General features: G+C 47.3%; 4 protein-coding genes across 4 annotated transcripts; 1 reads left to right on the top strand and 3 right to left on the bottom strand.

Moving 5' to 3' along the window:
* The first annotated feature begins 20,501 nt into the window (after nucleotides 1-20,501).
* On the top strand, nucleotides 20,502-22,488 carry LOC120843381. The gene is made up of 6 exons (XM_040214735.1): nucleotides 20,502-20,864; nucleotides 21,113-21,172; nucleotides 21,596-21,647; nucleotides 21,736-21,776; nucleotides 21,884-21,967; nucleotides 22,331-22,488. Exons 1-6 carry the CDS (start codon nucleotides 20,528-20,530, stop codon nucleotides 22,486-22,488), a joined length of 732 nt encoding a protein of 243 aa, XP_040070669.1. The 5' UTR covers nucleotides 20,502-20,527.
* A 19-nt stretch (nucleotides 22,489-22,507) lies between these two features.
* On the bottom strand, nucleotides 22,508-27,612 carry LOC115323348 (putative nuclease HARBI1). The gene is made up of 4 exons (XM_040214738.1): nucleotides 27,039-27,612; nucleotides 26,329-26,598; nucleotides 25,015-25,284; nucleotides 22,508-22,674 (listed from the first exon to the last, which is right to left on the bottom strand). The coding sequence occupies exons 1-4, from the start codon at nucleotides 27,448-27,450 to the stop codon at nucleotides 22,562-22,564; spliced, it is 1,065 nt and encodes a 354-aa protein (XP_040070672.1). The 5' UTR covers nucleotides 27,451-27,612; the 3' UTR covers nucleotides 22,508-22,561.
* A 1,539-nt stretch (nucleotides 27,613-29,151) lies between these two features.
* LOC120843380 (beta-scruin) lies at nucleotides 29,152-50,669 on the bottom strand. The gene is made up of 6 exons (XM_040214734.1): nucleotides 50,483-50,669; nucleotides 37,671-37,772; nucleotides 34,573-34,750; nucleotides 32,396-32,584; nucleotides 29,843-30,060; nucleotides 29,152-29,378 (listed from the first exon to the last, which is right to left on the bottom strand). The coding sequence occupies exons 1-6, from the start codon at nucleotides 50,667-50,669 to the stop codon at nucleotides 29,152-29,154; spliced, it is 1,101 nt and encodes a 366-aa protein (XP_040070668.1).
* Nucleotides 50,670-56,570: 5,901 nt separating this feature from the next.
* Nucleotides 56,571-67,949, bottom strand: LOC120843379 (the record flags this gene model as incomplete). The annotated part of the gene is made up of 3 exons (XM_040214733.3): nucleotides 67,720-67,949; nucleotides 67,251-67,380; nucleotides 56,571-58,148 (listed from the first exon to the last, which is right to left on the bottom strand). Coding segments are annotated over exons 1-3 (1,938 nt in total), but the record flags the coding sequence as incomplete, so codon positions are not given.
* Nucleotides 67,950-70,871: the final 2,922 nt, after the last annotated feature.

Here is a 70,871-nt window from a genome sequence, read left to right as displayed (position 1 = left end):
ACAAAAACCAGACTACAGCACCGGCGTTGCCAGACTGGAAGGAACACGGGAAAGTTATGCATTGTTTATGGCGAAACATATTGAAGGAAATGTTTTTTAGATTTTCGAATATTCGTCGACAAACTACGGCATAGTAGCGAAAATTTCTTCGTACCATCGGAAGCAAATAAATTGGTTTTCAAGTACAACATTACTATATTTTGACTTAAAATATCATACTAGATCGATGACAACCAACGGAAAAAGAGGATAGACAAAATGACTGGCTTGTTTCAGCGATAGATGGCGCACCTTATTGCCCAATCAAAAATAATTATTGTTGTTCTATATCCAGCCGTTTATTACAGTACCTAGGTACTTTTTCCTTCCTAGGCACCGTGGTTTACCAAAATGGGTTAACCATCGCTTCGAGAAAACCGGCCCTGATGGCAGTCGTCAAAGGGAGCTAGCTAAACGTTGATCTGGTGCCTTGTCTTGATCGGCGTTGCACGGAAAGTCGCTGATTACCGACTATCTTGTCAGTGGTGAACATAGTGAACATAATCTGGATGATGTTTTTGTTTCTGTAGCTAAATCAGAGTATCGAAATATGAGACGTCCGCTGACGCATGCGTCGGCTAACAAAACCTCAATCGCCGATCGCGGCCGATGTCATGGGTGTATACAAATACATCAAGTCGTCTGGGCGGGAGCAATTGCAGCACCGCACTTCTTTTGCCGGTCAGTAGAGACTCCGCGAATTCTGACTCGAGCTACTCCGTGCAAAGCTGAGGGAGCCGCTACTGAACGGCGACCAATCGGAAACCAAGAATGGCTGAAATTTCCTAATTGCCGTGTGATTTGCGAATTCGTTCTTCCAATCGTAGTAAATTCGTCCCAATCGCCGTTCGATTTACTAATCGATTATTCGTATGAAAGGATATATTTTAATATTCGTACGTGGCCCGCCAAATGGAATAAAAATTGGCATAAGATTCCAAAACTATATCTCACCCTACTTTACAAACTTGTTTCACTTCAAATTAGAGTTGACGCGCAAGCGAGCTGGTGGAAGCTTATACTTGTAGCAAGAACGATATTCTCATTTGCTAACAAACTGTATATTTACATTATTTACAAAAGAGTCAAAATTTGAAGATCGTGGAACGTGGACTGCGTAGCCCTTCGCCTTGTCATCTCGAGCCCCTGCGTGCAAGTGATGCTGTTTTTCTCGAGCTGGTGTTCTTCGTCTTCTTTACTCGCTGTAGCGTGCCGCTACATACTAAAATAGCCAGAAGCGGGAGAAACAAAAAAAGTAATAAATAAGAGCGGGATAAACACAACACAGTCTCAAATTACACCTGAAATGGTTTACTTGGTGATTGTAAATGTCCAGACTTTGTATTAGTAATATATATATATATATATATATATATACAGATTTTTTTTCACTATTTGATGACGGTCGAAACTAAGCTACATGGTTTTCGCTAAAGGCTACTGTTATTTACGAAATATGACGAGCGTAGTTATTATATTTGCAATAATTTTATAGCAGAAAAGTAATTCGATCAAGCATTGTCAAGCTACTTGATGAGTTGGCGTTCACTGAAACGGCGTTCGATGAAATGTACACTTTTCGACGAAACGCCAATCAATAAAACAGAGTTCCATCGAGCGACGATGCCAAGCTGTTGTGAGCCGCGATATTTCGTGGAAAAAAAGAAAGAAAACAGAATAAACAACAAGTAAAACCCCAGAACTGCCCTGCCTCATTTCACCCTCAGTCGGAGCTCGGCCGACACATTGCGCCGATCAAGCATCACCAACAGCTCGACACCTCAACGCCACGGCGTTCACTATCTTTGTTTGGGTGTTTCGGCCCACTAATATAACAACGCACCCAATGTGCCGTGATGAAGGGCTTTTTTGTCTTTGTGTATGTGTTTCCGTGACATCTAGCCTTTGTTTGCGCTCCAAGAGTGAAACCAAGTATACTAAAACATCGATAGTTGTCTTTCTTTTAGCAACGCTCGCACACGTCTTGTCTTTGACGCAGTGGCATTCTCATCTCCCATACACGGACAATTGGACAAAATAGGTTGGTCGGCCTCCACTCATTAGCTGCGAATTGTTTTGTCGTGACGTATGTGTAATTCAAAGAAGCACCGACAGGCGGGCGCCTCTTTGAAAACAAATCATGCTCGCTAGATATATTTAGCGGCTATAGAATTGTCAGTGGGTTTTTTCTAGGCCAACTTGTCGGCGTCAGTAGGTACAGGCGCTGGAGGCAGGAGCAAAATGCTGGCAGATGTCGGCTTGACGAGCCCCACACTCTCCCCTCGTGGCAGATGGCAAATAAACCAAGAACAATATTTGTCGACGGGTATTTGATTGAATAGGCCCATCGGTAGTTGGATGACTCGTCGAAGGGTAATTCATCAAAAATTCCAACTCGTTGACAATGTGTGTGTGGCCATTCAGTTGCAAATACGATTCTTCAAATGGTCACACAGGCTGACTGGTAACAGGATGTTTCGTCGCATTGGAATATTTGTCATAGGGTGACTCATCCATCGGATTGTTTGTCACAGCGAGAGTGCAGGGAAGGATAATAATCCGTCCCCGATGTCGTGCAAAAAAGAAGAATATTAAATAAAAAAAAAAAAAACAAAAAAAAACTAAGAGAAGAAACTTTATACCATTATTCAGTCACGACTCACGGCAATACTTGTAACGTAGCGGAAATTCCGATCTCCCTTCTTGTGAACGGGACACTGTCGGTGAACGTGGTTTCCTGGTTTCATTCGTTAATGTAGCAGCAAAGCGGCATTTTACGATCGAGCGAGCACTACCGTCAGAAAAACTGCTCAAAATAATTTTATGTGGAGTTTTACGGCTTTCCACTTGATATAAGCACGTGGATGAAAAACAAATATTGACAACACTAAATGTGGAATATCTTTGGCACGCTCACACCTGTTTTTTCTTCATCATTTGATGACTCATATGCTGATTTCGGTTGCGCATGCGTACCTCTGACCGGCAATTTCATTGCGTACGCGAAGCTTTTGCGTACGATCCACTAAACCTCTTTATTTTGTGTGTCCAAGTTCAACGGTGCGTGTTGTTTTTCGATCTCTGTCCGAATGATACGAAGTTTCACGTTTTCATCCTGTGAGTGAAGTGAGTTGGTTAGTGCTAGCATCGAAGGCATACTTCGAACTCTAATTTGGAAATAATGTCTCTGCTGCTGCATCGCGGACGAAAATATATATGCTCTTATCACTGTAGCAAAAGAATCTGACAGGATTTGCGCTCTTCTTATGATCGTGTACAGAGCGCGACACTGTTAGCGCGAACAAGCGGTCGCCGGTTTTTCCAGTTTTTCTCTTCGAAACCAAGGGATTTCATCCAAGTTATTATTGGTGCGGAAAGAGCTCATTTAGTTCTATAATGTAAGCGATAAAATTTCGTGCTCGCTAATACTATTTAGAAGTAAAATGCGAAAATGTGCCGATGTCGTGTTCGCGCTAACAGTGTCGCGATGTGTACCATTGTAGTCGACGTCATCCCAGCACGGTGTATCGTTTTTGTATTCTGTTCAGCCCTGCGAGCCACACCTTGAAAAAAAAAAAAAAAAAATGTTCGCGCCTTGTTTGTTCAATGTTTTGTTCTGCTGCAGAAACGCATCGCGTCCCGTGTTTTTGAAGGCACGGTTGACGGTGGTGAGGTCGCCGACCCCCAGGTCCGTGGCGGCTCGCTCGACTTCACTGGTGACTGGTGTATACGTGGAGCAACTCCGCGCGCATTGCGTTCTCCATCTCGGAGAACGCAATACATGACTCAGCTCTATCTCGCCATTGCTCCAAAATGACCAGTGGAATAAGCAACTAGTGACGAAAGTAATCCCTGGAGAAGGAGGACATTGCGTTATCAATTTTCGCCACGAGTAAAGGACTTTTCGCACCTTCTCTACTTTTTCTTTTGTTACGTTACGGCTTATTGCCCGCAATGAAGGCGCGCTAGGTTTGCCAGCAGAGTTTGGGATCCAGTTTTGGAGAGCGTTACGGGGAGGCGGAAACAATCTATGAAGATACTCTAATTATAGGTATAGGGTTGACTCGTTCTTATGCGATTTTCCGAACACTAAAATTTGAAGTCTGAATACACCTCATGGGGTGTTTTTGTACAATTCTGTGTGAGAGAGCTAATGCACTTTTTTTATATATATATCTTTATCGCCATAAAACAGAATTTTATTAAAATATGTGCATTGCGGCACTTCCATTCGTGGAATAATTATAGGGGATATCTCACCTGAAATCGGACGCCGTTACCGGGTACAATTTTTCTTTCTGCTTACAACTAGAAACGTTGCGAGAACTACGAATTTGACGAGAACATGGCATTATTCAACGTAGCGGCAATCGCTGCTAAGCCAGCAGACAGTGCTGGTTTCGGGGAATCAAGCTGCGAGTGTCGTTCAAGGCGGCTGTGGTCCCCGTGCGCTGATGAGCCTTGCGTGAGCCACCAACGGCTCACACAAGAACCAGGAACCAAGACCTCGCTCCCTTCACCCCCCCCCCCCTTTTCCCCTCAAAAAACAAACAAAAAACATTGCAGGGCGGCAGTCTAGCGTTGACAACACCCTGCCAGTCTTGTACACGTTACTAAAAAAAAGTAATCGATTACAATTACAATTACTCTTGGCTAAAAAGTATTCGATTAGATTACTTGATTACTCGACAGCAAAAGTAATTGGACATTACTTTAAGAAGTAACCATTACTTTTCCGATTACTTTATGGTGTGAAGACTTACATCTTTAGCGCTCATAACGATGAACTAGTATACTTTCAACCTCGAGACCCTGCTTGTCACGAAGACCACGTAGGAAAAATAGTCGGGTCTTGACGTGTATTTGAACTGGCTTTGTTCTATTTTGCATCCGGTTTAGACATTCTTCGGTTCTGGTTCTCCTATGGACTGCGAGTAAGTACCGTAAGCAGGATTTTTTTTTTTTTAAATTTCTGTGCGTGTGTGCGAGGGGGCTAGCTTGAACGAAGGACTTAAGCGCGATCCAAACCAACGCTTCTTTTTGCGCCTGTAGGTCGTGCGGCTGCGGATGTGACGTATTTTCGTGACGTCGCGCCGCTTCTTCGCTCCTTCCGGGCGCGCACAAGAAAGTTGGATAATTTCAACTTCTTCTCAACGCGCACAAAAACGCGCGGTGACGTAGTAGGGCGCTCCTGTGTCCCGGCCAATCGGTGGAGGGCAAGCTAGTTCCGGTTCCGCGTTTCTCGCCGTCTGGCTGCCCTCTCCTCCCCCCCCCTTTTATTCTCTTCCAACATGACAACGCGATCTCTCTCTCTCTCTCTTTCTCTCGCCGTCTGGCCGGCCAGTCTGTCGCAGTTGCACTTTGCTTGTGCGCTCGTGCCGAAGTTTTGCCCGTCCAAACCAAAGCGCACGGTTCTGACTCAGAAAGCGCGCCCGGAAACAGCAAAAACGCCACGAAATGCGTCACATCCGCAGCCGCACGACCTACAGGCGCAAAAAGAAGCGTTGGTTCGGATCGCGCTTTACAAAGCTACATTCTGCTCCCTCAAATTTCGCCCTGAATGGCCATTGTCACGCACTGGGGTATCCCAATTGCAGTCCCAGCTCGAAAAAAAAAAAAAAACCGGACATTCCACAGAAACTATACATGCAAAGGGGTTGACCTCGGTTCCTACAAATCCGCAAAGATCTTTTCTTTTTCTTTTCTGTTCGAAAAAAGAAGAAAAATTTATTTTTGACATTTTAGAAAAAAAGGTGTGTGCGGGGGGGGGGGGGGGGGGGGGGGGGGGTTCGTGAAAAAATAGTAACGGTTAGAAGTAATTTTTATTACTTCAAAAAGTAATCAGATTACTCTTGTGATTACTGCCTAATAAAAGTAATCAACTGATTACAAGATTACTCCAAAAAGTAATCGATTACAAGTAATTTGATTACTTGTAATGCGTACGGTACAAGTCTGCACCCTGCCCACTGCCGCTCCGTTTAGCCATCCCTAGGGATCCTTCATGTGGGTTTTGCTAGGGTGATGCCTCATCACACAAGCTCAGAGCAGCGTTGCGGAAGTCACGGAGGGTGGATTAGAGTTTTCCCCCTCGGATGGGGGGACCGGTGGACACAAACGCCACTTTCCGGCGCACGAGGAAACAATGGAAGCAACAAAATGGCGGTGGGAGAGGGTCTGGGAAAGGGAAACAGGAAGTTGGCATCACTCTAGCAAAGCCCACATGAAGGTACCGTAGCCGGGTGTCTTCATGTGAGCTGACCAGCGGACCACATGGTCCGCTGGTCAGCCTCCGCTGGCTCAACGGAACGGGGCGACCCAACGGAGTGGCAGTGGCGTACTCCAAAGGACACCCGTCACTCGATTCCTCGACACGGCCAGTGAAAGCTTACCGCACTCGGCCGGCTCGGCGCTAACTGATTTTAATCTACGATCCTAAATTCCGGCGGGCGCGGTGTTTTTGTGAATGTTCTTCGGATCCCCAAGGCAGCAGCTAACGCTTCCACGAATTTTCAAAATAGGTTCCTTGATAAACGACAGTGATCTTTTCTAAGAGTGAAAATTAATTTTAAAAAAAAGACACTGGCGATAAAAATACGATTTCTACGGGATAGCATCAGTTGCGGCGGACGTAAGGGCACGAGCGTAAATATACAGGGGCCTCATTGTCAGAAACGTTTTACTAATGGTCTTGAAAATCGCAACAGCAACATGGACCATAGAACCTCTAACTAAAAAGTTAAATGGCAAATTTTAGTTTAGTAGGCCACTAATTGTCATTTTACGCACGTTCCCTTACGTCTGCCGCAGCCGATAATGTTATCCCGTGGGAATCATTTCTTTACCGAAAGTGTCATTTCTTTCAGAAAAAAAAAATAATAATAATAATACAACGCCCGGTATACTAGAGCTTTGACAACGCTTCACGTGTATGAGGTTCGATGACCGACAGAGAACCTACGCTGGCCGTGCTCCCGAAGCGGGCAAGTGCAATTTATGGAGACCGATCATCTTATCAGAAAGATGCACACAATCCAAGAAAAGTATTCTTGCAACCAGGAGGTTCCGGTTGTACCTACACATGCATTATCATCAAATTTGACGGAGTTCTAGCAAACACTAGAGAGTTGTCGAGAGCGAAGATTACAAAGGTGAATATCAGCAGGAATCTATTGTTTATTCGAAACAAAACAAGCATAAGAAAAACGCATTTGGGCGGCCGGGGCGGCCAGAAGCACGGACTGCGCGCACCCCGGTGTGAAACCAGCACTCCTAGCAATTTGTTTTCAGAGCCACGGTATGCCGGCTGCCGGCCAAATATCCACTTTACTTCTGTTATGGCTTTCGACACGTAACACGCTCGAGAATTTTCAACAATATATCACGCGAGCGCCGGCCGCCCTGTAGATCAGCGCATCACCACGGCGCGAAGTAGCGATATCAACCACGGTGCGTGCGTGCGCAGAAGAAACACGCCAAAGTCGGCGTCGGCTGCTATGCCGTTTCCCCAATCACGACCCACCCCTGGCGCGACGCCCACCGCTTGCTCCGCCCCATAAACAGGCGACCTAAAGAGTAATCAAAGCGACACGTACGATACGCAAACACGAAGAGCAGCCAGTAAGAAGGACACCGACACGAGCTTAGTCAGCAAACGAAAAAACAGACAAACCTCACGCTAGGCACAAAGAGCAGGGATAGTTACAAGGATGAGAGGCATGCGCAGACGAAGGTAAGTAGTGCACAATAAATACGCGAAAACTCGCAGCAACCGAAGAACCACGCAGTATACACGTACGTGGACACGCACCAGAGGCGCGTGCGTCACGCTGCGTATCGACATGGAACTGACGATTTTGGCATTTTGGTGATTTTAAACTTCGATATCGATTGCGTGAACGATTGTATTCAGCAGAGTGAGAACCGGTGGAGCCTGGCATAAAAAAAATCATTTGAAAATTTGAAAAGCGACTGAAAATCTTTCTAAAAGCTATATTAGCAGAAAGTACCGTGTTATAAGCACCACACGAGTTTCGACCAAGTTTTCTAGCACGTTATTTTGCAAGAAACGAAGTGTACCAGTAGTTTCCAAAGCTCGCAACCACAGCTAGAATGAGCGCCATCCTTGGCAGTTTCCTGAACCTCGCGTAGTCACATTTCAGCCTCCACCACGACGGCGCAACCAGACATCCAATTTATATTTTCTGTATTTTTACGATTTATTTAATAATTAGGCACGATTAGCGAAAATGTGGGCTAATAATCAGGACCAGAGACAGTAAACTCTATTTCATACTAAAAATATCGGCCTAAATGTCTGCCAAAAGCGCCTGTCCTGTATACTTCTTGTCTTTGTCTTTCTGTATATTTTATATGCTTTATCAATATACTCGTTTTTGACTATCAACTAATTCGTGATTTGGCCTTTATTCCATGGAAAATCAAAGGTGAAATTTAGAAAAAAGGGCATCGGTTGACAAAGCAGAATATTTTTTTCCTTTACGGGCCTACAATTTTATTCAACTGTGCCAATCATTAAGCGCTGTACCACTGTACTAGCAAATGAAGTTTGCCAAAATTAACTGTTTTGGTCCATTTTCACGTGAAAATTCCGAAAAAGTTTAGGTCATATTAGAATGAAATTTAGCGTAGCTCTTTCGACTGTAATTGTAAACACCTGTAAAACGTTTGAAATAAAATAACCAAGCAGGCGCCAAAAAATTTGCGACTGAATGTGCGTCCGCAAAGTCAGTTTTTCTAAAGTAAATATCTGTCAAAATAACATAAAACACGAAAAAAGGGCCTCGGTTGACAATGAACGCACTCTTCTTCTGTGACATTCTAAAATTTTAAAGAAATTGCTCCAATAGTGCCCCCTGCACCACTGTACTACGAAACCATGTTTTGCCGAAAAGGCCGATATTCGCGGGTGCCCACTGAATTACCTTTTTTTGCCTCAGGAAAACAAATCCTGCACTAGAGGAAAGATAATGTTGTACACTACAAGGTGATCTATAACACATAATTTTAGCAAGCTTGAACACGCCCCAATCGCTTTTCGAAAACGCGCGGAAAGATATATGTCATGGCCGCCGTGGGACCGCAACCTTAATGCTATTTTTGAGAGCGCGCGTCGAATAACGAGCTTTCCAGCTCGACATAATTGCTCCTGCTAAAAACAACGAGCGTCGAGCCCTTTCAACCGGACGTGTCCCTTTCTTTTATAAACCTTTATGTTTTGTTACTGAAATGCAGCTGGCCTGACAAAAATACCGGAGGAAATCCGGTCGTAAATTTTGAACTTAGAACACCCTGTCATACGCTTCATTACTCCGTGATTTTTGCCGCAAATTGAGAAAAAGAAAATATTATGGGTCGTACGAGTTGAATTTGATCTACCCCTGAAGTTCCACGAGGCCCACGAGTTGTTCAGCAGAGCTACTCAATGGAGCGAAGAAGCATCGAACACCGCTCATAAAAGAAAAACAATGTTTTTGGCATTTTCGTCGACCCGATGTCATCTTCCCCGCCGTACCCATCTTGTTAAGAAAAAATGCAAAAAAAAAAAAAAAAAACCGCTTGGTTCTTGCTGTGACTTACAAATGAACGGAGGCATGACAGCCGAGACGCTGGACACTGCTGGACACAGTTAAAGGCTCGATATAGTCCCACGTAACGTGGCGCAGCTCGTGCGCGCGGCATGCTTTCGCGAGGTTGGCGAAGAGCCGGCACTTTAGGATCCATTCACACACTTGCAGCCGAGTAGCGTCGGCTGAGACGAAACCGGTTGTGAAGCCTCTTGGGACGGCGTAGGACCAGACGCGCTGCAGCGCGTCCGGTCCTAAGCCGTCACAAGAGGCTTCAAAACCGGTCTCGTCTCAGCCGGTGCTACTCGGTTGCAAGTGTGTAAAGGAGCCTTTAGTGTCCGGCGCCTCGGCGCATATATAGCCAGCGCAACCGTCGACGGCAGCTGCGCTTCGGCGGCGGCGACGGCGTGCCCCGGCGGCAAATAGGTGTTGCTCTACTTTGCGCTAGACTCGCCAGACCTATAGATGCTCCGCACTTGCTGGCAACTGACGTTTAATGGTACAGAAAGGGGAAGACAAAAAAGAAGCTAAGGTTGCTACCAAGTTGCTATCGACAAACGAAGAAGAAAAACCCTCAAAGTACATCCCATACCATAATGTAATCCCATTTACATCAATGAAAAAGAAACCACTTAGGTTACTTAGCTCTAAGTAGCGCTCTACAATATATTTTTTTTAACGTTGAAGTAACAGAAAACTGTAAACAAAGATTTTGATAACAAAACAAGGAACGAGGAAGTTTGAGAACAAATTCAACTAAAATGTTAGTGGGCCAGGAATCGTGAAGCATCGAGGCTAAGGTAATACATTTTTTGGGGGGTCAAGCGCGCTGACGCAGGCATCGCCCCATGACAGAATGTCTTGTGTCTCGTACAGCTCGCGACCTCTCCTTACCCTAAGCATTTTAAGATTTTCGTGAGGGCTAATCAAAGCAGAGCACTTGCCACCTCTTACATGCAGCGAATGTTCAACCAACAAGCCCACCAGATGATCTCGAGTCTGATGCACTAAAGACTAGTGAAAGGTTTATGAAAAGGAGTAGAACTGGCATGCCCCCCGAGGGCTGATATGCTACATGACACGACACTCGGCTCCCCAGGCCGCGTCGATCTATCCATCTTTCTAATTATTTCTTATGCGCATGCGCAGTCCCCGCGTCGATGTGCGGAGACGTAGAAGTCAGACTGAAGAGGGGAGCATCCCTGACACGCCTGGCGTGGCGTATCTAGCGCAGTGTTGGACAAAATACTCGATAAAAGTGTTTAGGCTAAGTTACTAAATACCTGCTTCATAAAGTATTTAAAATACTACTCAAGTTACTTTCACTGCAAAGTATCTTGAGTAGAGTACAAATACTTAGAAATGTAATTTAATTACGTTTGAAGATACTTCCCCATTGCGTAATTTGTATAGACGTCAGTGACAACGACAATTATACAGCTGCGCAAACCTGGTTTACCAGAATAATTTATTAGCACGCAAAAGAATCAGGATATTGTCACGAATGAGAAATAATAAGGCAGCGAATAACTGAAGAAACTAAACGTTTAACCGCTCATTCACACTGGAAGCGGATCCGCGTTCGTAAAGCGGTTGCTAACGCGTTGTGTAAAGATCCAGTACAATTCCACGCGCACTCGATGACATCAAGGGCGCGCGCAATTGTACTGGATCTTCATACGACCACGTTCGCAACCGCTTTGCGAACGCGGATCTGCTTTCAGTGTGAATGAGCGGTAAGGGAGCGAACTTTTGCGCCAAACAATAGAGGAAGGCTAGCGTCGATGGCGTCGATGTCGGCGAAACAGCAGGATCGAGGGCTGGGGTGAGACTCCGAACCTCCACTCGGAGCACCTTTTGTATATGCGTGGGTTTCTGGAACATTGGGCGTAGAAGGTTCGGCGCGTAGAACATTCGTAACTCGATCAGACGACAAGGTTCTCGAACTTACGAGAATCTCGAGTTGAAAGAATAAATAAAAGAGGAGTCCGCCCCCTGGTATCGAACCCGGAGCCTCCGCAAGAGAGCCAAGCGCGGTAACCAATCGGCATTTTGCTTAATCAGAATTTGCAATGGGTTGCACAGTAACGTTTCATTACGTCTTCCTTCGTTTTTAATCGCACTCGCCCTTCCAACACTAAACTTTTAATTCCCTGCTTAAACAGATCACACTTCGCCCCATACTCTGAAGTTTTCCAGTTTTCGACTTTTTTTCAAGAAGCCTGAAAGCTGGCTTTATAAACATCATCCCCTAAAAGTTTGGAATTAAGCTTCCATAGCTCCCAGCTAAACCATTTTCTATTTTCTTTTTCACACCGCAGACAACAAGAGACCAAACAATGGTCGCTAAATGAAACAGGTCGCACGCGGTATTCGAAACAAAAAGGCAAAAGCTCCAACGAAACATACACTTGATTCAAACGGGTGTGGCTTGCCCCTTGGAAGTGGGTAAACAATACATTTCTCCCTTTCTTCAAGCATTCCCCGATGTCGTCTAGGTCCGGTTCTCACTAATCACTCTACTAGACTTACAGTACTCGCATCACTATGCGGCGTAATGCTTGTTTTGTCCGGCGAGGAACATACGCAGTTAAAGTTCCCAAGCAAAATAAGCTGGCGCTCGCAGTTACAATAGTGTTGTATAAAAACGAAAAAAAAAAAACGCCGCTCGTCCACCCTAGTTGGAGCATAAACGCAAATTATTCGCCATTAGGAAAAAGAAAAAAAATAAATCACAAACAACAAAACGTCCCGAATCAGACGTCGTTACAGCCTGAACTGTCGCGCCCAAACTCTGGCGCACGAGCAGCAAACATCCCGCAGAGGTCCCTACCACGTGGCTGACACATACATTATAAAGTCTCGTAAAAGGACGCACCATAAATTTGGTCCTGTCCTCGGTCTCTACTTTGGTCTCTTGCACCGCAACGATATCTAGGTCCTGTTCGACGACCAGACGATACAGTTGCCTCTGTCTCCTACGTTCGTTGAGCCCTCGCACGGTTAGGGTCGCACACCGAACAGACCTTTCTAAGGAGACCATGAGCTAGTGGGACCAGACCAAACGCACGGCGCTCACCTTCACATGCTGCTGTCGCTTGAGACGGTCAGCTGACACACCAGTTCACTGTGACAGTTTTTCACGTCCTTTCGGCGCTGAAGGCCGCTGCTGGCCTTCCGCTCCCGTCCATCCTGCCACCACCCTCCACTTCTCAATCTGGCGCAGCCGACGCTTCTGAGTGGCACCCGTGACGTCTTCGAGCGGGCGCTTCGCAAAACCCACCTCGACGTCCATCTTTCGTCCGGCTGGGTCCTCAGGTACCGGAGCTGTACCTGCCTCGACGTTGCAGGGTGACGACGCAGTCTGGTGCTCAGCTGCCAATCGAGTGGCTGGAGCCTCGGCCGAGGGCTTCTCCGGCGACGGGGCATTCGCCCCCTCGGTTATGGCGTCGGGCACCTCGTCCTTCTCCATCGGGGGCATCGCAGAGGTTGCCGCTGTCTCGGCCTCCTCCTCATCCATGAGCTGGTCGTCGGTTTCGTCGTGCGAACCTCGTCCTGCTGCCTGGGGTACGAGCAGGCCCGCTCATGGCCAAAGGCCGGGCACTCGGTGCACTTGGGCACCCGGCAGTCACGACGTATGACGCCCGTCATGCGGCAGCGGATGCAGATGGGGGCCCGCCCTGGCACGACCACGAGCACCGAACCACCGCCGAGCCGAACCTGGTGAGGCAGGCGGTCAAGGCTGACGCCCTCTCGCAGAACAAGGCGCACGATCCTGGTCGTCGACTCGGCGCCTTCAAACCCCGGGACCCTCCAACGCTCGTGCGCCACCTCCTTGTCTTCCCCGAACTCGGACAAGGCCCAGTGGAGGACGTCGTTGGTGACGTCCAACGTAACCCAGTGCAGCTTCAGCCGCACCTCCTGCCGGAAAGGGTGGACGACAAGGCACGTGCGGCCCTCGACGGCGAGTCGCCCCGCCTCAAGGAGCTTCGTCTTGGCCGCGTCGGTCTTGAGGTCGAGGAGCCAGACATGGGACATCTGGAACGCCCCAGTCTTGGCAACCTCTCCGAGCACGCCTGCTTCGCTGAGTGGTTGACGGAAGTCCTCGATGCAATATGGGCGACAAGCTATGTCGCCGTGGAGTGCGACGGCACGCTTCATCGCCTCCCCTGAAGGCAGCTGGGGCTGAACAATCCTGTAATCATCGGAGCCGGAAAAAGCCGAGCCACCACAGCCGGCGGGGACGGCCGGCTGTGGTGGAGGAGTTTATGATTCTGCGTCCGATTGCCGCCGCTGCCGGAATAAGAATCCATTTGGCCATGCGCTCGCTCGGCAACGCGCGTGGAAATATCACTGATACATGTTCTAAGTAGGGTTCCGTGTTTTCGGATAATAATAAATCCGAAAAAATCTGAAAAACACTCGCTGGCATATTTTTCGTCAATTCGAATTTATCCGAAAAACTAAGAATTTCGAGGTCATAGCAACAAAATAAACAGCAAAAAAGACAAAGTTTTACAACTAAACTTTATAACAGCACAGGGTCAGTGGTCCTGAGGAGATTTCACATCAGTTTGCTTTGCAATCTAGAACTACAAACAAAAGGGGTTTGCCTTTTAGCAAGCCGAGGTTCCTTCGGGACGGGTGATGGAACCCGGACCTTATTATTTTTTTTTTATTATTATTTTTAATTTTACGCAGTAAAAAAAAACAAAAAAACTTAGAATTTCAAGGAATTGGGTATCTCAGTATCTGACATAAATAAACTCCGATAAAGTCCGAATCCCCAGCGAAAAATAAACTCCGAAGAACACCCTCCGAATTTCACGAGAAATAAACTCCGAAAACACGGAATCCTAGTTATAGAACATTTCTGGGACAACAAGAAAGAGGCCGCTTTAGCTATTGGGGAGGGAACTCCCCAATAGCTTAACTACTGATGGCAAGGGGGTTTTATAGCCTCACTTTATTTGCAGTGCGGAGTGAACGTAGATTTTCACATTTAAATATTCTCAGCTTAAATGGTGAAACAAAATGGCTAGGTGGCGTAAGCTACCGCCCGATCGAAAGCGCTCAGCCGGATTCATCCATCCATCCATCCATCCAGGAGATCCAGATCAGACCGTGGCGCCCCAAGCGGTTAACTTTAGAACTGCAGGGATCGGGACAATGAATACTAGGGGTGTCGCGAACCGGCCGTGGTTCGAGTTCGACCAGGTTCGACTTTTTCGAACTTTTAGTGGAAAATTCGACGAACCTTGTATTGAGGTTCGACTCGTGTGCGCATGCGCGACAGGCTGGCCAGTTGGCTTCGGATTGGATGGTAATGGCTGAGGAATAAATTAAGGGCAGCGCCGATTGGTTATTTCACTTAATACAGTACAAAAAAAATTAAGTTATTAACCTCTTCAGTGATTAGATTTAGTTTCTTTTAATTGCAACTGTTTATAAAATAAAATAACCCTTTTCTTAAGAAAAACATTCTCCAAACATAGACATGCTTGTATCAAGGTCTGGCCACACTGTCCACAAAGTCGAACCGGTCGAATCTGGTGAAAAGTTCGAAGGTTCGTCGAACCGGTTCGACCCAGTCGAACCCCGAAAGTTCGACCTAAATATCTGGTTCGACAAAAGTTCGCGACACCCCTAATGAATACAATGACTCGGCGCTCGGCTGACATACCCGAACGCGGCGTCAGCGTTCGGCTAGAGTACGTGTTCTCCGGTGAGGGGGAAGAGGGTGTTTTTTGTTACCATTTCGGGCTGCATAAACAATACAGCATGCAAGCTGCCCAGCTCAGCACAAAAGCTTAAGTGGGTCAAGCTCGCATCCTCTGACGACTTCTTTCGGGAAAGATCCGGCACTTAACATCACTTCGCTTATTGTTAGTATTTTTACTAGGGGTGTCGCGAACTTTTGTCGAACCAGATTTTTTGGTCGAACTTTCGGGGTTCGACTGGGTCGAACCGGTTCGACGAACCTTCGACCTTTTAACCAAATTCGACCGGTTCGACTTTGTGGACAGTGTGGCCAGACCTTTATAAAAGCATGTCTAAGTTTGGAGAAATTTTTTTATGCGAAGGGTTATTTTTAAATTTATGAACAGTTGCAATTAAAGAAACCAATTCTAATCACTGATGAAGTTATTAACTTAATTGTTTTGTGCTGTATTAACTAAAATAACCAATCAGCGCTGCACTTCAATCATCTCTTAGCCATTACCATCCAATCCGAAGCCAACTGGCCAGCCTGTCGCGCATGCGCACACGAGTCGAACCTCAATAGAAGGTTCGTCGAAATTTCCACTAAAAGTTCGAAAAAGTCGAACATGGTCGAACTCGAACCGCGGCCGGTTCGCGACACCCCTAATTTTTACATTGCACTGTGCCCCGCCGCGGTGGTGGCGCATCGGTCGCACTTCCGGTCTGGGGCGGTGGGCAGAAGTCGCCTTGCGAGAGAGGCATTCTTGTGTTCTTTTCGGATTTTCCAGACAAAAAACCTGCGTTGTCGTCAAATCGCTGTGACGGTGACTGTACCAAAAGACTCTGGAAAGGTTTGAAGATAAGTTTTCATGTGTTTCTTCCCGCTCCGTTCGCCCGAGTACGCGGATAGTAGCCGTGAAAAGGGTAAACCAGACGCTGTCGAACTACGTTTGCTTGCGCGAGCAACACTTTGTGGTCGGCAGATGTATTTGCTTTTTTCCAACATGAACCAGAGAAAACCGCCAAGTTGTCCGGCCACCCGCGAATTCAGTGCGTCTTCAAATTCACACGGCCGCATGACCGCATGACCCGCCTCCGATTTTCAGTATCGACGTCGATCATCGCCGCTACCTTCTACACTTTTGCAACTCGAGCGACGTCGCTACCGAAAATAGCTAGAAGAATATCATCATGGTTTTGGCGTCCATTCTGCGGCGTACATGCGAATGAATCGCCGCACGTCAAATTATTTACAGAAAGTTTAGCGGCGTAACTAGCCTTGATAATTTCGCTTAGGCGATTGAAGTGGTAAGACATTGCGATGAGGACGTAGAATCCACAATTCTAACGCGAAAAACAGTATGCAGACACACACAGACGGCGACAACGTGACATTCCAATAGTTTGTTGACGTGGGACGCGGTGCTTCTTGCCCGCACTCAATTGCGCAAGCGTTCGAACTGTCGTCTGCTCTTTCAAACTTGTCTGCTTTTTGTCGTCAGCTCGTTCAAACAACAGCGGCCCGTCAACCAAACGTTGACCCGGTAATTGCGATAAAAACTAAGTGCAGGCCTTAAAACACTCTTGAAGGTTGGTTGGGGTAAGAAGTGTAAACAGTAGATACAAGAAGATGTTGATCATTGTTACCGGTGGCCATCACCGATTTATAATGCCCGCTTCTACTTGCGGTTTTCAGTATCGACGTCCACCATCTCAGCTACGGTCTACGCTTTTGCAGCCCAAGTGACGTCGCGACTGAAAATAGCGAGCAGAATCTCATCGTGCGAGTCAGGCTTTAGCGCCCATTCTGCGGCGTCCACGTGAAATGAATCGCCGCAAGTCACATTATTCGCGCAAAGCTTTGCTTCGTTAATTTTGCTGAAGCCGCTCAAGTAGTCAGACACTGTTAGGAGGACGTAGAATCAACAATTCCAACTCGAAAAAAGAGCACGGGGACTCCCTCCGACGCCGAAAACAACGCAATTCAATGGTTTGTTTACGGGCGACGGCGGGCTTCTTGCCCACCGTCCACCGCGCATGCGCGGCGCCGGTGGCGTCCGCTAGGGGCGCTCCGGTTTGTTTGTAAACATGAGTTGGTGTATTAAAGGGACAATGAAGACGATTTTTTTTTTTAAATGGTGTTTTAATGCTTCTTAGGAACATAGCATGCCGCCCAATTTTTTGTAGACATTTATGACGCGTATTTATGTGCCTACGAAAGAAGTAAAGAAACCGAAACTGAACCATCTCCAGTCTCGTTTCTGGGCCTCCGAAAACGGAGGTGACGTAGGGAGTGACGTCAAGTGTGAATAGTCGGTATCGGTAGTATTTAGGAGATCGAGACTCTAGTTACCGCGGTGGGTTATAGCAGCGCGGTGGCGCGGTCGTTGCGCCGACTCTGTCAACATGGACGAATGCCGCTCTTGCGAGCGAGTTCGAGCGTTCGTTCAGTGACCGAACACCAACGGAACGGGAGTACGTGTGTGGCGGCCTCTGCCATCACCCGACGGAGACCGCCCAGCTGGCAACGAGCGGCCCGCATGCCGAAGGACGGACGCGGGGGAGATGCCGAAGGGAAAGCGGCAGCGATCCCACCGTTCCGGGATCCGGTTCCTCCGCGGACTTCCTCTTTTCGTCGTCAAGGGACACGAACAGCAACCCACACGTGAAAACTAGCGTCGCCCGAACGAGTACTGAGGCCAGATTCACGAAGAACGTCTTATCTTAAAGGGACACTGACAGGGTATTTATGCTCGCCGAGGTTTTTAGTTGTACGTGACATATGAGAGCTCAACTACCCAGAACAGAATTTGCGGCTCGAAATTCGGTTTCTTTCCGCCCGAAAACCGCCGATCAAGAACTGGCCGGTTCGAGTCTCGCTCACTCTCTTTTCCGCGGTCACGGGCCGTTTTCTAAGGTATCGATGCGACCACCAAATTTAATCAAAGTCGTAGGTCACTGAAGGCACACACTCAATATTAAAAATAGAAAAAAATATGAAACCCATTTTTTGTGGCTTCTAAAAAGTTGCAAATACGTTGATTGAAAAAAAAGTTCCACAGACAACCGGAAGCAATCTGTGCGTGCGTCGTTTCGCGTATCGTGGGACTCGCATGGACGGCGATGGCAGCGGACGACGGGCGTGGGACCTCTATTTCAGAACTGTCGTTCGCGGTACCGGCGAATTTTGTCTGCCTTTAAAAGAGAAATTTGGGACTGATCAAAAGAATTGGTATTCATCCCGTACGACACGCCCGATCACCAAGCCGATTTGCACGAAGACGTCGCCGAGCCGTCGCTCCCTTCTCGTGGCTGAAGACATCGCTCGCGCAAACGTCAAGCACGACGTGTCTACTTCGAGTTGAGTATGCACGCGTACGATTTCTTTACTACGTGAGAATGTCGCCAATGCGCGGTGCATCCCGACTTCGACCCGGGAGTGCTTTTGCTAGAGGAAAATCGGCAGCAAACTTTCCAACTTAGTTTATCGGCTGAATTATTACTAAGGAAAGAGATTCCCCAGTTTCGGTATGCCCCAGTAGCTCAGTGGGAAAGACGTCCGCTTCACATGCGGTAGGACCGTGTTCGATCCCCCGTGAAACCTTTTTCTTTTTTTTTTTTAATATTTTTTGATGTCTACATTTCTTTTTCTTTTTAAACAATTATCACTGAAGAAACAAATGTTGTGGACGACACGTCGCTGAATTAAATGGTACGGGATTTCCTTTTTGACACCTGCGAACTCAATGTAATCACTTTCCACAAAATGCAAGGAGCATATAAATCAGGTAGCGTCCGCTTTCCGAGGTGCCCGTAAATGGTCTACAGGAATTGCAGCCAGCCATTGGTCCCGATCCCTTTGATCTTTCGGAAACTCTGTCGCACAATGCCACTTCTGTTTCGGACGCAGGGCATGTGAGCCAGCTCTTCACGCAACATCTTGGGTGTATTCTTTTCGGAGCCGATCAAAATTCACCATGGGCACTCACTACTCATCTCCAACTCCTCAATGTACAAAACAACTCATCTTGGAGTACAGAACAACGAGCGGAACATACATAACTGCAAAAGAATCGCTCGGTGAACAGTTCCGGTACGCCACATCTCGTCTGCTACGGGAAGGAGAAAAAAAAAAAAAAAAAACACACGGTCGCGTGTAGCCACGTGACTTCCGCCACTCACTCCCTTCTCTCCACCTCTCCGACCTCCGTCGGGTTTCGGTTTCGGTTTCGAGCACTTGCGTCTTTTGGCTTTATTAAAAAAATACGCTACTCTGTTGCAAAATATTAATTGGGTAGTCCTCCGACACCATAATGAAGCGCCTGGCAAAAAATTAAAAAAAAATTTTGGGGGGTGTCAGTGTCCCTTTAAGACAATTTTTCTAAGAAGTTCGTATCCCAAGAAGTTCCTACGACATGCCGAAATCGGTATTCTCGAAGGGCTACTTACGAACGAAAATCCTACGACAAAAAAAGTGAGGGAAAGAGAGAAACTTCCGGTGTCTCGCGACCAACGTGAGCTGCGAGAGGGAAGCGTTGCCATGTCAACCGCAGGGGACGCTTTGTCCGCACACATGCGTTTGTCTGCCACGTGCATTCGTTCTCGCCGGTCGAACCGATAGACACCGGGAAATGTCGACACCGCCCGCCGACAAGAAGGCTCGGATGAAGAACTTTTCAGAGGTCGAATTATCGACCTTGGTTGATGGGTATGAAGCGCATAGAATCGCGATCGACGCGAAAGGAGACGGGCCCCATGGATCGGCCGCCAAGCAGCGGGCTTGGCAGAGGATTACGAATGACTTGTTTGCTGTGTCTGGGGTGAAAAGAGAGATCGCCGATGTAAAGAAAAAATGGGCTGACTACAAGAGTTCCCAGAAGAAGCGAGGTAAGATAACCCATTTTTACAGTTCGCGAACCAAGTTGTTGCGATATGCGTCGTAACGCGAAACGTTTGGCGCGAATGGTGAGCCTACGAGCGAGCACATTTTACTCCTTCAAGTTAGTTTTTATTACTTTTGGCGGCAGTCTTGAAGATGTGAAGTTGCCGAAGGGCGACGAGTGCTATGTTCCCGAATGCCGCAGAAGGTTATTGTCTTCTGTCAGCATCATAGGACTTCAGCCCAAGCGTGTAATGAAATGTGCAATCGTTTGAATTTCGCTCACACCAGTGTCGTGCACGAGATAATGCGCAGTTAGATGTCACTGGTTTTAACCAACATTCGAACTCACCAACAGTACAGTGGCAGTCTGTTACGCGAAGAAAATCCAGGAGCAGCTGATCAGTCGCGCGATGTATATCTCGTTTTTCTGACGAGATCCGTGCAATGTTATTTGGTACTAACCACAGGTGCAGCCCTCAAGCGCAGTCAGTGTGCGACTGGAGGCGGCGTAGGAGACAAGCCCCTGAACGACATGGAGGAAAGGGTCGTGGGACTTCTGAATGTGGAGGCCATGATTGGCATCCCAGGCGCGTTCGACATTGGTGTTCCTGTAGAGGTACCTAATGGCGAGCCCTTCAGCCTGCCGCTTTCCGGTAGGTTAACAGGAGGCTCGGCAAGGCACTAGCATTCCTTCATTAATGGGTATCTCATAATTATTATGCTCTTTCATTATACTAATTCCATTCCTGGACCCTAGCTTAGTCAGAGAGGGTTTTACTTTATCTTTCCAATATAAATTATGTCACCTTTTTATTAAAACCCACATTACCACACTAAAACAACAACAAAAAAAAATGTTTCATAAGTAGTATGTTTCCTAATTAAAATTTCAATTTTCCAGGCACTCCCATAACATCGGACGCTGCTAGGCCCAGATCAGTAGACCTAGTTCTTTCATTCGGTGAGTTCATAATAGATACTGGTCTGGTTAATTTAACTAGTCATGTTGCACCTTGGCATCCTGTAAACCAAACCCCTGGTTTGGGAGCACGGCCTAAAAATTTCAGTCTAGCTTGACTAATCAAATAGCTCTATATCCAAATGGTCTCGACGAGGGACTAAATTATTTGGATAAACAGGGCATAACGGTAGTAAGAGTTCAGGCACAGGCAAGCTGGTGAACGGTTACACTGAGAAACCTCAATGCAAGTAAGTTGAAGAAACAGGACAAGCACAACGATGTACCATCATCTAATGTTGTGTTTGTTCTGTTTTTTTCGCTTCCCTTGTCTGAGGGTTTCTCAGTAGACAGAAGTGTACTATATTTTTACCGAAGATTCAGTTTTCTGGGTCAGTACAACATGTTTCTTAATCTGTGTTCAAGATACTACTGCAGAACCAAGCAGGCCTAGTTCAGTGAGGCCACGACATACAAGGTTTGCTGCCTTATCAATCATAACATTGCACATAGTGAATATACTTGTTTCATTACCTAATAAGAACTAAATCTTTTTCGCCTTCCAGCCAGGCTGATAATATTCCGGAACGCCCGCAGGGTGATGCAGGTGCGCGACTTCAGATTTTGTTGAATAATCATGCTTGCTCGACAGCCGACCACATACTTCAACAGCAGATTTTCCTAGTACTCAGCTCTATTGTTATTTCTATTCAGATGTCCACGGTGCAAGCGGAGGTGGGCTCCAGGAGAGCGAGGCCCTGCCGTGCACTTCAGGTAGCCGCAGGTCTAACCACAAACGTGAGTATAGTCCTGCTAGATTTGGATTGCAGCATGCAGCAATACAAATTTAACTCTGAATACAAAAATGATACTAGATAGAATGTGCAGCAAAAAAACATGTGCGAGAAGAGAGATCCACTGTAAATTCCATGCCAAGGCAATCTGCCATGCAATCTACAGCCTCTGAGCTGCAATGCACTAACACTCGGCCACTGATCCCCCAATTATCTCATTAACTACTTGTTTTGCTCATTCATGCATGCTTCCTACAGCTACACCTGGACATTAATTTTCCATACAAGTATCACAACAGTAGCGTGAAAGTGGTGCAAGGATTTTAGGTTTTCAATCACAAAGAAATTATTTTTCTCTGATGTGCAGGTAGCAGGGACGCCCCTAGCCACGAGATAATCGAGACCCAGGAGGCTATTGTGGAACGCCTCGACAGGATTGTGGTCCTGCAGGAGCAGATGGTGGCACTGAAGGCATACAAACTGAATGTTCGGTTTGAAAATGGCAAAATTGTCCCCAGGTATTAATGAAACCTGACTTAGGTACAATAACAATAAACTGTTTCTTTAATGCACTGAAGACTCTCGTTTTCCTGAAGTTTCACTTGAAAACGCTGTTCACAAGCTCATTCCTGACGGCGGTGCCAGTGGCCGTGTCTCGGGCAGTGGTTGGCCTGTCGTCTTCTTCCTCTTCCTCGTCCTCAGATTCTGGAACTGTTCAGGATGCCACATTTAGCACAACAGAAAATGAACACCTCGAAGGCTTGCAAGCACAATTTAAACTTATAACACTGCAATAGCTGAATTAAGGTGCTGGAAGCCCTCAATTATAAATTGCGGGTGTCACAAATCCAGATAGAGGCTTATTGAAAGTTCATAAACGAAAATAACAGTATGGAAAGGGAATTGTGGGTCTCAAGTGTAAACCAAAATTAACATATGAGAGGCATTACCACCCACTTTGGAAGCAGAGTGGCCAACCACGGGTGCAGGGCCCTTCGTGATAATAGACCCTCCCGACACCAGATCAAATCACTTCTGCAATATGTACAGGAGGAGCCTTATACACAAATTCAACTCTGTTACGTCACGGCTCGGTGGTGGCGCATTGGGCGCACTTCCGGTCTGTAGCTGTGAGCAGAAATCACCATGTGGGACATGCATTCCTACGCTCTTTTGGAAGAAACAATACAAAAACCCGCCTTTTCGTCAATACACTGTGGCTGGGGCTGTACCAGAGGAGTCGGGGAAAGTTAAGGTCACTTTTTATGAGTTTTCTGCCTGCTCGGTTCGTCCGAGAATGTGGATAGGTGCCGTGAAAGAGGAAAACCAGACGCCATCGGACCACAATTACTTGTGCGGGAAGCACTTTGGGTTGATTTAGCGGATACTTGGGGTCGTCAGATTTATTTGTTTTGTTCCAACATGAAGGAGGGAAAACCAGAGTTGTACGGACCACCTGCGGACTACGTTCAATGCTTCATCACATTCAAACAGCCGCCTGATCGTTCGAACTGCCGTCTGCTCTTTCAAACGTTTCTGCCTGTTCTCGTATGCTTGTTCAAACAGCGTCCCGTAGACGGAACGTTGACCCGGTAATTCCGATCAGAAGTAACTAAGTCAAAAGACCTTTAAGTTTGAAGGTTGGTTCGTGTAAGTAGACTCGGTGTAAACAGTAGATACAAGGAGATGTTGATCATTGTCACCCATGGCCATCACCCAGGCACGTAGCCAGGATTTTGTTTCGGGGGGGCCCGCCCATGAGAAAATGCTGTATGAGGGGGGAGAGGAGGCCCCAGCAAAAAGAAAGATTTCAAGGGGGCCTGGGCCCCATGGCCTGGCTACGTGCCTGCCATCACCGACTTGTTATGCCTGATTCACGACGTCGACCATCTCAGCTACGGTTCACCATATTGCAGCCCGAGCGACGTCATCGTGCGAATCAGGCTTCAGCATCCATTCTGTGGTGTCCACGTGGAATCAGTCGCCGCATGTCACATTATTCAGGCAATTTTGTGGTGTAACGAGCCTCATTAATTTCGCTGAGGCCGCTAAAGTAGTCGCACATTGCCAGGAAAACGTAGGATAAGAAATTCCAACGCGAAAAAGCACGGGGATTGACACTGACGGCGACAACATCGTATTTCAATACTTTGCTTATGGACGACGGCGAGCTTCTTGCCCACACTCTATCGCACATGTGCGGCGCCGATGGCGTCCGCTAGGGGCGCTCCATTTTGTTTGCAAACACGAGTTGGTCTACAGCCAGCAGGTGAGTGACGCTTACGATAAGTTAAGAACAGGCGTAAGGTGTGTTGATTTTCTCTAGTACCTTATTTTTTAAGTAGCCTGATCTAGCCTGCCAAACCCTGCTGGCTCGTTTGAGCGCACAGGGAGAGCTGGTGCTGCGAATGAGACGCTAGGCTTAAAAGGTAGAACATCCGCCTCAGCTTCAATGAGTCCCGAAGTGAACCAGCGGTGCGCAAGTCATGCAAACGCTTCGAATGAAGCTAAGAAGGTCAATAAAAACAAACCATTGCCACCGCAGGCCGGAAGAGTACGGTGAAAGTATCGAGTGAGAGCGGACACTACATGGTCCGCACTTCGCTTCGACCACGCAGGGCAGCGACATATTGACACATCTGTTAATGTGACTGTTGCGCCACAACGCGGTTCTGAAATGAGCTTTGGGGTTTTGGTACTATTTGAAACCATATAGTGACTCTAGGTAAAGCTTCATGAATGCCAAAGTTGACTGCGCCTTTGATCAAGCGGACTGTTTGCGTGACTTTCCTCCAGCAAATTTAACGCCTGTATTTGCAAGCGGTGACAGACCTTATATAATAGTGTGCGAATTGATACCTACAAAATAAAAATTAGAGTAAGCAGGGAGCTTGTAAAAGAGATTACTGTTGAGCTTGCAGGCGACCAGAATTAGTTTCCCCTTTACCCCCTTGTGACGAGCAGAATGAAGAGCCCGGGGTCACACCGAACAATGCTGTCGCTAAACTCGTTAATGTGGCATTCCTAGTGCTCCAATGCACAAAGCCTTACCGGGTGGTTCAGCGAGGGAAACATGGTGGCGGATGCAGTAATTGTGCAGGACTGCACAGGCCACAATTATGCGGCAGCACACACTAGGGGTGTACTGGAGGACCCCTCCGGACCTGTCCAGGCATCTGAAGCGTGACTTGAGGATTCCGAAAGTCCTCTCGATGACCTGTCTGGTCTTCGTGAGGCACTCGTTGTAGTTCTCTTCCTCCTTCTTCCGCGGCTTACGGAAGGGAGTCATGAGCCACGGCTGGAGGGGGTAACCTGCGTCCCCTAAAATATTGCAAACGGTGTGAGATTTTATGCCAGTGTGTAATGCAATCAACACAATGTTCCACCTAAATTTAACTATCTCATACTTTGCCTCTCGTAGCTGCATTGGTGCAACTCCCACCTAATTTGTTTCTTTCTGACGGCTATGTCAGCTGCGAACGAGCTATGTGTGAGCAACACTAAACAAAGCACTCAACCAATGTTCGCACTCGTAAAGGTTCGCAGGTTTGATTTCCACCATCTCTCAGTTGCATTATGCTGGTGTGCTTTCATAACTTATTATAATGAGGTGCGCACGAAAACAGCTCGTGAACTGCATCATGATCACTTTCGACGAGATCCAATAGACTCATTTTACCAGCCAGTTTGGTTGTGATGTGCTCATTGTGCTGCGATTTATTCTGTGAGCTGCAGTCCTTTCGCAGGCGTGAAAACCGATTTGCCAGCCTGCGCGTGCAGAACGTGAAACAGTATGACCGTCCTGCGCACTGCTGCCTGCTCTTTGTGAACTGCGGTCATGGTGGCGACACATGTGCACAGAGTAGTTGGTGAGATTGGTCTACCCCAAAAGATGCTATGTACATGATTCTGGAAGGTTCAACCAACTAACCTCATTGTGTTCGCTCGGTGAAGGACATTCCCAGCTGTAGAGTTTGACTGACGTGTGCAGCGATAAACGTTGCTATACTGTCATAGCGTTTAGTCATTTTTTGGGGTTGCTCATTTGCCTTTCTCGCAATAGATGCATACTCAGGTTAAAATCAAAACAAGGCTGTTTAAACAGTGTTGTACACTTGGCTCCTCAAAGGTAACGAAATACATTTACTCGTTACTTGGCCTTAAAAGTAACTAAGTGCATTACTCGTTACTTGGCGTTAAAAGTAACTAAGTGCATTACTCATTCCTTTTCTTAGAAAGTAACTCGGTAGAAGTAACTTATTACTAGTAATGCATTACATACATTTCTGATTCTAAGTGTGATAAGGCATTGTCATTCAGGCTGCTAAATATCAAATAACTCTATAAATTGGGACCAAAGCATACCAAGCAACCACCCGTCGGGCATGTTGCCCGCCTCGAACTTGTCAGCCAGGTCACAGTTTCTCCACATGAAGCTGTCGTGCGTGCTTCCTGGCCACTTCACTGTGAGCTGTGTGATTTCATTGCTGGCGTTGCAGATGGCTTGCACATTCAGCGAGTCGTAGCCCTTCCGGTTGCGGTAGAGGTGCTGCTCCTTTTTCGCGATTTTCAGGGCGATGTGTGTCCCATCAATGCACCCCAACACCTTGGGGAACCCGTTGATCTCCAAGAAGCCTAGAGGTTAAACAACAAAGATTATGTTATGGTGTATTTTTATAGAGCTAGAACAGGTAATGCAGACACTTTTCCTACCTGAGATAACACTTCTAGATGAGACATGCCTCAAATGAGGTACGATCACGATCGTTCAACATAATTAACTAAACAGGAAACGGGGGGGGGGGGGCAGTGATTTTAATTGCCACTTTGCGTGGTGCAAATCCTCCATCTTTCAGCCTGCATCTGCGGCAGAGAACAGCCTACACACTCATGTTGTGCGAGAGATCGGTTCCTCAGAGCAAAACTTTGCGTCGCGCACGGAAAGCGGACGCCGATGGCGGAATTTTAGCCCGCAGATCCAAATATAAGGATCAGTCCGAGTAAGCGCGCTAACGTGGCTCTGGCTTTGTTAATTGCATTGAACCGACGGTCCCCACATTGGGGAAAACACTTACCGCGTGCAGTGAGCAACGCTGCCCGCGACGTCGTGGAAAACTTGATGCCACTGTTGGCGAGATCGCAGAGCGCACTGCTCACTCCGTTGATTATCCGTGAGGAGCTCGACTGGCTGATGTTTGCAACGTCGCCCACCACCGACTGAAAGCTCCCGCTCGCATAAAAGCGGAGCGCAAGCAGCACTTGAACGTCGACGGGGAGCGAGCACGAACGAGCTGTCGGGCGTCGAAGCGCCGGCGCCAGAGCATCGCAGAGCCTCTGCACGGCTGGCCTCGGCAAGCGGTAGTAACGCTCGAGGTGGTGGTCCGCGATCGTCTCTAATGTTCGACGAGTCCGGAAGACACGCTGCTGATGCAAAGTCCTTCTCGCATCGCGCTGCTGGTCGAGTAAGAAGGCGACGTAGGCAGCCATTTTGAGCAAGCAGTCGCGAAAATGTTCGTAAGAAGAAATGGACCCCTGTCGTAGGATTTTGTCGTAACTTACGCAAAAACTGAGAACATTTTGCTTCGAGAATACCAAAAAGTTCGTAACTTTTGCGTAAGTTATATTTACGAACTTTTTTGTCGTAAGAACGTTTCGTGAATCCGGCCTCTGGTCTTCAGTCGACCATTAGAACAGCCATCTACAGCTACCATTTTGCTCTTTCGAGTACCGTGTTCTTTTTTAATTTAATTGTTTGCCCATAGTTGCTCGTTGCCGGTTTCGCGTCCAGCGTAGCAAAGAAAAAAAACAATGATGCTGCTTTATTTACGGTTTAGTAATCATTTCCGATCCGATTTATACTTTTGATGGTTATTCAAGCGGAAAGTAGAACAGTATTTCTAAAAATCGCGAACCAAAACGTGACCGAAGGCACGTTTCTCGTTTCGACCAGTCGCTGACGCGTCTCTTGTGACGTCGCGCTCCTTGGCCCCGCATCGGTCATGTGAGCTCCGCTTCTCCTGGCTTCTCCCGCAACTCTTGGGGCGTCGCCCCAGTCGATCCCGGTACGATTGTTACCGCGACTGTTTAATTGATTTGCACGGCACACAAGCGCCGGTTTCGGCTGAAATTTGGGCAACGTGGTCTGAGACGTGCCTGGAACCCAGTTCAATCGCCAAAAAGATCCCCGAAATTGCCTTCATTGTCCCTTTAAGCGACATCGCGGCCATTTTGCTTGTAGGTACTGCTCCTCCCTCGGCGCCCCTGCTCTTCCAGTCACGTGACCTAGAATTCCCTCTTCTGGGGACAATAGTTCACTTTAACCCACGGTTCGCGTTCGAGAAAACGGGCCCAGGTCGTTAATTTTGAGCAAAGATCGCTGGAAGCCATTGGAACCTGTAACTACATCCTTCGATAGCAGCAGACGACAGAGATTGGAAAAGAGTCAAAGTACAGGCTAGCTGGTGGAAGTCAACCATTTCGTCGTTTACCCTGAGACTGGTTTTTTTTTTAGAAGAGCAGATGTAACAGAAAAAACAGACAGGTCTCAAAGTTTGAGACCTGTCTGTTTTTTCTGTTACTTCTGCTCTTCTAAAAAACCCGTCTCAGGGTAAACGACGAAGAGAATGGAACGCTGTTTGTTTAATTTATTAACCCTGACGACTGCAAATGCTGTCTTCGAAACCTCTCTTTACGAGACACGTCACGCAAGCTACAAAAAGTTATTCATTCCTTCAACTGATTTGTATGTATTGCCTGCTGTCAAGAAATGACCGCCGGTGGTGCACCGTCGGACTCCCGACCTGCGATCCAGCTTACAATAGAAATCGGTAAATGGAACCGACATTAAATGTTACCCTGTGGCACGGGTCTTCTTCGGCATCGGACTCTAGCGTTACTTGCGCGTTGATAACTTTGTCTGAGTGCTGCACGTTTCCTTTTTATTAAACCATCGCTGCCCAAACTTTGGTGCGGTGCACGAAGTTGACTACTCTCAAGTGCTCGCGCTCCCCAGGCTTGGCTCTCCCGTAGTTTAGGCTTAGACATTTGTTCTAGCAAGCCAGCCCATGAAACCTTCCTAAAGTTCAGTCGGAAAACATTTTTGGACCAACACAGAAGGGTTATAAGGGCACAAAACTATTTAACATTTTATTAGTACTCTATCTTAAATCTCCGAGTGCGACGGCGCGCTCAGAGGTTGTGCCAGCTCCAGACGATGAGGTCGTCGTCCCTGCGACCTTTGTCCAGCGGGTCGAGTTCAGGCGGCGTCGCGTGTGCAGGAGGCAGCGCCACCGCGCTTAGCCCGAGCAAGGTGGCCTGCAGGTGTGCACAGGTCGTCCAGCGGCCCTTCTGGAGCACTTGCACGTCGGCCAGCACGTTGCCGTTGCTGATGCCCCCGAACACGTACAGGTTCGCCCCTGCGACCAGTGGAAGACGCGCCAGTGATTACGTGAATACTAGAGAGTTTTAGAATTGGGCATCCCGACGGCTTGGGTCACCCGAGCAGCAGGGGCTCTGCACTGCGCAGGCGCAGTGCGAAATTACTAAAAAATTTCGGGGGAATTTTATGGAATCCGCGGGAGAATCTTCCAAGTCAATAGCGGAGTTTACGGAACTCTCGATGAATTTTGAGGCTCCCGAGGGAATCCATAGTAGTATTTTGAAGAATCCCGGAGTCAACTGTGGGACTTCTCGAATCTACAGGAAACTTTTGAGGAATTTCTATAGGGAAATTTCGAGGAATCCTTTAGCTCGTGAGGGAATCTTGTGGGGGGGCGGGGGGGGGGGGGGGGGGGGAAGGTGGGGATTTTGAAAAGAACTTTTGGGGAACCTTTTAAGAATTTTATTGTAATGTCCCGAGCAGGGAGTAGAGGACTCTGACCGAAAGCAACGGCCGCGGAGCTGTGGCATGGTCGAGGCAGGAAGGGCATGGGCTCCCAGGTCCGCTGGTCCGCCGACAGTGCGTGCACGTCCGGGACGCTGCCGAGCTGTAGCTGGTCCAGGGACACGGAGCCCCCGACGGCCAGCAGCGACGAGCCGTCGCTCACCAGGCTCAGGTAGCCGCAGGACGTCGGCAGCGTGGGCGCCATGAACGTCCAGCTGTCCGGGTGGCAAAAATGACCTTTTTTTAGAAATGTTAATTTGAGAGTAAATGTTTTTGGTACCCCTCTCTCTATCTTCCTTCTGACCGAGCTTAGAGGGAAGATGGCTTTGTATCAACTTTGGGACAGAAGCCAAATTCGGGGGAGCCGCATCTAGGCAATAGCGTCCCAAAAGGTCGACAGGATGTAACCTGACGTTTTGTGCGTAGAACGGGTGGTAGAGTCTTTACGAGCTACTAGATCTCGAACCCAGTCGCGCACCCAGGTGACGGCGCCTTTGAAAAAAAGTGCATTGCGAAAGAACCAAGTCTTAGGTTGTCACCATCCCCGGCACGGGCTGTCACGTGAAAATGCCCAGTCTCTCATTGGCTGCTGCCGCTTCAAACGTCTCCCAGTTGTCAGAGTTGTTCGTCCGTTTCGAGCCGGACGTGATCCGAGCAATTCGTGTCGCGTTAGGAAGGGAACAACTCTTCAGAAACACCAAAATTGCTGGGAAAGTTGCCTCGTCTGAAGCGGGCCTAAGAGTTCAGGGACCTCCCACATCTTTCCACCTTAGCGAACGTTGCCTCCTCTCCAACGTTCGCTCTGCTCACATGGAAAACGGCGGGAGAAAGTTTCCCCTGGACTCTTGGCCTGTCACCGACTGACGTTGCACAGATCACAGGATCTGCTACGTTATTCTGAGTACGTAGCGCGGGCTGGACCACGCGATGGTGGCGCACCACGGACCAACGTTGGGACGGACGTGGGACCGCCACTTCAGAACTGACGTTCGCGGCCAATGGATCTTCAAGCGCAAAACAGCGAGATGAACATATATTCGCACGACAAACATTGCACGCAACGCCGCCGTCGTCGACGTCTGATTCACACGCTGAGGAAGCGGAGGTGCACGTGGAGAAAATATGGGCAGGGAGCGATAGCCACGTGACTTCCGGCAACTCTCTCCTCCTCCGCATTTCCCGGTCCTCCTCGGTACGCTAGCCGGCCATGAATCTCCGTGCTCATGTTTCGATTTCAATTTCGGAGCAGTTGAGTTTCTTTTTTTCTTTGTTAAAAAACAAAACAAACAAACAAACGTGACTCTTAAGCAAAATATTGATTGGGTAGTTTCGAGACATATTAAATCGCCTGGCAAAAAATGAAAACAATGTTTTGGGGCTGTCAGTAGCGGATGCAGGTGTTTAAAAAAAAAAAAAAAAAAGGGGGGGGGGGCGGGTCAGCGTATCATTTGAGAAAACCGCCCTACATTTTTTACACGTGCGGAATTGGAGGGGGGCGGCGGGGGGGGGGGGGGGGTTAAGACATTCTCTTTCCCCGCCCCCCCTCCCTCTAAATCCACCACTGACTGTGAATGTCTCGCGTATACCAGCTTGCGGATTTCTTTCGCCATATGACTGTGCACCGATCGTTTACACAATGACAGACTCCAGTGTCTATCATTGTGTCAAAAGGAAGACATTCAACAGTCGTTATGGGGAGTGAAGAACTTATTAGAGAGTTTTAGTAGATCGTTCCCATGACTCCGATAACGGTACCCGATACTCCGCCACCGCCTCCCTTGCGCATGCATAGTATCGTTATCGGGGCTATCGGGGGTATCGGAACGATCTACTAAAACTCTCTATTGTTTCGGAATTTCCCTTACTATATTAAGTGGCGAAATTGATCTCATGGCGCGAAGTCGTGTTGTCACGTGATACCACGACGTCACTTCATGTGGTCACATGGCATCGATTTTTCCGCAAAAATTGAGCAGTTTTAAGTCGTGGTGTCACGTGATCTGACGTGACGCGAAGTAGTCACGTGACATCACGGTGTCAAATCGTGGTGTCACGGGACGTAGTCACGTGACCTGACATTATGGTGTCAAGTCGTGGTGCAATGCGATTTGACGTCACGCGACGTATCACATGACATCACGGCGTCAAGTCGCGGTGCCGCGACATCACGTGACGTCCATTTCCCCCCTAAATTAGGCGGAGAAATCCACAGACGGGTGCACGGACACATTTCTGGGATCAAAGAGTTCCGTTTAAAAACGCATTTAATGTTGTAAAAATGTCCTGCCAGTCTACTACTTGCACAGCGTCCCAATTACAGCGACCAATTGGACACTGTCCAACAAATTGCCCGATGCCCGAAAACAGCTTGAGATTCCGTATACACGCGCTTCTCATGCGCAGTTAGTGATTATTATATCGCGTATATCCGCAAAAAAATAATAGCAAAAAAAGTTTTTTTTTTTTTTTCAGGTTAGATTATATATTTTTATTGTTCTCCGCGCTGTGCTATGAAGACGTCTTCGCGCATTCGGTTCCAGCTCAACTCACGCTTTGGTCTCCGGGTTGTAGCATTGAACGGCGGACGAGCAGTCCAAATTGTTGGACCCGCTGTCCACCACGCCGCCGGCAATCCAAACCAGAGAGCGGAACAGCGCTGCGCCCATGGCCATCGTGGCCTGGGGCAGGCTGCTCTTCATCTTGGTCCACTTGTTCCTCTTTATGTCGTAGTACTCCATGCTGGAAAGGAGCCTGGACAAGTGGTACGCATTTTCAAAAGTTCGTCAAGCAACATTGGCGGTCGCCATTTCTCGGGCAAGAAGATTGTGACTGGTTCCAAGTCCTCGCCAGACGCTGACGTGGCCCTCGTCTCCGATACGAGCTGAGCCGAGTTTACTCCGAACTCTGACTCAACCCTCGGGTTCGATGCACGCTCCGAGTGTCCGTGCCCAAACAATGGCAAACTCGAATAATTGGCGCCACAGCTTCTAGACGGCGCCATCTTGAAAAAGGGTCTATTGCTAAACTAAGTAATGTATCCTTCTTGGCGTTCCACACGACGTAATGCGGTACGAGTCTGTAAGTTTCGGTATAAAAGCGGTCGCTTTGACGTTATTTATTGCGACACACACTTTATGGAAAAAAGGATTTGGGTCACGGGCAACAAAAGCGATCCGCGCAAGTTCTCCCTGGGCACTGCATGAGAACGCGGCCTCCTGCAGTGCTCAGGAGAGCATGTTCGCGCTTGTGAGTTAGGCTTTGCTCGCCCTTTTATGGAGAAATATGACATAATTGTGTATATGTGAAGTTTCCAAGTTTTTCGGATGACTACATGCGTGTTAAGGTACGTTTATATTCCAACGTAACGTCGACGGGCGCGGCGTCGCGCAGCGCGCACAGATACTGATTGGTCGCAGATATCGAATTCGTGGTTGCCGGCCAATGAAAGGCGCGCGTTCTGCGCTACGCTGCGTTCACTGCGCTCAACGTCGGAGTATAAGCAGCCCTTTAGTCAACATTGAGTCGGCGTGTACATGACTTGCATATGACGTGACCCCACCGACCAATTGTAATTCCTACTTTTTGCAAAGAAAAAAAAAAAATCGGTCACAAAGGGGGACCAGCAGCGCAGCCTGTCGTAAGTAAGGACCCTGAATCCTAGAAAGGTAGCGCCAAACTCCCCGTATGGTCGCCATTGTGGTACATGGAATGGGCAGGTTTCTATTTTTCTTTTTCATTCTTGGTGAGCCGATCCAAAATCACGATGACAAGTTGGTTCATAAAGGCCTTTCTTGTATACCGAGGATTTGTTAATCACACACCGGCGAAACAAGCGCACATGGTGCACCATCACATGCTGCATCGGTGCATGACTGCATTAAGAAAATATTATTTCCACCTTAAAATACGCAAGAAAAACAACATAATTGCGAGAGATCCATGGAAATAAGCATGACTGACAAGTTGATTGCATACACAGTGCTAAAGACGCTATAATTGGCGAAAAACGCTTTCAGTACGATGAAGCTCCATAAAGACCCTAGTGCCACTGTTTTAGAACGACCCTTTCAAATCTTCAAAGATTTGAGGAACCGGAATGACTATTGCCATGGCAATCCAGACCGATCAGCGAATCACTTTGCTAGGTTTGATCGTCTGCATGTTAGTATCTGCTTGTGTCCAGCTAGCAGGGAGAGAAGGCAATGGCTCTACTTTTCCAGGACCCAGGGACCTCAGCTATAATCAGTCTCAGCTAAGACTGCGTAAAAGAAAGCACTGCTGGAGCTAGCCATCGACAGTCACATTGGCGAGGAACGCTTTCAGTACACTGCCGCTCCACAAAGATCGTGCCGTGGCTGGTTCAGAATGACCAATTCCAAGCTTGAAAGATTAAAAAGGACCAAAATAGCGATTACCATGGCAACAGAAAGCGATTAGCCAATCGCCTTGAGAGGGTTCGGCCGTCAGTATGTTAGTAACTGTTTGTGCCCGGCTATCAGGCAGTCTGCTATGAGGCATATGGTGCTGCATTCCCAGGATCAAGTGACTTTCGTAAACAATCTCGAGAGGCCTAAAAGCCTTCCGTGGCGCACAGTCGGCCGTTGTCAAACGCAAGTCCATGAACCAGCCTTTGGGCGCATCGCTCTCCGGCAGGATATAGTCTAAAAAAACTCGGAATTCCCATGGATGTCCCTTCAGGCGGGACACAACGGTTAACTGGCACGCACTTCCGGCCCAAGGTGAGTCCGCCGAAGACCAGGATCCGTCCCGGGAGCAGTACGAGCCCGTGGTGGGCTCGCTCTGTCTTCAGGTCCGCCACGCGAGTCCACTGCAGCGTGGGCACACTGAGCTTGTAGCACCGCTTGCTGCACACATACAGGCCTTCGGTCGATTCCAGCATGCCGCCTGCGAACGGGCGCGGTCCAATTAATTTATCTATACAAAAACTGAGCTCTATGACGTCACGTCATTGCGGTGGCGCTGCCGTCGGCACCGCGCATGCGCAGACACAATGTGTATTGGGTGGTTGGAATGGATCCTAGTGCTCTAAAACGAACCGGAAAAATCGGCGCCTGCCCATGGAAAGTTGAAACTTCCACCCAATGTGCATTTAGGAGGTCCATTTTAGCTTAGGAAATTTAAAAACGTGACTCTCTTGCTGCGGAAAAGTGTACCAACAAACTAGGTAGGGTCAACTGCGGACGTATTCGACGACGACCGGAGTCAGCTGTGGTTATAATTTGCGGCGCCATCTTCCGATATGGGACAGCGAGCAGATGACTAAGTTCGTCGCAAATGTCAAAAATTTTGGTGTAATCTTTCGCAGAAACGCAGCTACACCTTCAAATTCTCCGAGATAATAAAATATACCTTCGATGAAAAGTCGAGTTCTCTAAATGTACACAGGCGCCGCTTTTCCCGAATGTTTTTACGTCCGGCCCCTCTATTGACGTCATGCAGCTGCGGTGGCGCCGCTGTCGGCACGACCTATGCGAAAGCTCTTCACAAGTATCTTGTTTCTGCCCGCGCAATGTCCACACCTAGCGCATGTGGTTATACGCGGACTTGTTTGTAAGTGGCGACCATACCGGTTGTCACTGCTAGCTGCAGAGGTCAAGCTGCTGAAGCAAACATCTGTAGAACGCAGTACTAGGGAAGTTCCGCGGCTAGGGAAAAGCGGGAATAAAGGAGAACTCTGGGAATGAGAGCGGTCACGTGGAAGTTGACCCAATGCGGACCGCAAGTTCGTCTGCTTCTTGCACATGGGTTGCGATGATGTCGCAACGCCGAACACTTATTGGCCGACTGAAATAAATAGTGGCTAGACCTCGAGGCATCTAGCATTGAGGTCTATACCTACTATCTTTCCAATCAATGCCAACCAGGACTCGGTGTCGTTTGGACGTCACCGCAAACCCCTGCGTGAGAAGCAGGCGACTTGCTCTCAGGATAGTCGTCGACAACTTAAGAAACACGGGCGTGACGGGTCCCGGGCATCTGATTATCGATCCGCTGCCGATGGGACTGCTTCGTTCGTTAATAAGGTGACTGAAAGACCAATCCGAAAGTAAGAAGCCGGATTATGCTAAGCCGCGTACCCGGATTGGCGGAAGATACGCACCGACGACGAAGATGTCCGAGCCGCTCAGGACCGCGCGGTGGTGGTGCAGCGGCGTCGGTAGCGTCCCGCACTGCTGCACCGTGTTGAAGGACGGATCGAAGGCCACCACGGAGCCGGCTGGGAGAGGACGGCCGTCAAGACGAAAACTGCTCAGCGACAATTGCATATCGTTTGGTGCTCACGAAACTTGCAAACTGTCATTCGCCGACCCAGATATTCCTAACCGCATGCAGTTGTGAAAATTAAAAATGGCGCGAAGATGGACGACTCTAGATAAACACAGACAGACCGCTGTCTGTGTTTAAGAATGCCAGTCATCGACTTACTCTAAAGAGGCCGTGTAACTGTATATGAGTCTTCACAAGCGTATTGGGAGCAGTGTGATGCATACGCCGCTGACCAAGAAGCAATTCTCTGTGGTGGTGTGATTTCAAGGATGAGAGCAGACTGTTTCTTTGAGTCTCTCCATTACAAAACGCGATGACGTAGTCGTGGGAGTTACAGTGTTGGCTTATAGTCAACACTACGATCTACGAAAAAATGTCGACGAACGCGTGACCGAAGAGCAGCTGGCTTTCGTTTTCAGCAAGCATTTAATTGACTATTTCCACCAGCGTCATTTTAAGTCGTCCGCCGACAACATAAGGCTCTAACAAAACATTTCGTTCGAACAAGACATTCCGTATAACAGAACATTTCGTATAACAAAACATTTCATTCTAACGAAACATTTCGTTGTAACAAAACATTTCGTATAACAAAACATTTTGTTGTAACGAAACATTTCGTTGTAACAAAACATTTCGGTATACCAGTCGTTTCGTCATTACCAAACCTCGGCTTTTACTCCGAGGTTTCCTGAAGCTTCCAGTTCAAGTTCTTCCGAGAATCTTTGAGTGCCTTCGTCTTTTGTTCGAACGAATGTCTCTATCGTGTCTGCAACAAGTGTTTGCTGAAGGTCCGCGTGGTGGCGCTTGACCGGGAGCAATACCCCTCATCGGACAACTCACTGATTCCAGTGTCCAGGTTGAGCCCTCCCATGACCACGATGCTCGACTTTGGGATCACGGGCAGGGCGCCGTCAGGCTTTGGAATGCGCGTCGCCATGCTCGGTGGCACCACGAAGTCTGCACATGCGAAAGGGGAGGAAGGGGGGGGGCGTTTATTTTAAATTATCGGGGTTTCATAATTTCGGTAGTTCCCCAGCGGGCGTTTACTAACGTCGGGGGGAGTGGATGCTTAAGGTTCATTTCATATATATATATATAAAATATATAAGGTACTTGTCTTTAGTCTTCTAGAGACTATGCCGCTTTTTTCTAATTGTAGGGTTTCCTCGAGCGCTATCCAGTTGTAAAACAAAACAAAACAGAAACGTATAAATAAGCCAACGAACGGAGTGCAATGAAACGTTTCACAAAAGTGTTTTAGATGGTGCCTTTATGATATCACGTACCGTAAATGTAAATTTCCTAAAACGAAAAATTCCGCAAGGCTAACATTTTATTCTTTCCTCTCCACTCCGCCGCTGAGGTAGTGGGTCTGCGCTGTAGGCTAGGAACTGCGTATTAATAATCCACTAGCCACTAAAGCTTTTCAAAGTCGTGTGCATTAAAAAACAAATAAAAAACAATCAAGTGTTTATCGCGCTTTTATTGCATTGGACGGAATGTTTGAAGTCAGGAGGTGTTTCGAGTGACTTACTTCCTTGCTGCGTGCGGTTGAACGGGTCCTGACCCTCGAAGGACCCGGTGGACATGGCGGTGAACATCGACTTGCTGTCGTACGTCGTGGTGCGATCGTAGGCTGCGACGAGAGAAAGGCCAAGCGAGCAGCGACAACTTCACTCCAAAACGTCGTACATCCAGAGCGTCTGTTTTGCAACGATATTGCGTCGATCGCTGTTAGTGGGACTCTTCTCGGGTTTCGCGAGCTACACACCACTCCCATGGCGCACTCAGCATAATTTAGTCCGATGTTTCATGCTGCACTGCTGTTTAATTGGCTGGGGACTATTGATTCTGCGGCACAGACGGTGTTTCGAGTGACTCGAACGGCTTGCTCATGAGAAGCGTGTAGAAAGGGCACCGCAGTTGCTAGGCCTAAAACTATGCTTTCTGGGGGGCCACAAATGTTGGGCGTACGAGCCAAGATCAAAGAAAGGTATCCTGCCGTTCGAGTCTGCTCACTCAAAAATAGCCAAAAGGGGCCTTGCCAACACGTGTCATTAAAAAGATCTTGGGAACACTCTGTGCGAGGCAGTTTTAATTTATTAATTTCCTCGCCTACAAAAGGCATGTTTCCCCACAAAGGTGCCTGACTGAGGTTGCGGAAGGATTGTTATAGAAATTCAAAGGAGCAAACTAACAGGCAAGAGAAAAGTCTAAAGTGAGACCGGAAATAATTTAAAGAAAGTTGCACTGCGTTTCAAAGTTTCTGTGGTATCCTCATCCCCGAATAAAATGGTGTGTTTGTGCCGCAGAATCTATAGTCCCCAGCAAATTAAAGAGCAGTGCAGCATAAGACATCGGACCAAATATGATGAGTGTGCCATGGGAGTGGTGTGCAAGATACCGCTGAATTGCGGTTCCGTGTACGTTGGTCAGTGACCGTGCGCGCGAAAATGTGGCAGCCATGACAGCAAGCCCTCCAGCTAATCTCGCCATCTATTGTAGTCGTTGCCCATGCTCACCAGTTCTGCATAACGATACGTTTCTAGCGCAGCGAGCCCCCCCCCCCCCCCACCCCCCCCCCCCCCCCCCACTTGCCTACTCAGCAAAAGAGTTTGGATTTATCAAGGGGTTTCATAGGTTGTTGAGACGAATAACTATTCTACAACGGCTTATATTGTGTGTTTCTCTTAAATAAGCTTCAGTTGAGAGTGCGCCTTGTGTTTCCACCCTTCTTTGTCCCAGTCGTTTTTGGTACTTCTATATGATTGACTAACAAACCAACTTGCCAAATTTTCCACTTTGCTGCAAACTTGAGTGCGCGCGGAAGTGTTCTTCAGTGACCACAAGGCGGTGTTAGTTTGCGTCCACTAACATCGCATGAGACATCCAGGCAGCCACTCCAACCACTGTGAACGGTTCACGCATATACACGTGCAGTTTCGTCGTTTCTTGGATTTCAAACTTGGGCGCGCGATTTTTGAAGTGTTTTTCAAGTACATCACGACACCTCAATTTCTGTCCCATAAATTTGCTTAGCAGGTTCAGGGAATTCTGTCTATACTAATACACCCTCATTGGTTCCAAAACGCTATGGAATTTTCGTCCGCGGTGTGCTATACTTGCTTTAATAAAAAAACACATATGCGGACTATATATATTTTCACGAAGGAAGGCGACGAGAGGCTTAATAGTGAATTAAAAATAAAGGTTTAATCGGCGAACGTGTGCCGAACAAAATAAAAGACGAGCGTCGAGACAGCAGAAAAGCGCGCGGCGATTTGGCGGCGTAACTGCAAGCGAGAGCGAGACTGACTCGACAGGGTCGCGGGTATCTCCTTACCTAATGTGCGTCGGCATCGAGAAAATTTGTCCCAGAAGGTTCGAGCATCGAGGGTTTGGGGTGAGAATGAACAGGCACTTTAGAGAGCAAGAAACTATGGCGAAATCATAAAAGTTACCCCCCGAGTAAGAATAAACGCGAATCGCGAATGTTCTAGAGTACCGTGACGGGGCGCTGCTCATTCGGCCCTGCGCGCGGCAATATGGAGCGCTCTCGCACGTTTACCGTTCATTCGGTCCATCTGCTTAGAAGCGACTCGTCAGTGGTTCCTACGTCACACCTCAGCCGTCCCTGTGTTTCACGCTACGGAATGTTTGATTTGTTGTTCGACGTTATCGTCTTGTGTAGGCGTGGGACAGAAGGGAGATATAATGCAAACCGCTTGGGACTCGCGACGCCCTGCGCTTCCTAATGTTGCCAGTGACTATAATCAATAGTATCCGAGTTACTGCAATTATCGTTAAATATTGCGTTAACAAAATCACTTTCTATCAGCGATGAAATGCTATTGATTTAAACTGCATCTCACCGCGCAAGCTTGAGCGCTACTCATTACAAGTAATCAAATTACTCGTAATCGATTATACTTTTTGGGGTAATTTGTTTATCGTTTTATTATCTTTGTTAGAAAGTAATCTCGGAAATATTTTTGATTACTTTTGGAAGTACCAAAATTACTTGTGACCGTTATTATTTTTTCCTTCGATTTTATTGGGGCCCTTTGTTTGAACATATGTCCTACCAGAAAGGAATCCTTGAACAAAGTCTCGGAGTGTTGAATGGTTCACTGAAATCGGTGTATTAGTGGATAAATAGTTTATAGTTCGGTGATTATAATCCAATAAAGGGCAGTGCTAAAAAACCCGGTTTCAGACAGAAAAAAAAACAAAAAAACTGTCGTTTTGAAAATTTGAAGTAATCGGAAAAGCTAACGGTTGCTTTTTCAAGTAACGGCCAATTACTTTTCTTCTATCAACTAATATAATTGAATGCTCATTAACCAACAGTAATTGCAATTGTAATCGATTACTTTTTTTCCAGTAACGTGCACAAGACTGATCTTACGATAGTTGCACCTTTCGACTGACTTGCAACCTAATTAGATTACGACACTTTATTTGTTTAAACATTTTGTGAAAGACACAATATATTTATGTCAATTTGGTCGTAACGCGTACGTTAGCTGCTTGTTACAAATACCTCAAGCATTGCCGTGAGCACCGTGTCGACAAAATGAAATCACTGTACAAACATATTATCTGCACAAAGAAAAACAAATCTTTGAAAGTGTGCTGGTTTGTCAGCTCACTGTCAGCACTCCCCAACGCCAGAGGAGGTATATTTAACGAATGAAATTGGAGCGCAACTTTGTTACTTTTGTGATTAACTCTAAATATAATCATGGTACATTTTTAAAAATGGAACTAACTTAGTCGCATTTCACCTCAAGGAACGTAAGTTTAAACTTGTTAGTTTTTACGAGTTACTCTTGCGACTTTATCCGAATGAACAACCGAGAACTTTGTTTTGTTTTTTCTCTTTAGTGCCAAAAACATAACTCATATTCATTTTAATTCGCCATGTACTTACATCGAAAGTCAAATTCGTCGGCACTCCATGGGAAATTTGAAGCCCCCTCTGAAAACACACAATATAGTTTACGCACACAGCGACCACTCGCACACCAGACATTTTATTCATACAATTTTCTATAAACAAGATGAATCAAAGTAAGCTAAAGGAATAATAAAACAACATTCGGTCCGAATCTTGCGAACTGCGTACCAGATTGGAGTAGCAAGAGAACCCACAGCGTATGGAATCGAATTAGCTTGAAAGTAATCGATTAAATTACTAGATACTCTTCGCTGACAACTCTGGTTGTATTTGAAGACAGAGAGAGTGCATTTTGTTAAATGCTAAGTGCTCACCCTATATAAATCCTACGTATGTAAAAACGGCTCTCTAGACGATTAGTGCCACACTTGACATCCTTTATTTTCTTTATGTACAGTTTATAAGCCACGTGGACCGAAACTGAACGGTGATAACTTGAGTCACCTTTCAAGACCGGAGGCAGTTCAAGGCTAGGCGTAGCGCAATTTCGTCTGCTCCTTTTTGAAGGGGTTGTAATGACGTCATAACGCCGAGCGCTGATTGGCTCTGACTGAAAGGATAGTGGGTGGACCCCAAATCAAGCTGCCTTCAGGTCTATATAGACCTTTTCCACAAGGGCGCCGCCATCTTGAATTGTCGTCACTTCCATTATGGGCGAAAACATTACTTTGCCGTCGCCACGCCAATAGAAGACATTTTGGATATAAGCCTAACCGTCACACATTCTCGTTTTAGCTCCCCTCTATTTTTTTACTGGTTACAAGTTGAAACGTTTTACTATTTTGTCGTCGCGCATACTGGAAGTGACGACAATTCAAGATGGCGGCGCCCCAGTGAAAAATGTCTACACCCACAATCCTTCAATCAGAGCCAATCAGAGCTCGGCGTTCTGACGTCATTACAACCCCTTCAAAAAGAAGCAGACGAACTTGCGCTGCACAGAGAGCCCAGACTGCAGAGTGTTTCCAACCACTTGATCACGGTCACGTGGTCTGAGGGCCGCGGTTTGCAATACGAGATCCGACATGGTGACGGAAGCGCACGGTCGTCTGCGAGCGTCTCCGCCCGCTTTCCTCCTCGCCACTCGACAACGCAACGCAAGCGAACTATCATCATCATCAACCAGTCGGCGCAGGAGGCGTCCGCCATTAAACTGCGCGCTTCTCCCGTTCTTCAATCTAACTCCGTTTTACTTTAAATATAACCGCAACTGCTGCTTGAACGATCACGATTTAATCAATCAAGAAGTGCCCGAAGTACTTCGTCACGATGCTTTTTTTCGTTTGTTGGTTCCCTATTCCCGGCTCTAATCACGCACACAGACAAAACAAAAAAAAGAAAACGCAGGATCACAGCGCCTTTACTCTTTTTCTATGTAGACCTTTTCTGCAAGTGCGCCGCCATCTTGAATTGACGTCCCTTCCAGTATGGGCGAAAACATTGTTTTGCCTTTGCCACGCCAATAGAAGGCATTTAGGATATAAGCGTAACCGTCACACTTTCTCGGTTTGCCTCCCCTTTATTTTTTTACTATTTGCAGGTTGAAACGTTGGATTATTTTTTCGTCGCCTATACCGGATACGCCTATTAGGTGGCTGGAGACGAGAGTACACAGAAAACGTTCTATTAGGGTCATAGCAGAAAGGGTAAAAAGAGAAAAAAAATGCCCTCCCCCTTTCACCCGCATCTCGTCTGCTCCGCCGAGTGGGCTGTACCTAGCATTCGGCTGGCGTACAAACTGTTTAAAATCGCGCCATTTTGGAACTTTCAAGCGCAGATGCGCAGATTTTGGTATGCCAGTTATTGTGTAATATTATGCTAGATAAAAAGACTAACAGGGTCTAAATGCGCTGTTACCTGCGTGCAAATAAAAAAAAAAATTGGGAAAACTGTGTCAGATTGGCCGGTCTCTCCGGCGAAAAGTGAATCCGGTTGCTGTACCTTTTTTACCATACAAAGTTCGTACTGGTGTAGGCTTTTAGCGATTATGAGTGGAAGTCTGAAATAATAAATAAAAACGTGCTCCCCTGCCGCAATACACGCAGTAGTTGAGGGTTGTACTGCCGGCTGACTCGATTGCTATTTAAGTAACGTAAAAACGATACGCTAGTTGATCATTTACCGAAATAGAACAACAGAGAGCTCTGGGCTGATTTTGGAGTAGACATAACTATTCTAAGAACGCGAACCACTTCACAACGGCAGCCACGAGCGAGAGTTCGATGTTCCGTACAGCCCGCCGGTACAGCCCAAAGATGGAGGATGGCAGCATCCCGGTTTGTCGTCTGCTAACGGAGTCGGGCGCGTGCCCTCTCTCTCGTTTTACCCCGCCGAACCCGCTGAATTTCCCGGATGTATGGAGAGGGCGCTGCTGTCAAACAAAATGGTGCCGCCCAGAGAGCGCTAAATGGAATGGTCTACACGAGCAGTCGTCCACCTAAGCTTAATATATCATCGAAACAAGAAGTGACACTGTGGAAGCTTCAGGAATTTTTCTTTCTTGCTGACAAGATTTTTTTTTTCTCGCTGAAATAGATGTTACAGGCGCTCGCATGTCAATTCTTGTTTTGACGATATTAGACTTAGGTGGACATTCGCTCATGAAGAAATTTCGTTTTTTTTTTTCCTATCATCTTTTAATTCAGGTAACGCCATGTTCACAATCTTTTCCGTTCCGTCCCAACCGCTAGCGTCCCATTCTCATGGAGTTTGAGCTTTCTGAGATGTATAAGTTTGTTTCCCCGGGCCGAAAAACACGGTTTTCTTTCCTCGGGAACTCCCTGTACTTTTGGCGCTGCTTTTTGGCTGAATCAGATCGGGCAGCGTCGGCGGTAGGAGGGAGAGTGAAACGGAGTGCATGCAGGCTCTCTCTGCCGCCTGATATCGCTCATGAGGAAGCGAGTGGCATCAAGGATCGGGATATCAGAACTCACGTGTCTGGTAGCTGGTGGGGCTGCTGACATTCCTTTCGGGAGTTCTGGGGCGCGCCGTCCTCGTGGAAGGCGATCGACCCCTCAGATGCGCCAGCTCTCCCGCGAAGGACTGCGTTTCCTGAAAGCCTTTACCCCCCAGAGTGAAATTCCCCTCCGCGTGCAGCCCAAATACTTTACTAGGAGAATTCGTTCTGCTATAAGCTCATTTTTCATTAGACGGCGCCAAGTCCTGGGCTACAGCGGTGTGGACAGCCCGGGTCCGAGAGAACGTATACGCACAGCGCGTTGTCTACGCTGTCGCTCTTTTGTGCGACGCCGAGTGAGACGGCCGCCGCCGACACACCGAGATACCGGATTCGCCAAGACAGCAGAGACGGCTGCCTCCGCTGTCTCGAAGGCTGTCTACGACGATAGATGGCGGCAGCTCCCCCTCCCAATTCGGAGCGGGAAAAACCCGAGGCCGTGCCCGTCCAGACGCTCCTACTACGCAAAACCTGTCGGTTACAAGGCCATCGGATTTTTGTGGGGTGAGATGTATTTGCTGGTAGAGTATTCGGTACATCCGTGTTTGATTGGAGATCGTGCATGGGAGGGGGGTGGAGTGGGACTGTGTACGCTCTAAGGAACTTGGAGTGTTTATACTTTCCCGAGAAACACTTGGGAGTCAATCCCTACAATTTACGGAAAGAAGGGGGGGGTGTGGGGCGAATGATGAAGCTAAATATATGATAGCTCTGAACAAAAAGATGGCACCTTGACACTGAACATAACGAAGAACGTGAATACTCAAGCTCAGTGTCACAGCGCAGATTGTTTTGAAGGTCTCAACAGACTTTTAGCCTCGTCATTCCCTCTTTCGCTTCCGCCACAGGTATCAACGATTGACTCTTCTAAGTGCATGGCGGGAAAGATACGCTTCAGATTTGTTAAAGCCTATCGTCTGTGCAAGTTTAAAGAGGTCAGTGATCGGCAGTATTTGAAGGATTCCTTATACCCGCCTCAAGCTTTCAGGTGACGGCCGAGAGCTGAGAGGGATGTCAGTGTTATCAGACGCATCTAGCCGTCGCATTCTCGACAACGAGGGTCGGTGTGCGCTGAAGAGAGAAGAGAAATAAAGGCGTGCACGAATCGGCGGTACACGATTATGGCAACAGCGCTGATGGATACAAAAAAGACAAACTGCTTCCTGTTAAAGAAAGATGCTAGGTGAAAAGGTGGATGGAAAACAAAGAACGTGGAATTCAAAACCTGTTGCATGAGGAGCTGTTTGAGACCGATATTGATGACCATCGAATCCTTTGTGAAAACGCAAAAGAAACTTTTAAGAAGCTGACGGCGTCGGGATCGCCACAACAAGTTAAGCGATCCCGACGCCACCGCCGGTATCCCAACGGTGCACGATCTGTAAAGTGGCCAGACACGCGAGCAAAATACTGCCGATTGCGAAGAGATCCAGCACCAAGGAGACGGGGACTGTTTGCGTCGTTTGCGCAGCCCGAACAAAAGGGAGCTTTCGTAGATCGTTTCCGCTGTCCCGCAACGGCTCTCCACAACCAGCTGCGCTAGACGGAACTCTACAGACGAGGCCATGGGCGCGCCGGCGCAGTAGCGGCTTCTTCGTTGCGGTGGGCTGAGCGGAGGGGGAAACGCGGTCTACGAAAACTCCCTAATGACTCCCCCCTGAGACGTCTACGTCAGCGCGGCTCCGCTCAGAATGCGTCCACCTGATGCGCACCCTAGGGAGCAAAGGGAGGGATTTTTCTCCCGTGTGCTACCCCTTGAGACACGTAGTGCGTCTCCAATTCCTAGCGTCTTATGATCTCTCCGGAGCAGTGTGGTACACGTTGCCCCCAATCAAAAACGGAAGCTCGTTCCTTCGCAATCTTGGAACGAGTTCCCGTTACAAGTTCCAGTTTTTCGAAAGTAACGCGTTCTCGTATATACATTTCTGAGCTTGGAACGCGTGATTTCATTAACGTTACATCTACGTATTTTCGTGGAGTATTGAACAGCATAATCCGCGGGTAAAATAAACCGAGCGAGTAAAAATATCCGCGTCGAACTGCGCGTCGAATCGCCACGATTACATTTGTTCTAGTTCTTTTTGGTTTCCAATATCTCTCAGACATATTCGCGTCCCTTGAAGTCGGAGGTTAGAATAGTCAATAGTTTAAAGACCCGAATGCTTACTAAATTCGGGTAAAATTGCAGATATATAGAAAAAGAAAAAAAAAGTGTGTGGCAAATTGCTGTACAATGGCGTTCCACACGTAAAACGTTCTAGGATCACGTCACATCAGGTCACGCGGCGTCAATTTCCCCGCTAAATTTCGCGGGAACGCTGAATTGGTGTGTAGGTCACGTGACGTTAATTTTCCCGCTTAATTTAGAGGAGAAACTAAATTGTCGTACAGGTCACGTGACATCAGGTCACCTGACTTCAATTTCCCCGCTAAATTTACCGGGGAAAAGGAATTGATGCGTGGGTCACGGGACGTTGATTTTCTCGGTAATTTAGGGGGGAAACTGACGTCACGTTACTTGATGTCACGCGACCTATGCACCGATTCAACTTCCCCGCTAAAATTAGCGGAGAAACTGAACTGGTGTTTAGGTCTGCGACGCGCCATAATGCAACACTATGGGCCTTGCATTATGGGACGTGGCAGGCTCCGGCTTCATCAAATCTGGCTTCACAAAATCCGGAGCAAATAACCAAAAAACGTTTCGCGTTAAGAAAAAAAGAAAAAAAACTTTTAGTTTTTCCACTCTGGTGAAAAAGGAAGAGCCGCGGAGCTGTAGCTTCTGTTCTCTACGGTGGCTTTCCAGGCGAGCGATCTGCTCTTCTTTTGCAAGGGAGTCTGAAGAGCTCGACGCAGTGGAACTTGAGGCGATAGCGGCTTCGCGGCGGTTGCGGAACCATTCGCGCTGCCGCGCGCATCGCTGCTCGTTCCGTTCCCGCTCTTCTTCCGTCGTCTATGAGCGACGGCAGCTGCCAGTTGTCTGGTTGCCGCGATATCTGAGCGACGGCGGCAAGCAGACAACCCGCAAACACGAGTCTCGACAGGTACCGCCATCTATGAGCGACGGCGGAAACCAGAGTGTTATGTCGACAGTTGTTTGGTACCGGACGCGATCCTGGGGAAACTAACCTTTAACAAATCCGCTGTAAAAAAAAAAAAAGTGCCATTGTTTTTTTTTTTTCCTCGTTCTTTTGCAAACGCCGGACACGAATCGCGAAGCAACATTCGCAAAGATAAGGAGCCACGTCCCGCATTTTTAAGCATGTCTGTGGATCAGCTGTCAGGCGACAGGGCTTCCCTATTTCAGAATGCGTCACCACCTCGAGTTTCCTGTTTTATCTGATAGCGCGCTCACCCATTTCGCTCTTCCTGTCTCGAAACGCGTCAGCTCATTATTTATAAACGCGAAGGGAATTTCCACTGGCGCCGATTCTTTCGGAGTGGGGTATCGAGGCAGCTACAAATCACGTGACGTCAAATAAACTCAGCCGTATACGCTTTACATTTGGCTTTCGTCTTGAAATCGTGCTGCGTTATGAACAGACTATGTAGGATGTGTAGCACGTTCGTTCTGAGACGTCATTACTAATTTTTTTATAGCGTAAGTGATTAACACGTATCCTTTACTTATTGACTGTCACAAAAACTCGTGTAGTCTTTCTGTCACCATCAAGAAGCGCCAACATCCATACCGTTTTGTACGCAATGATGAGCTGCCTAATATATAAGAACGAGAGATATTAACGAGTTGGTTCGAGTGACCTATTAGCCCATTTGTTTTTTGTTGTTGCTCTTCTGTCTTTCTTGTCACATCCCATCAGCCACGTATCATATTAACAAGGAACGAAGTAGTAATTACATTTCAAAGTTATCTCTAGCAATAGTACCTAGTTGCATTTCAATGTCTTTCTGTTTCCTCATGCACAGAAATGTTCGCGTTCAACGACCGCAAACACTTAAGTATGTGCATCCCGGTTTATCTTAACGCTTGGAAAACCTCGCTTACTTTTCATGTCAAACTCCCTGTCGAAATTGCACGGGAACGCTGCTGTCGGCTCTGGAAAAGTTTGCGATGTTTGTTAGTGTGCATATTTTTCGCAGCTATCTAGGTTTGAACAATTTCAAACACTTACAGCAAAATAAATATTAAAAAAAAAAATCGTTCCAGGTTTCTAGTTAACTTCAAAACAAAATTATGGGGAAAATATGTTACCTAAAAAAAAAGGACATTGGTACAAGAATGCACATGCGCAATTTTGTTTTCAAATAATGGCACCGCAATTAGTTAAATACATTTGTGGGAATAGGTTCATGGCTTGTAATCAAAACTAAATACTACTAAAAGGGCAATGACAAGTGCAAAAATGATAAATAAAAAAGTGCTGATTATCAACCCAACATTTATTGAAAAAAAAAAAAAAACGGCACCCCAACATCAGTTAAAAAAGTCAATCTAGTGGACTACTACGCATAAACTGAGTGATCCATTTTGGTGTGCAATAAAACTGACATTTGCCTGACACAGCTACTTGTATTCTTTTTTGCTGTCGTTGGACCTTCTAAAAATATACAAAAAAAAATGTTACATCTATATAGATGAAGGCGCTTTTTTTACAAACAAGGTCGCATTTGCCCACACCGGACTTGTAGGGTACTCACTGCGATTAATTAAATTACTTGTTGTCGACTACTTGTTGGTGTAATTTGGTATCATTTGATTACATTTATTCGGAAGTAACCACAACACTAATTTGATTACTCTTGGAAGCAATAAAAATATTTGTATACCCATGTTACTTTTTTCCCCCTCCCGTTCCTCATGGCATCCTTTGTTCGTACAAGTTTCCCACCCGGCAGAATCCTCGAACGAAATTTCTGACAGGTGGATGGCTTACCAAAATGGGTGAATTAAGAATAAGTATAGTTCGTTATTCGGTAATTTTTATGTAATGAAATAATCGACAGTATAGGAAAGACCCGACCCGCTTTCAAACCGGCAGAAAAGCTGAAATGATTGGAGCAGTAACAGTTACTTTTTGTTTTTTCAAGTAGCGGCCAATTACTTTTTGTCTCGAGTAATCAAGTAATATAATTGAATACTTTTTAAGCGAGAGCAGTTGTAATTGTAATCAAAAACTTTTTTTCTCTTGTAACGTGTACGAGACTGGCCCACACAGACTGTGGGAAATGCGCATGCGCAGACACACGGTTCTCGCGAGGTAAAGCGTCTTGGCGCATGCCCCGCGTCGACAGCAGCGCCACCGCAGCCCTGTGACGTCAGACTCGCTTGTTCCCGAAGCTGTTGCTCTAAAGTTGACCGGCAAGATCGGCGACAATACACACATAGCGATCCCACGTTTTCTTTTTTTTTTAGCGAACCTGCATTTTAGCTTAGCTTAGCCTTGTAAAACTTCAAGACGTACAAGTTCGTGTCTGTAAAAAGATAAATGAGACCGACAATCTTTCCAGAGCCAACGGCGCGACGTCGACGCAGACGACAAGATGCGTCGTCTGCTCGCTGCGCCCATGTCGCGAGATGGCGTCACAAGTTACAGCCATCGCTTAGAGAGCTTAGATTGTAGAGAGAGGTTCCATTTCAAGCCACGGGAAGCATTTGTAATTTAATGGCGGACGCCTTTCGAGGAGATTAGTCGCAAATGCGCATACGCTGATTTTTCGCGTGGAGAACAAAAAGGCAGGCGAAAAGGCGGAGGCTTTTGCAGACGATCAACACTTGCGACACCACTTTGCAGCTCGCATTGCCAACGTGGCTCATAAACCATATGACCCCGGACAAATAGTGGGAAATTCGCTGTAACACAGGCTCTCTATCATCGCCAATGCTCGGTCGCCTCCGTCAATGTTCGCTATTGACTCCGGAAAGTTTGTTATTCTCATATTTCACAGAGAGGGAGCCACGCACTAAATGTTTACAAGGTAAGATGCACAGCTAAAGTATACCTTTGGGGGGAAATCTTCAGCCTCGAAATTTCAGACACCCTGTACCATCAAATAAAGAAGGTACAGAAAATAGATGCGGTACCTTCATCCCCGAAAGCATACCCGGTAACGATACGCGATAACTATACGATGCCTGCGGAAAGGCAGCGGCGGGGTATCGGCTATCGTTATCGGAGTCATGGGAACGATCTACTAAAACTCCCTCTATGGTGCTGGCCATTTTTGTTTTGTCAGAAAGCGTATGATTAGGTTGGAGTGCTCACCGAATGTTGATGCGACACTGATCACGATTCGAGCTTAGCCGAACTCACGCCGAACGCGGCCAATAGGTGCCCAGAGCATGTGCCCAAACAATGCCAGACTCGGACGGTTGACCCAGCACATATAAGATGGCGCGCAGTTTCGAAAAGGGATCCATCCATTCTTTGAAAAGGGGCGAATCATTTGGCAACTCCATGAGGTATGTTACCTTCGGGAACCTTTTGGACGGCACCCGGGTTGTGTCCGGGTCGGGGTGGCGGGCCCTGCTCCATGTCTCCCACAATCTGAATCGTGAAGGCAGGCATGACTGTCTGCTGAGCGCTGAGAGTGTCCTCCTTTACCGGTCTGTATTTCCAGGTCGCTTCGAAGGCCTCGATCGGCGGAGGTTCGGGCATCTTGGCCGCTGCTAGCAGACATCCAAAGGAGACAAACGCAACATTCATGAATTTTGTAAAAGGTAAAAGGACTGCGCGTTTAGTTTTATTCACCTTCCGATTATATCGTTCAATATTCGCAGACTATACCGTAAAATCCCGAATAAACGCCCACCCTCAGTGGAGTGATAAAGCTGAAAGATGTACGCTCTGAGCAACCGGGAGCGTCTACGTTGCCGCAAAGCAACTTAGAGAACCAACTGCTGCAATCTACGGTTGGCTGCTTAAAGAATGACGTGGCTAAACATCTTTAGACCTCAACAAAATAAAGTCTGCGCCGTGGCACTAAGCATGGTGTCATGGCGGAGACTGCTTTTGTGGGTGTAGACATATGAAGCGTTCCCCTGTTGTGAACATCGCTTCCAAAGCGGAGTGTGCGATTGGACCTTAGTTCACATCGAACGCTGACGTGCAGCACTCCCGTCCATTAAATATGTGCTCAAAGTGCAACACCTAAAATATGGCGACCTCAGAAAATAGATGCAGCAGCCACCAGGTGGCGCGTACTTTTGCGTAAGGTCTACTTCCACTAAAATTTAACGAATATTTGGTTACAATCGTTGTCAACTGTATGTATAGTTAACGTTTTGTTTAAATATTTTCTATTGTCTCATGACGCCGATCGGACGCTGCGATCGCTGACCAACGGCTATAGGTGGAGCAAACCGCCGCCCGATTAAAATTGTTCAGCCGTATGCGTTCATCTATCAATCCAGTTTGCCAGGCGAAAAAAAAAGAAGACAGCCAAATTTTTATGCAGGCTATTCACGGCAAATTTTGAGGTCGTAATGACGAGCCGAGAGGAAATTAATGCGAATTTATTTTCAAGCATAAATTTCGGAGGTTGACTCTAACTGTGGCTACTTAGAAGTAGCACTAAAAATAGTTCCCGATTTAGTCAGTTGATAGATTAAGAAACGCATGATTTTACCTAATATGTTCACGCTTGTTGATTCGTGAATCTTTCTGTATATCTATTGAAAAATGTCACAATCTCAAGTTGATAAGCGATAATGCGATTCTCTCGATAGGACGCGACGCTGCGTTTTTAAAGCTTTCATTGAATAGTAATTTCAAATTTAGTAATGCAGATATGAATATCGGCAAACACGGCGCGCAACTTTCGAGCCGCCACTGGCGCGCGTGCCTTTGCTCTTAAAATTTCTCGATAGCGTCGACATCCTACACCCTACTTGAGGAAGGTCTTCCTGTTCAGTTCAGTGTTGGCGGTAACGCGCTAAGAGTAACGGTGTTACCGGTAATGCGATATTTTTATCTATAGCGTAGTAACGTACTTGTTACATTTTCTGAACAGTAACGGATAACGTATTCGCGTTACTTGTTGCGAGTCGCGGGTAACATAGTTACGTTACTCGTTAGAACTTCTTCACAAAACCTTAACAGAAAAAACCCCAAAACTTAATTCTTCTTGTGTTTTTAGACGCCAGTTCATATGGAGGTTTGCACTCATTTCCTATACCTTCAAACTCTTTCGCCTCTTTGCCCTATGCAAGCACTTCGATTTCAGGAAAACCCCAACTTCCACGCCCTCTGTCCCAACGTCGAAAAACGCGGCATGCATAAACGTCACAATTCCTTAAGTATGGCGCTTATGGAAACCTGTAAGATTAATGCGAAAACAGTAAGACCTTTTCATTCATAAATACAAAAATAACGCAAAAGTAACGTGCGTTACTGTTTATCCGTAACAGTACAGCGTTCTTTTTATTGTGTGGTAACGTAGGTATGTAACGCGTTCCTTTTATTTGAAAGTAACGAGTAACGTATTTCGTCACTTCCTCTTCGGTAACGGCCGCAAGTCTGGTTTCAGTTCCCTGCAGAACAAGGAAGATAGCCATTGACGGCGAACGATAGAAGGGACCTAACGAATGATAAAACTCGAAATATGATTAGTCAGAAAGAATTAAAAAATAGATTGCGATGCATGCAGGTGAGTGAGCTAGTAAATTTCGCCACGTTCCTTGTCCCTGCGACAATCGAATTTCCGAGATCTAATCGTACCCTGAACTTTTCTTTTTTTTATTTGCTGGGATCCTCGTATATTATTCGCCGTTGGTTGGTTGCCTCTGTGTCCCGCAGAAAAGGAAATTCACGGACTTCTCTTAGAGAGTCTACCTCGGTCCTCTTTCTTGGGAGGCGGCACAAGCTTGACACTCGGCCTCAGCAACGACGTCGCTTCCTTGGCCGATCCCGATTCGATGAGGCTGTCCGATGATTCGCCCAGACACTCCTGAACTGTCGGTCGTGCAAACGAAAGAAAAATCGAACATGAGAAATGTAAAGGCTGCTTTACACAGCCCCGTTTCCTTGCGTTACGTTACGGAAGCCTACCTTTGCTTATGTCGAGAGTCACCACCGGTCCGTCCGTGCTTCGCACGAAAGCGTGGTAACCAATTGAAGAAGTAACTTTGCACGCGACATACGAAGCACGGACACCTTGGCGACTCACGACGTAACCTAAGAAAGCGTAACCAAACGTCCCTGTGGAAATAGGCCTTTAGATTTAGACGGAAACGACGCAATAAGCTTAGATTCCCCAACGAAGTACACAAGCGCCGCTTTAATAAGGGCAAGATGTGCGAGTGCGCACGCTCCCGTATCTTTGACGGCATGACCATATAAAATAGTGTATTTTACGAGCTATATAGGACGCAGCCGGTGTGTTCATCTGCAGGAGCGTATTTCGGTTGCAGAAATAAGTTTTTTCCTTAGACTGACCATACCTATTGCTCAATCCGCACCTTATGCCTATAGTCTGCTCGTAAAAAGAAAATCCTCATAAAAAGCACACAGTGACAAAGTCCTGGTTTATTAAAGTACCTTGTATCACAAAGAAATCATCATTAACATACTATGTCATTCATAAAGCCCGCCATGTCTGGCCATAATAAATGATTTGGGGAAGACAGATCCTCGTGTGGTCCGCACCTGGAGATAGTCCGCACCGAGTAAAATTTCAGCTTTTAAACATGAACAGTCGGCGGGCTTAAGCTCGGAATATACGGTAGTTCCAGAGTTTAGTTCGCGCGCCTAGAAGAAAATCGCTCGCCTGAGTCATAACAGTCACGCGATTGTCGTCGAATTACTCGACGAGTAATGAAGAACGGAGTTACGGAAACATTTTGTTTTCATTGAACTGTTGGCTTTTGGAAGAATCCTTTGAGGAAATACACTCGTCGATTAATGCCTAAAAAATATAAACCCAATCTTCCCGACCGTTTTCAGAATCGTAGCACACGTTTAGTTTTAGAAAGTGTTAAAACTTTCTTTTTTTCTGTATGTTTTAACAAAGATCGATGTGGCAAGGACATGCGACGGTCGTCTCAAACCTGCGGTCATAATGAACCGCACTATCACCTCATTCCAAAAACACGTTTTGACACCCTTCCTTGTTGCCTGATCGTATGGAATTCACTGCATCTCATGTGTACCGGAAAACATGACTACCTATGCAACCGCGTCTTACGCCCTTCACGTCATGTTTGCGATGTGAGCAAGCGCAGGTACCTCGTTCTTCGGGGAACGCGCGCAGTGCCTAAAGGTGCTGTAAGCAAACGCGCTTCTCTCTGGTGGCCATAGCTGAGTCCGTGGCTACTGATGTGTCTGCTAACGGCAAGTTTCCGCAACGTCCCTGAGGTATAGTCCTTCCTCGTCAAACGGTAAACACTAAGAGAAAAAGGGTATATTCTTACACCCCTTGTCTCATATAATACACCCAAAAACTTAAGTTGGACGTACAGCGCACTGACGTCGATCTGACAGTACTATCTTTCACAGGGCGCTTGATAGCCGAGTGGTACAACTTATTAAAATCGCCAATGTACGCGTTCCTGAATACAAAAAAAAAGGAAAAAAGTAATTTCGGTTTTTCTGGCCCTACTGCAAAACTTCAGTTTTTTTTTTCTTCTGTAGTCTTCGATACGTACTCTAGCTGTTTAATAAGGTATATATTAGCGTTCTCAAGCCCGTCGTAAAAGTTAGGGCCGTATGTTTGATGTGAGTGCGCGCTACGTCAAACTGAAGTTTTGGGGTGTCGTACATGGGGCAAGGGGTGTAAAAATATACCTTTCTTTCTGACAGTGCAAGTCAGGGCTCGTTTTGAGCCTAAGCTTTGATCGACGTGCTCAAACATTTGACATCCAATGAACGCCAGCTATTCATTTCTCTTACGCTTATTCCCATCAACGCTTCTATCACATATTTTCGATGAGACAACACATGGACACCGGTTTTGCTCACACATTTGAACGGGATTATGGGAGAAATGATGGTCAATCATGTAGAAATACTAATTTTGCAGGTCACGCGCCGAAAACAAAAGTAACGGGCAAACTAAAGGCAATACGGCGTGCCACGTTCGTCTGTTCCTTGCGCACCCCCTGCGTTTCTTAACCCCTCAAATGCCCTCCCGTGCTTCTGTTTCTTATGCGGGCTGCAAGTTCGTCTGCTTCTTTTGCAGGGGTTGTGGTGACGTCAGCACGCCGAGATCTCATTTGTTCTGAATGAAGGATAGTGGGTAGACCTGAAGGCAGCTTACTTTAAGGACTACCCACTATCCTTCAATCATAACCAATTAAAGCTCGGCGTCTTTCTGACATCATCGCAACTCCAGCAAAGAAGCAGACGAACTTGCGCTCCGGATTGACCTCAGCCAATGACAGGGCGCGCTTGGTCCCCTCGCCATCGCGCGTTCCCTCTGCGTTAACCATGTTGCCCCTTGATCGGCGTTCCCCTCCTCGCGTTTCGATGCGCCAAAGACGCACTTTGGAATACATGCTCGCCGGATAATCTTCTGAAGCCGCTCACCTTCCTTGATGACGACTTTGAGAATCGGCGTGAACGGTTCCCTCACCGGACTGGGCATCATCTCGGGCGGGTCACCGGAGCTCACGAAGCCCCGACTCTCTGTGCCGGAAACGATTCAAGTTTGACTTACCCTTTACACTTTCGAGAAATCTGGACTCTGGAGTTTTTACTTTCCAGCAAAGTAACCGCTCCGGATTTCCTAAAGTGGAAGTTCGTCTGCTTTTTGCACAGGGGTTGTGATGATGTTAGAACGCCAAGATCTTATTGGCTAATTAAAAAAAAACAAAAAACAGTGGGTAGACCTCAAGGCATCTAGCATTTAGGCCTATCCACTATCCTTCCATTCAAAGCCGATCAGAACTCGGCGTCGCTCTGACGCCAAGTCAATTCCTGCGCAAGAAGCAGACCAACTTGCTCTCAGCATAGTCACGAATCGCAACGCTGGGCCTGGCCTAATTATGTCCATAATGTTTGGAGGGAACAGCGCAAAAAGGACGTAGGACGAGGTCGAAGAAACACACAGACAGGGCGCTGACTTACAACTGAAAGTTTATAGCTCAGAAGAAAGAGAAATAAACACAGAAAGGAGGAAGGGGAGAGAACAAACAAATCAAACCAATAACATGCGGCATCACCCACGCCCACGCTCCGTCACACGAACCTGCCACACTTTCTTAGAAAATCCACCTCGTCATTTGCAAGGGCAACCGAAGGAGCGCTCACACACGTGTCAGCTCCGATAGACGCGATAAGAAATGCTTCGTCTATCTCCCTCGCAGTTTTGTTTTTGTGACGAGACAAAATCTTTATGTCACGCAATGACGGCGTGCAGCCACACCTGTCACAATGAACCGCTAGGTTTCCTGAGGGCGAGGAACGCAGAGAAAGGGAATGTTCTCTTGCCCTTACGTTAACACAACGCCCGGTTTGACCAATATACACCCTGCCGCAGGACAGGGGGATCTGGTACACGACCCCGCTTACACAGGCGACGTACGGAGTGCGATGTTTGACGTCGCACACAACGGAAGGGCGTCCCTCTCTACTAACAGCAGCACAAAGGTGTGAAAGCTTAGATGGCGCCGAGAAGACGACAGGCACCTCAAACCTACCGGCAACGCGCTTAATTCGGTGGGACAAGGCATGGATATACGGAAGTACGACAGGTCTAGTGGATGGCCTTTGTTTTTTCCTAGGACTAGCGTGCCCCCTAAACATCCGAACAAGGGACTCAGCAACACCCCCCACAACCGCCGAAGGGAAGCCCGCAGAGGCAAGCCTATCAACCTGAGTCATAAAACTTGACCCACACCTATGGCGACATGATTTTAACAAAGACGCCCTGAGGCACGACCCAGCAATAGCCCTTTTCACCAATTTTGAGAGTGCCGAGTCATAAGGAAGTAATCCCTTCTTTGATCTAGGATCATAGGCCCAGCACACGTGTGACGTCCCAAGGCGGAGATTAATGTCCAAAAATTGCAAAGCCCCTTCTGTCGGGACCTCGAGCTTAAAACTTAGGCCCTGGGAACATTCACTAAAAATGTCCACAATCTCTTTAACCGTTTCAACACAGTCGTTGTCAAGGCTGGGTTTAAGAACAATGAGATAATCATCTACATATCTTAGCACTTTCAAAACGCGTCCATCCAGCCTGCCAGCAATGCCTCTATCACACCTCGCCAAATAGATATCGCTAAGCACCGGTGCTACACTCGACCCTATACAAATGCCACTTTTTTGCAAAAAGGTATCACCCTCGTAGGTAACGTAGGTTGACTGGATGTAGAAATGCAGCAACTCTAGAAACGAATCACACGACACTCCCGAGGAGCTACTGAACGCCACGGCCCCATTGGTATGGATACATTCCTCCACAGCCGTCATGAGCTCTCCGTGAGGAATGGAATAGAACATATCCTCAACATCGAGTGACACTATGTCACAGGACCCTGGGTTATCCCCCCTCAAATATTCAACCAGAGCCTCGGAATTACGTATCAAAAAAGGGTCATTTAGGGTGAGCGAGGACAGGTGGCGCTGAAGGAACGAAGACACATGCAGCTGCCACGAATCCTTTTGAGTGACAATAGCCCTAAACGGCATCAACTCCTTATGAGTTTTCCCCGTAAAGAAAGCCTCCAAACTGAGACATTTCGCTCCTAACACCGATTTTCGAAGCCTATCCAAATTAAGGTCCACACTGAGCTGGACGGCACGCGCCTTAACTTTCTTCAAATCCACACCCGACAAGGATCTAAAATTGTTCTGCATTGCGTTCCTCGATTTCTCTTTAAACATGTTATCTGGCACCACAACGAACCCGCCTTCCTTATCGGACAGCAACAGCTTCAGCTTTGACTCCTTGAAGAACGGCACATCCGCACTTAGCTTCATCTTGCGCACCGGTCGTCTGCCCTCCTTAGTGAGACCTTCCACACATTCGAGAACGCACCGTTCCCTGTTGTCCGGGGTCACCTTCCCAGACACCTGACGCACGAGGGCCAGCATTTCCGTTGGCTTGACTGAAGGCTCCGTGGCAAACTTTGGTCCCTTTTCCAGAATCTCCACAATCGCGGCTGGAGCCGAAGAGTCCCCCAGGAAAGTTTTAAGCTCGAGGTCCCGACAGAAGGGGCTTTGCAATTTTTGGACATTAATCTCCGCCTTGGGACGTCACACGTGTGCTGGGCCTATGATCCTAGATCAAAGAAGGGATTACTTCCTTATGACTCGGCACTCTCAAAATTGGTGAAAAGGGCTATTGCTGGGTCGTGCCTCAGGGCGTCTTTGTTAAAATCATGTCGCCATAGGTGTGGGTCAAGTTTTATGACTCAGGTTGATAGGCTTGCCTCTGCGGGCTTCCCTTCGGCGGTTGTGGGGGGTGTTGCTGAGTCCCTTGTTCGGATGTTTAGGGGGCACGCTAGTCCTGGGAAAAAACAAAGGCCATCCACTAGACCTGTCGTACTTCCGTATATCCATGCCTTGTCCCACCGAATTAAGCGCGTTGCCGGTAGGTTTGAGGTGCCTGTCGTCTTCTCGGCGCCATTTAAGCTTTCACACCTTTGTGCTGCTGTTAGTAGAGAGGGACGCCCTTCCGTTGTGTGCGACGTCAAACATCGCACTCCGTACGTCGCCTGTGTAAGCGGGGTCGTGTACCAGATCCCCCTGTCCTGCGGCAGGGTGTATATTGGTCAAACCGGGCGTTGTGTTAACGTAAGGGCAAGAGAACATTCCCTTTCTCTGCGTTCCTCGCCCTCAGGAAACCTAGCGGTTCATTGTGACAGGTGTGGCTGCACGCCGTCATTGCGTGACATAAAGATTTTGTCTCGTCACAAAAACAAAACTGCGAGGGAGATAGACGATGCATTTTTTATCGCGTCTATCGGAGCTGACACGTGTGTGAGCGCTCCTTCGGTTGCCCTTGCAAATGACGAGGTGGATTTTCTAAGAAAGTGTGGCAGGTTCGTTTGACGGAGCGTGGGCGTGGGTGATGCCGCATGTTATTGGTTTGATTTGTTTGTTCTCTCCCCTTCCTCCTTTCTGTGTTTATTTCTCTTTCTTCTGAGCTATAAACTTTCAGTTGTAAGTCAGCGCCCTGTCTGTGTGTTTCTTCGACCTCGCCCTACGTCCTTTTTGCGCTGTTCCCTCCAAACATTATGTACCACCAACTAGCCCAACTACATGCCTTGCTGCAATTATGTCCATACGAACTGGAATACATAGCCTGTGCATGACGTCACCCTTGGATGGATGGATCAATGGATAAGGCTGAACCCTTTAAACCGGGCGGCGGCTAGCGCCACCTAGCCAATGAAGCTCGATGAGAGTCACCGCAAAAGCTGCAGACGCATCCGTCTTGGCGTAGCCGCGTGTTAGCGTCGCGTTCTTTGCGAGATGCTGCGAGATGCGCTGGCGGCGATGCTGACACAAGCTAGGCGACGCTGACGCGTGGATCCATTGGTGACGACGTATGGAAGAGGGGAGTTGCAGGGCCTTATCTTCTAGACGGTACTCACTGTGTTCAGCCTTCGTGCTTCGTGATTCGTTCTTCGGTTCTTATCGGCTAGTGGCGCACTCTCCCGGGCAGTGACCATATACGCCCTCTTAGAGCGTACCCCGCCGCAGTGCACTAAAACCATCAATCGTCGGTGCGCCTTTCATCACTTAAGCCAATCACAAAGGCAATCGGTATTGTATTCGCAACTCCAACGCCCTATAGGTGGCGGGGCGGTAGTTCCAAGATGGCGGAAGAGACGGGGATAGATTCTCCAGGATATCCCGTGCGCCTGCTCGCTGACGCTGTTCAGCGCGCTACAAAATGATTTATTTGTCTACAAATGCGAAGCGGTTAGGGAGGGATCATTTTACAGGTGAGGGGATGCTTATGCACGTTAGGAAAACGAGCATGCTGGTATTTAGAAGTTTCAGAAACCTCAAATTACGAAGCTTTGTGGTGAGCGAGCGGGTTTTAGGCACCGGCCACGTTACTGTTTGTGGCAGAATATTTTTGAGGGTGATGAAGATATGTTTCCGCTTTGCCTGGCCATCAGTGCTCTAAAAAGAGAGCCGCGAACGGTGACCGTCAAGCTTCGGAAGAGCAGCGTTCACAATATTGGTGTCTTCGCGTCACAACCTCACAACTCGCCGCTCATCGTCTCGGTTTTAGTGTATTGCAACACGCAATCAAACTGCTCTGTGGTTATTAATATAAAGATTGTTACCGCAGCCTACCGTGCGGTGTAGCATTAAAACCGCAAGCTCGCGCTGCGCCTTTGAAGCACAATTGTCAGTGCGCGCCAGGGGCGTTGCCGTGCTCATCACTCAAAAAAAAAAAAAAAAAAAGATGTTGTAGTCCTTATTTATTTATTTATTTATATATTTATTCAACACCCGCAGCGCCTTTCGGCATTACAGCGGGGGAGGGGAGGGGGGGGGGGGGGTTACTTACGCCAAACAATACTTGAATAAATCCCCTGTCAGATATACGACACTCCAAAACTTGAGTTCGCCGTGCAGCCCGCTGACATCAAACTGACGGCCCCAACTTTTACGAGAGGCTTGATGACAGGCACAACATAAGATATGAAAACAGCTAAAGTAAGCATCAAAGAGTGCAGAAAAATGAAAAAAAAACAACACCAAAGGTTTTACAGTAAGGCGAAGAAAACCCCGATTACTTTTTTTTTTACACCCATTTACACTTTAACTATTTTAATAAGTTGCACAGCTCGGCTATCAAGACGCTCGTAAAAGTTGGTAGCACCAGTTGAACGTCAGTACGCTCTACGTCCAACTAGAGTTTAGGGGTGTCGTACCAAATAATAGGCGTGTTTAGGAGTTTTATTTATTGCTCTATCAGAAATAAACATTTTAATATACCGTATATTTTTCGTACCGTGTTATTTGCAACATTGGGGTCCCTCGGGCCAAAACTGCGCGTTCTAAGCTCTCGTCTCGAACGACTGGCTAACACAGACGCGATTAAAATGCTTCGAGCATTTCTTTATTTGCTTTGTAATTACCTGAAAGCAAGTGCGTATTCGTCTTTTTAAAGGCTTGGAATAAATGGTCATGTTCATTGTAACGGCCTTAAAGCGCGAACCGATCCCAGATTTGTATTGCTCGACTTACCGTTGCGCGACGAGTTTTCTCCTACTTATGGCAAAGAATAGACTTTCCGTAGACCGTACTATAGAGTTCTTCATTATTAGCGTGAGCGTTTTCCGTCACGTTGAGCACGTATTGCGCTGGCGGCCATGCACAGGACCAGAAATCCGCACCATATGCGATACACGAAAAGTCTCTAATGAAATTAGACATCCCGGTCCTTCGTGCAAGTCTGTTGCAAGGCGGAGGAAAAGAATTCCTATTTTAAGGCGCTCACTTTTTACGTTAAAACGGCTTAAGGCATGAAAGCCGAGAGTCCTTGCCATCATTTCCACGTCGCTGCCGTCCCCGCTCCTCTGGTTCTCCGTTTGCCCGCGGGAGGGCGAGCGGCGCGCTGGAGTTGCGAATTGCATGGCCGTTGATTCGCGGCTCGGCTTTTCTCACTGGCGAAATGGACTCAAGGAGTGAAGGAAGAAAGAAGGAAAGAATGAAAGAATGTAGCTATCCGAAGAAATAAATAAGAAAAAATGAAAACCTGGGGCTAACATTTTCTCTAACCTTTTTCACGACCAAACTATAATCCGGAAGAACGAACCAATAACCTGAGGACGCTGCACAATCTGTCTCATATACTAGATTGCCCGTTCAAAGATGAAACTTGTCACACTGTCACTCGTCATTTTCTGTTCGCACTGAGAATACAAACTGATGGCGTCCATACGAATTCCTCTCTTATATTCACCATGTACAATCTTCAACTTATTATGTCGAATTCTTCCTGTTATAATAACCCAAAGAGCAAAGCAGGATTAAGCGTAAATAAATAAATAAATAAAACCGATTTGTGGTTTTAAAGTGCACCGTGGGGCAGAACGCTTTGGGGTCCCCGAAGGCCCTCTTAGGGTTCCCTCTACCCAGCAATAAAAGTGTTTTTCTTTTAATTGTTGCAGACAGTTTTACATGTGCACTTAATGAGCAGGGTTGATTAGCATGTTTCAGAGCTTCAAAGTTTACTTGCGTGCACCTCGTTTGATTTATTCGCCATTTTGTCATCGTAATCGTCTGTTATTGCCCCATCTCTCCCTACCCTCGACCCCGGTGTCCCCCATAATTTCCGCTGATCCAGAAGGGGTACCCGGAACATCAGTGGTTGATAACCACTGCCTTAGAGTATGGGTACTAACAAGACATGCTTCATTTCTACTCGAGGTACAAGGTTTTCGGTTATGTTTGAACAACGCAACAAAAAAATAGCATAGCCATATTAAAAAGCTAAAAAACAAGGTTAGGGGGGGGGGGGGGGGGGGCAAGGCTTTTGGGTCCCCTAAGCAGCTTGGGGCATGATGTGCAGGGGGAACACCGCACCCGCAAAACAGTTATTCAAGTCCACACAAACAAGGGAAAGAGACAGTTACGCAGCGCCGACTAACAGCTCTCAGGTATATTTAAACTTTTTTCTTCGTCTACTTTTTGTATTACGGACAAGGGCCATGGAGAATAATTGGAATTTTTTCTTGATTTGGACGGAGTACTGAAACATCTATCGTTATGTTTTGCGATATTCTCTGCCTCAAAGATTTCTCTTGTTAGCTGGTTGTGGTGCTTGCCGTGCACGGCGCAGTTGATCTTCAGCACTGAGCAGCTACAGTTTCGACAGCGAATGCCTAAATGTCCGGAGTCTTTGTTGGTGAAAGTGTTCTTACGTTCACAACCACAACCAGCTTCTTATGTTCACAGCCACAACCAGCTAACAAGAGAAATCATTGAAGCTGAGGATATCGCAAAACATAACGATGTATCAGTACTCCGTCTTTAACCTTATCACAAAAAGAAGTAGACTACCTTTTATTAAATTAAAGTTTATTTAGTTTACGGTTTAGCTTCCAATTGAAGAAAAAAGACCAATTCTCAATGGCCCTAGTCCATAATACAAAAAGGAGACAAAGAAAAACTGTAAATACACCAGAGAGTTGTTGGTCAGCGCTGCGTGTCTCTTTCTTTTGTGTGTGTGGACTTGAATACCTGTTTTGCGGGTGCACTGTTCCCCCTGTGCACCATAAGCATGCAAATTGCCCGAGCCTCTGTGTTAACAGCTTGGGCCGTCACGGGGGAACCGAAGCGTAAAGGGGTATCCACACGAAGGAGAACTCCGCGGACGGATGTCGTGACGTCAACATCCCGGGAAACTCCGTCCCCGGCTCCGCCGCGTGCACTTGCGGAGCTTTCGTGCTGTCAGTACAAAGCCTCCGCGCCTCCGCCACGGAGGAGAACGTGCCGCGAGGCGTCAAAAAGGGATGACGTATGTCTCACGTGATGCGCGATCCGCGGAGGAAAGGGGCGGATTTCTCCTTCGTGTGGATACCCCATTAGGGCCCCTATTCTAAAACTCTCTATTATGGCGAATACCACATTGCGCTCACCGGAAGTCTTCACTGGCACCTTAGTCGCTGCGCTGTCCTGCTTGAGACACCGGAGTTTCGGGTTCACGGCTTGCGTATGACTTGCGTCTTCTACTGCTACCACAACAGGTTCATCGACAGGATCTGTTCCAACAGAACTGCTCATTAGTTAAATAAGTCCGTGCCTGTACTTGCCCTCAAAACACACGGATGCTAATCACCGCATCTGCGTAGCTATATTGCCACGCGCGTTGCCGAGAGAGCGCGTACATGGCCGAGTGGTTAGCGTGCTTGGCTCTAGCGCGAAGGATCCGAGTTCGATTCCATGGAGCGGAATATTTTATTTCTTCTTTCTACTGGGCGTTCTCGTAAGTTCGAGAAGCTTCTCGTCCGATCCAATTATGAATGTTCTTACGAGCCGAACGTTCTAGGCCGAATATTCTAGAGAAACACATGGCGAACCGGAGTCAGTCTCGCCCCAGCGTTCGACTCTGCTCTTGCGCCGATGTTGACGCCCGCGACGCTCTGCTGTTATCTCTTGTTTCCTTTTTATTTTTGGGCACAAGTTTATTCCATGAAACGTTATAAGTATCTTCAGTTATTCGCCGCCTCATGACTTGCCATTCGTGGCAGTATAAAGAGTGGTGATCCAGAACTCTGCTACCTTGCGACCCCACAAAAAAGATAAAATATCGCGTCGCGATTCTCTCGCCCCACTTCCCTCCAGCTTTCGCGATGTCACAAGCTTTTCGATATTAGTACATGAATAATCTGACGCTGAAACTACATATTTGGCAGTTAATAGGGTCCGGGTGAATCGGCCGGTCTAGAAATCATCGCATAAAGAAAAGACGCTTGCCAGCGGGGATATCTGCTGATTAAAGTGAGCTTGTTTGTTAAAACTCATTTTCTCGCAACGAGTGCGGTGTTTGGACACCCCAACTCGCAGCTCCGACGTCGAGCTGCGACTTGTACTTGCTTCTCATCGATACCACCTAAGAGAAGGCAAGTTCGCTTTCGTTCAAATGCCCTTGCCGCTTTGAAACTCCCCCTCTCTCTCCCCCTCCTTGAATCTGTCGCGATCGCCCTTGAAGTCGCAAGCCACAGTTCTAGAAACTCTGTATTGACAAGTTCAACCGACCAAAGGGACGTTCGATATTACGGCCCAATACCTAGGCAATCTTAGCAGCATGTTTTCTTGCCCCTGAGACTGTGCTACCATTTCAGCATGACTTTCATTGCTCATTCGAGCACGATTCTGACTGATTAGAAAACGCAAAAGAAAAATCGGTGCTCCTAGTGCGTCGCAGTGCCCAATATACATTCAGGGACCCGTGAAAGTCTATAGGAGCCTATTCACGTCATCCCTCGAAGCAAGAAGAGGCACTTTAACGCCTCTAAAGGTCGTCCATGGCACTGCTAACACATATATTTGTAAATAATGACCTCTTAAGAGACGGTGGGCATGGCATGCTATCTTCCCCATTCTTGCTCCAGGATTCCTTCTGAGGTGTAGTTGCCGGCTAATGCCTCGTCGGCTGCGAAGCTGTAATAATATGGGCGGGACTCGTAGCATCCCGAGTTTCTTAACATGTTAGTGACAATACATAGTCAGTGACAACTTAACAAACCAGAGGCCTCTCGCTTCTTATCCTTGCGCTTTGGCTTTGTCAAACATCCCTCGCCGTTTTTCTTTTTTTCTTTTTTTTTTTTTCCCCGCGGCTATATTGCTACAATTTCACTGACTGAGGACAGGGAGGATGCTCAGATCATTCTACGCTCTGCTTTTTTTTTTTCTTTTTTTAACTGTTAGTGCTTATGGATGTTAAGCGAAAGCAGTAATTTAATTTCTTTTATACTGTTATTTTTTACGAGAAGTTTACATTTGCCTCGTTGTCGGCGCAGCTTGGACGCGTCTCGTTCAGCAATCTTGCGCCGCCAGGCTGACTGGATCTTCAGCGCTGCCTTCTGCTTAGCGTGGGAGCTGCTGTCTTCCGGGACGTCCGGAAGCGGCTGTCAAATTTCGGAAGCCATTACGTTTGCGGTCGTAGTAAGTTCCATTTATTTCTTTTACGGATTAGTCCGTTTCCGTATAGAAATCCGCTTAATTGTCATGCCGGTTGCGTTTGAAACGATACACCCGAGAGCTCACCGGACGAAGAAGTTTAATCTTTTAGCGAGACGCCAACTATTTCCAGGTTGTTGCTTTACGTTTCGATCCTATGGCTTCTACCCAGTCTTGCACACGTTACTCGAAAGTAGGAATCTCAACTGCAATTACTCTTTAATAAAAAGTAATAAATCATTTGTGGAGCGCAAGTTCGTCTGCTTCTTCCACGGGGGTTGCGGTGATGCCAAAACGCTGGCCGTTGGCCGGCTAAAAAAAAAAAAAAAAGAAAGATAGGCGGTAGATTTTAAGGTATTTAGCATTGAGGTCTACCCACTATCTTTCTAATTAGAGCCAATCAGAGCTCGGCGTCGTTATGACGTCACCACAACCCCTGCAAAAAAGCAGACGATTGGCTCTCCGCATTACTTGATTACTTAAAAAAAAAGTAATTTGCCGCGCTACGTCTAAAAGTAACCGTTACTTCTTCAATGGCTCCGGATTTTCGAAGCGGCAGTTATTTTTTGCCAGTTTGAAAACGGGTTTTTTGTACTGCCCATTATTGGATTCGAATCAGCGGACATTAAGCTAATTATCTTGGTTCGATGTTTCCTTGGTATAAAACATGCACAAACAAAGGGTGACATTATAGTAAGGCGAGGGAACAAATAGTGACGGGTCCAAGTACGTTTAGCACTACTCAAATACTAATATTATCCCAACGATTACTTTCTAATAAGTATATTCAAATGATCACAAAATTACTTCAAAACCTAAACTATTACAAGTTATTTCATCGCTTGAAAGGTGTTGCCATCTTACAAATCTGCTCCTACCAGGTTCGTCCACTGCCGTTTTTGTTTTGTTTGTTTGGATGTTTATTGCGTGTTTCTTAGTCGCCACTTAATTTATATTCATATCTTCTTATACACTGCACTCACGAACTCGCCCCCCCCCTCCCCCCCCCCCCAAAAAAAAAAAAAAAAGAAAACGCAGGGTTTCGCTAGGTCCGCAGCCAATGAGATTCCAGCATCAACCAGTAAGAACGCACAAGAGCCAATCAGGAGACAGGAAGAGTGAACATGATACGCCACACAATGCTTTTCTTTGGTTGTCGGTGATTCTGTATAAGCCTTACGGCTAAAATGATCGATCCTGTTATCCCATAAATTACGCAAAAAAAAAAAGAATGTTATAATCACGTAACACTAAAAAAGAAAAAAAAGAAACAAAAAGAAGAGGCAGTGGGGTTGTTACGTCATTAAAAAAAGTGCTACAAAAGAGTGAGAGTGCAACGCGGATATCTATGCGGAGCGCAAGTTCGTCTGCTTCTTTTCGGGGGGTTGTAGTGACGTCAGAACGCCTAGCTCCGATTGGCTGGGATTGAAGGATAAGGGGCAGATTTCAAGGCGGTTTGCCTCGAGGGCTACCCTCTATTCTCCGGTCAGAATTAATCAAAGATCGGCGGAAAATATCTATTCTATTCTATTCTATTGGTACGGAAGAAGAAGCAGTTCAGCGAATTTAACGCTATCCTAGAAAAGCGTGAGCCTGTACACTGAGGTGAGGAAGAATGTGCTTGGAACCGCGAACGGCACGTACCCAGAGCGGATGACGTTCTTTGGATGGTCGGAGGTAGACCCTGTTTGGGCTGGCGAACCTCGACATAAGGTGCTCCCGGCCTTCCTCTTGCATCGACACCACTCTATAGACGGCGGCAAAGCAGAAGGTTCTGAACATCGATGAACAGTTTGTAAGATCTGTGTGTGTGTGTGTAATAGTTAGCGGCAAACGTCTTTTAGCATGAAGTGTGCCTCATGTAATCAAACGTGGCACACTCGATCTTTTTTTCAAAAAGTTTCTTTGTACTGGAAATACTAGGAAAAGTAGCCACGTTTGTTTTAATGCTTGGGTGGTTTCTCAGCCTTCATATTTACGACAAAGGAGCTCACAGAAAAGTCATCCTATTTCCACCCTACTTGGCATTATCTTCACATGGATGACTTACTGTTTTCCGTGAGGTTGTAGGTTACGGTGTTCCTGTCAGAAGGTGAACACTTGCGCATCTCACCCAAAGGCGCTGAGAATCATGAAGGCGACGGACGGGAAACGGGTGATGTTGCTCAGCAGCGGCGGGTGGAGACAGTGCACGATCTCCTCGCGGTTCATCATCGAGAAGCGGACGCACTTGAGCAACTGGACCAGGTACTGCTGCCGTTTGGTGTAGTCGTGGTTGAGCCACTTGAGTGCCGCCAGGAACACCGGAATTTCTCTAAAGCAGAGTCCAAGAGGGCACGCCATAAAGGGGAACTCATTGAAGATCAAAGACTTTCTCAAGCACTTGCGTTTAAGTGTGGTCGACTGCGCTCCAACAACCCGTAACCACTTGCTGGGAGGTAACACCATTGGCAATCTGCTGCACGGCATCCGGTACTAAGAAGTTGCAAAAGGCTTAAAAACCGGTCTGGTCTCTCTCGGTCTTACTCGGTCGCAAGAGTGTGAATGACGCTTAACACCATTGGCAATGTACATGACCAAAAGCGTCGTTGTGGTCGGCATTCGCGATTGGCAAAACCGTTATAACGTCCTCATTTGGATTGGTTTTGCTCTCATTCACGGGAACAAGTGGAGTGTCAGACTGAACTTTGATGGTGTTGGTTTGAAGAAACACTGACACCCTCCTTTTTTTCTTTTTGCCAGGCGATTTTAAATGGTGTCAGAAGACTACCGAATCAATATTTTGCCACAGCGTCACGTATAATCATGTCAGAAAACGCAAGTACTCGCAACTGAAACGGAACCTGGACTGGGGAGGAAGAAGAAATATAGAGGAAAAAAATACCAAAAGTCACGTAACTGTGCAACTTTTTTTTTGTTTTTTTAATAAACGTATTTGTAGTTTTTTCGAAGTCACAAAAACATAGGTATCATATTTTTTGTCCATTTTTAGTACTGAATGTTGTCCTTCGATGGCCCACGGCTTTGATTATCTTTGGTGGGTGTGTCTAAACCTTAGAAAACGGCACGTGACCGCGGAGAAGAGAGTGAGCGCGACTCCAACCGGCCAGTTCTCGATTGGCGGTTTTCGGGCAGAAAGAAAATGAATCTCGAGTCAAAAATTGTGTTCTGGGTGGTTAGGATCTCCTGTCATGTACAAATAAAAAAACTCTGGTGAACGTAAATACCCAGTCAGTGTCCCTTTAAGAATGCCTCTAAACTCTCATCGGGTTTTTTTTAGACACACACTCGAATTTCTACTTAGGAACGGATGATAAGTAGCCAGGATTAAAACTCGTGACGTCGCGAACGGAAACCATCAGAGGGCGCCACTGTAACATCCCGGCACTAATAGTCACTGAAAAGGTGAGAGCGGCAGGAAGGAGCTTCCATATAGTCACGCCTGCAGCGCGAGCTTCCTATACCTTCGACAGCGCTTTCACGTCTCGTATACCTAGAGCGCGCGCGCGCAGCCATAACGCGGCCACAGCCAAAGCCTGGAAGATCGCCACGAGAAGCGGCCACCGAAATAGGAAAGGTGGAGCGGCAGACAACGAATGAGCGAGGAGCCACGTGACTGGCGCCGTGCTGCGGCGAGGCGCCGAAACGCACTTCTCCCGAGCGAACAAGTGTGTTTCGGGTCCTCGCCGCTGCAAAAGCTGTGCGCTAATGTCCAGGTTCCCCAAGGAATGGCTCTTTGTAGCTCTGTGCTACCAGATCCTCACGCTTTATATCTGCGAACGGGCACTCTAGGGCTCCGTCGTCGAACTGCCAGGCTTTGTGAGCATAGAGGAGGCTTTGGCACGGCGGAAAGCATGCAGCACGTGGTGTACGCCGGAAGTTCGAAAGAAACGCTTTGCCGTTCTCATTCTGTGAGTGACTGTAGTGTGCCTAGATTTTGAGGGTGCTTCCAAATGCTCGATCGGAGTCAGATTGCTTAGGAACCCTGTTTCGAATAAAAGTTGAAAAAAAAGGAGACGAAAAGCGTCGATTTTTTTCAAGTGTTTCCAACGGCTCAGCCTCTACGACAGCAATCTTCCACGCCACGCGGAAAGTCACGCATGCGCATGAGCAACCAATATAAGCAGGAGGTGGTCCGCCATTAATTTACAGACGCTCTTCATTGGTTTTGTGAGAACACACTCGCCGACTGGCGCGCCATCTACGAGGCAGCTTTGCGACAGTTCCGTACTAATAACTCGACTCAAGGTTTTTCGGTATTTGCGAGGTCAAATACACGCGCGATCTGTGAGAAAAGGTTGTTTATAACATTGTCAGAATTATTTCGAGCACGCGATGGAAGAATGATGCGCAACATATGCGCAGACGACAGACTTGTAACGCAGCCGACCGCACGGTAACGGAAATGTGTGAGCCAGCCTTTTGTCGCACTGAACCTCTTGGCGCAGGCCGACGAGTTATTGAAGATCGTGCGGTGAATCGGCATTACCCCGAAGTGCCAAGCCTGGAGCAGCTGAAGAGCGGGACGACCTCGGCAATGGAAAGTCGAAGGAAGCGGTCGTCTGCTACGATTTCGTCGAAGCGGGACGCGACGAGACGCAGTGCCGCCTGGCGGTCGCGGCTGCAGCTGGTTTTGTTAGCGTTGCGGTACCACACCAGCAGCCGTTCCACCTTCGATCCAATCAGCGATATCTGCAGAAACGTTGTTAACCGCCTGTATAGACGTGGGCTCTTTCGAAGCTCAAATAGGGGAAGGATGCATATTCACACCAGCGCATGAACAAGAAAGAACTCACGCATGCTGACAGGCATGGGCGTACCGACCGGGGGGGGGGGGGGGGGGGGGGGGAGGAGGCAAAGGGCACTGGCCCCCACCTCAGTTCTCAGAGTAGAGGGCGAGACATGTGTTTTGCACCCCCTGAGAGCCGGCGGCGCCCAAGAGATACCACGGGCACCTTCCCCGGTCCTTGGAGGTGGGTCTGGTTTGCCCCCCCCCCCCCCCCCCCCCAACTCAAAAACAAGTTGGTACACCACTGCTTACAAAGACCGTGGAACACAACATCTGTTGGCGCAAACTGCCACCTCGCAGAACCACCTCGCAGAAATTGACATCACTTGACTTCAGGACACATGATGTGGTCATGTGACGTCGTCGTCTCCAGAACATTTAGCGGGGAATTCGATGTCAGCGACATCATTCTTTTTGGCTAGGCTTAGCAGGAAAATTGACGCCACGCGACATTGCTTTCCCCGTTAAATTTAGCG

The sequence above is a fragment of the Ixodes scapularis genome, unplaced genomic scaffold (assembly GCF_016920785.2).
Source record: "Ixodes scapularis isolate PalLabHiFi unplaced genomic scaffold, ASM1692078v2 PGA_scaffold4__175_contigs__length_147842914, whole genome shotgun sequence".
Classification (NCBI taxonomy): domain Eukaryota; kingdom Metazoa; phylum Arthropoda; class Arachnida; order Ixodida; family Ixodidae; genus Ixodes; species Ixodes scapularis.
Note: the sequence above shows the minus strand (reverse complement) of the source record. Positions and strands in the feature narration are given on the sequence as shown.

Bases quoted from the DNA above. Each gene is read 5' to 3' on its own strand.
- LOC120843380 (XM_040214734.1), bottom strand. From the start codon at position 50,669: ATGCCCGAACCTCCGCCGATCGAGGCCTTCGAAGCGACCTGGAAATAC. The intron at 37,773-50,482 runs GTAACATACCTC...CTCTCGTCGCAG, and splicing joins CGTCCAAAAGGTTCCCGAAG to CCTACGATCGCACCACGACG. The intron at 32,585-34,572 runs GTGCGTGCCAGT...GCTCCTTTCCAG, and splicing joins GGACTCACCTTGGGCCGGAA to CATGGAGTACTACGACATAA.
- LOC120843381 (XM_040214735.1), top strand. From the start codon at position 20,528: ATGTCACTGGTTTTAACCAACATTCGAACTCACCAACAGTACAGTGGC. The intron at 21,648-21,735 runs GTTTGCTGCCTT...TTCGCCTTCCAG, and splicing joins GTGAGGCCACGACATACAAG to CCAGGCTGATAATATTCCGG. The intron at 21,968-22,330 runs GTGAGTATAGTC...TCTGATGTGCAG, and splicing joins CCGCAGGTCTAACCACAAAC to GTAGCAGGGACGCCCCTAGC.
- LOC115323348 (XM_040214738.1), bottom strand. From the start codon at position 27,450: ATGGCTGCCTACGTCGCCTTCTTACTCGACCAGCAGCGCGATGCGAGA. The intron at 26,599-27,038 runs GTAAGTGTTTTC...TTTAACCTCTAG, and splicing joins AGCGTTGCTCACTGCACGCG to GCTTCTTGGAGATCAACGGG. The intron at 22,675-25,014 runs GTAAGGCTTTGT...CATCCTGAACAG, and splicing joins TTCCCTCGCTGAACCACCCG to TTCCAGAATCTGAGGACGAG.